This window comes from Equus quagga, unplaced genomic scaffold (genome assembly GCF_021613505.1).
Source record: "Equus quagga isolate Etosha38 unplaced genomic scaffold, UCLA_HA_Equagga_1.0 182122_RagTag, whole genome shotgun sequence".
Taxonomy (NCBI): domain Eukaryota; kingdom Metazoa; phylum Chordata; class Mammalia; order Perissodactyla; family Equidae; genus Equus; species Equus quagga.
This window is the reverse complement of record NW_025797615.1, coordinates 1-54,621: the sequence shown is the minus strand read 5'-3', so window position 1 is coordinate 54,621 and position 54,621 is coordinate 1. Positions and strand designations below refer to the sequence as shown.

Below are 54,621 nucleotides of genomic sequence, written 5' to 3'. Positions count from 1 at the left end.
CCTGAAACAAAAAAAAGCAAAAATACACAAATCTGAGAAAGGTGATAAATAGACAGAACCAGTAAATTGCACATCTACTTCAGAATAGGGTGTTAAACACTTAATTATAGCATACAGGTTAGAGGGTAGAAAAGAATTTAAAATAAGTATACTTCAATTTAGTAATAAACTCACAACATAACAAGGAATAATTTGTGACGACAGAAACATAAAAGGGGAGGAGGAAAAGGTTGGAATCTATATGGGAAAAAGAAGATAAGAAGCTATCAGGAAAAGGATGGAACCTGTATAGGCAATGAGGATAAGAAGCTATCAGCAGAAAAAGGACTATTTTATCTATAAGATTTTTCATACAAATCTCGTGGTAACTACAAAACAAAAATCTAGACTAGAGACACAAAACATAAAAAAGAAGAAACTGACTAAATCATCATAGAAAACCATAAACTAAAACAGCAGACAGAAATACAAGTGAAAAGAAACAATGGAGATATAGAGCAATTGGAAAACAAAAGATAAAATTGCACTGGTAAGTCCTGATAGATCAATAATCACCCTAAATGTAAATAGAATGAAATCACCAGTCAAAACGCACAGAGTGGCTAGATGAAATAAAAAACAAGATCCAACTATATACTGCCTTCAGGAGACTCATCTCAGCTCAAAAGATAAACATAGACTCAAAGTGAAGGAGTGGAAGATGCTGCTGCAGGGAAAGGGGATTGGGGTGGGCATAAGAGGTAAATGGGAACACATATATATAGTGACTGACTAATAGTAAGGTACAACTCAAATTTCACAATGCTATAACCTATTATGACTACAATAAAATAAAAGTAAAATAAATGGGCAAAAGACCTCACCAGACATTTCTCCAAAGAAGATATATACAGATTGCCAACAGACACATGAAAAGATGTTCAACATTGCTAGTGGTTAGGGAAATGCAAATCAAAACTACCATGAGATATTGCCTCACACCCGTCAGAATGGCTATAATTAACAAGACAGGAAATGACAACTGTTACAGAGGGTGTAGAGCACCCTCTCATAAAGGGAACTCTCATAAACTGCTCGGGGGAGTGCAGACTAGCACAGCCACTATGGAAGACAGTATGGAGATTCCTCAAAAAACTAAGAATAGAAGAACCGTATTATCCAGCTATTCCACTGCTGGGTATCTATCCAATGAACATGAAACATGAATGCATAAAGATATGTGCACCCCTATGTTCATCGCAGTATTAGAATAGCCAAGACTTGGAAGCAAGCTGAGTGCCCATTGAAGGATGAATGGATAAAGAAGACACGATATATATACACAATGGAATACTACTCAGCCATAAAAAGATGAAGTCTTGCCATTTGCAACAACATGGATGGACCTTCAGGGTATTATGCAAAGTGAAATAATTCAGAAAGAGAAAGTCAAACACCATATAACCTCACTCATAAATAGAAGATGAAAACAACAACAAACAAACACATAAGAGGCAGAGATTAGATTGGTGGCTACGAGAGGGGGCAGGAGAAGGGAGGAGGGAAAAACAAGTGAATAGGCACACGTGTGGTGATGGATCGTAATTAGTCTTTGGGTGGTGAACACAATGTAATCTACACAGAAATTGAAAATATAATGAGTATATCTGAAATTTATACAATGTTATAAACCAATGTCACCTCAACAACACAAAAAATTTTAAAGGAAAAAAAAAAGAAAGGAGGAACCAATCCAAACAACAAAGATGTTTCTTCTCACTCCAAGTATTTATCATTGCTTCCTCTATAACTTCATGTCAGAAAACACAGTGATCAAAATAAATAAGATGGAAGAAGCAAATACTGTTATTGGAGATGAGAGCATTGTTTATTTGACAAGCTAAAGACAAAATAACTGGAAAATTACTACGACTGATGGAGTCAATTTTCTCAATATTGTATAAATACATACATTGTACACAACAGCACATATTATTGAATTAAAATCACATGTCCTGCAAGATATATATGAAATTTGGAGGTTTAGGGCTAACGCCATGTGTGAGGTCTATGTGCAGACGAGTCTGACTGTTTTCTGATGAGGTGGCAAGGCATCACCGCCATGGAAATATAATCAACTTTGGTGCATGGAAGACTCCTGAAGTCAAAGATGCAGCTCTCCCTATGCACTGCCGCATCTTTAAAGATGTTTCCACTCAAATTTGCATCAGGATCTTTGTTTCTGTCTCGTTATACAGTCATTTTAAAGTATATCTCTGAAAATAGGTGCAAAGGGTATTCAGGAAATGATTGCAAATAAAGGATGAAGAAGAACAAGTTTCACCAGATGCACCAATTACAAAAAGTAATGAGGAATGCTAATTTAATGGTCTGTTGCCATGATAAGAGGCAGTTGTTTGTCATATGGTGATTTCGCCTCTTAGAGAACATGTGTTGATATCTGGAGGCATTTCTGTCTGTCATGACTGTGGGAGGTGGGGAGCACTGCTATAGACATCTAGGGATCCTGTAATGCACAGAATAGTCCCCCTGACAAAGACTATTTTCTTGTCAAAAATGTCAGTAGCGTCAATGTCGAGAAACTGTGGACTAGTCAGGTGAACCCTTCATTGTCTATAAACAGACAGAAGGATGTAAAAAAATAGATGATGAATTGTAGCTATCTATAACTCTTCTCTCTACTACATCCAAATAAATTCTCTATGGAGTAAAGAGTTAAACATTAAGAAAGATAAAAATGAAAATACAAAAAGTACACATCAGAAAGTATTTCACCAAAATGACTCAAGAATAAACAGAAAATCTGAACAGAATTATAAATATTTAGGTGGTTGCATTAGTAAAAAAAAAAAAAAAAACTACCCATAAAGCAAAGCTCAGGCCCAGAGGGTTTCACAGCAGAATTCTCCAAAACATCCAGTTAAGGTCTCACAGTGACTCTTCACAAAGTCTCCTCCGAAACACAATCAACACAACGCTTCAAACTCGTTTGTGAAGCCAGCGTTAATCCGACACCGAAATCAGACAAAAGTATCACCAAAAAACCCTTGCAGACCTAGTTCCTTTCTGAATATTGACTCCAAACAACCCCAACCAAAACTAGTACCTAATTCAGCAACATCTTAAAAGAATTACCCACCATGACGAGGTGGAATTTCTTCCAGGGATGGAGGGTTGGGGTAACCTCCCAAAATCCATTAATGTGATGCATCATATTAATAAATTAAAAAGCAAAAATGACCTGATTAACTCAATAGATGCAGAGGAAACACTTGACAGAATCCAACAACCTTTCATGACAGAAACACTCTGCAAACCAGGATTTGAAGGAAATTTCCTGAACCTGATAATGAGCAAGTGTGGGACACCCACAGCTAATATTATATTTAATGGTGAAAGACTGGGTATTTTCTCCCAAAAATGAGGAACAAAACAAAAATGTCTGCTCTTGTCACTTCTATGTGACAATGTTCTGCAGATTTAACCAGAATAGTTTTGCAAGAAAAGGAAATAAAATGTACCCAGACTGGGCAGGAAGATGCAAAACTGTCTTCACTTGCCTGTGACTTATCTTGTAAATAGAAGACTCTAACCAGTCCACTAAAAAATCTATTAGAACTGATCATCGAGTACAGCAAACTTGTCTGATACAAGGTAAGTATACGAAAGTAAATCATATTTTATACACTGCAATAAACAATCTGACAATGAAATTAATAAAAGAAATCTATAATAGCATCAAAAGGAATAAAATAAGAATAAATTTAATAAAAGAAGTAAAACTACTCCAAAAACTGAAAACATCATTTAAAAATTAATAAAGATCTACAAGTGTGAAATAGCAAATGTTGCCAAGGATGTGAAGAAAAGGGAACCCTTGTGCACTGTCGGCAGGAATGTAAATTGGTGCAGCCTCCATGGAAAACCATATGGAGATTCATAAAAAATTAACATAGACCTACCATATGATTCAGCAATTCCACTTCTGGGTATTTATCCAAAGAAAGCAAAAATGCTAACTCAAAAAGATACATGCACCCGAAGTTCACCGCACCATTATTTACAACAGTCAAGTTATGGAATCAACCTAAGTATCCATCAATAAATAAATGGATTTGAAATTGAGGTACACATGTGCAATGGAAATTATTCACCCATAAAAAAATAATGAAATCTTGCCATTTGTGACAACACAAATGCACCTTGATGGCATTACACTAAGGGAAATATGTCAGAGAAAGACAAATATTGTATGATCTCTTTTACATGTGGAATCTAAAAACAAAAAACAAAACAACAAACACCAGAAGCTCATAGATACAGAGAACAGACTGGTGGTTGCCAGAGGTGAGGGGTGGGGGCTGGCAGAAATGGGTGAAGGGGGTCAAATGGTAAAATTAAAGAAAAGGAAGTTCTACCAAAAAATGCATGTTTATGATAATCACATAGTGACAGAATAGTGATTATATACTTCTATATATTTTGAATTTACAAGCTAATGCCATTGCTATTGGAAGGTCATTGCTGAATGTACACACAGGCAAGGGGACATCAGTTACAGAGCTGCAAGCATTTTGAAGGCATGTGGAGAAAAACTCTCTTCTAGCCACATTTTTCTTGAAACTAATTTCTAATAAGGATAACAATTAAACATTTTGATTGCCAAAAGTTTGATTGGCATTTTTGGAAATGAAAGGAATGAGGTGAGGTTGGGAAGAGATTTGGATATTTGACCATTGCAAATCTTTAATAAAGATGAGCAAAGGCCTTGGAGTGATGCCATCCTTTTCCTTGCTCTTTATTTCTCCCTAACCAATAGTGGCAAGAAAAAAAATGAACCTGTAAGTAAGTAAATAAGTAAATAAATAAATAGGGGCCGGCACTGTGGCTGAGTGGTTAAGTTCCTGCGCTCTGCTTCGGCGGCCCAGGGTTTCACGGGTTCGGATCCTGGGCAAGGACGTGGTACCGCTCGTCAGGCCATGTTGAGGTGGCGTCGTCCCACATGCTGCAACTGGAAGGACCTGCAACTAAAAATATACAACTATGTACTGAGGAGATTTGGGGAGAAAAAGCAGAAAGAGAAAAAAGATTGGCAACAGTTGTTAGCTCAGGTGCCAATCTTTAAAAAGAAATAAAATAAATAAATAAATAAATAAATAAATAAAAGGGAAATAGCCCATGTCCATGGATCCTTAGATTTAACACTGTTGAGATGTCAATACTTCCCAGAATGTTCTAGATTTTCAACAAAATCCCTGTCAAAATCCCAGCTGACTGCCTCTAAGGCAACTATAAGGCCTGTAAGGATAACTGTGGATATTAATAAAAGAAACCTTAACTAAATTGGAGTCAGGAATGCCTCTAGGGGGCGTGCTCACACCCTGTCACACATCCTTAATTACACCAAATAGGAAGAGATGATGATCAGGGTTTCATTTTCAACAGGGTGTAAAACTACTTTCCTACTGAAGGAAAATTCTCTCCTCACCTGGCAAGGGCCCAGCCAATGAGAAACGCTGCAGCTCAGCCAATGAGAGGCCATTGCTGCCCTGAGCTGTTACTTTCCAACAATGGATTTTCATTTAGAACAGCCCCTCCCTGCTCTCCCTTTTCTCTATAAAAGCAGCTCCTTTTCTTTGTTTGCTGGATTTGCCTCTGGTTTGCCACAGTGTGCACACCCCAAATTGCAATTCTTTTGGCTATTCTTGAATAAATTCATTTTGAGGTAAAATACCAGGCAAATTTGCTTTTTAGGTTGACAATAGTAATTGTTTCATAAATTATATGGAATTGCTGGGGAATCATAATAGCCAAACCGATCTCCAAAAGTAAAACAAAGTAGTAGGATTAACATTTTCTGATTTCAAATTTGACCGCTCAGCACAGTAATCAAGGAATGTGGTGATGACACAAGGATAGACACACAGATCAATGGGTTCGGTTGAGATTCCAGATGCAAACCCATTCATCCATAGTCAATTGCTTTTCAAAAAGTGTGCCAAGAAGGAGAAAAGAATATTCTTTTCAAAAATTGGTGCTGGGACAACTGGATAGCAACATGAAGAAGAAGGAAGTTGGACGTTTACATTACACCACACACAATAATTTACCAAAATGGATTGAAGACCTCAACCTGAGGTAAAACTATAATACTCTTAGAAAAAACAGGGAAAAATATGACCCTGGATTTGGCAAAGAATTATTACATATGATACCAAAAGCAAAAACAGTAAAAAAAAAAAAAAAAAGGATCATTTCAACTTCATTGAAATTAATCAGTTTTGTGCTTGTGACAAATAGAAATGGCAAGCAATAGGATATATTGGAGTATATGAGGAAGTCATTTGGTGTAAACCTAATTCGGCCTGACCTTGTCTTTCCAAAAGGGCCTGATTGTGGCCGTTGAGCACGCATTGTATATCTGCTTTAGACATTCCCTATTCCCCAAGAACAAAGGCCCTTGAGATAAAGGTGCAACTTCCCTCCCCCTCCCACCTTTGGCATTTCCTTAAGGATTAAGCATCTTTCCTTAGGCTAGGAACTGATTGCTGCGCTCACCTGTGACCACCCAGCTTGAGACAACACACCTGCCACCTTGCTTTGTCCACCGAGACAGCAGACCTACCTGCTGTTTCCATCAATTGCTGTGCCAACAGAGTAGTCTCATGACTACTGTAAAAGGGACATTTCAATCATATGTGAAAGATCCTGTTTGGGGGTATATAACCACTCTGTGCACCCCACTTCTTCGGTGCCCTTTCTTCCTTCAGGAAGAAAGGCCCCGGGCCATGGTCCTCACATTTTAGCTCAGAATAAACTCTCTCAAATTTTCATTTATAGATTGGTTATGGATTATTTTCATTGACACTTGCAAGCACAACATCAGGCAAGTGAAAACACCCATGGGAACCCCTTTGCTCTTCTGGTAAAATCATGCTGCCATTGTGGAAAACAGTATGACAGTTTTTAAAAATTACAAAGTGTTACAATATGATCCAGCTTTTCCATTTCTAAGTATATACCCAAAAGAATTCAAAACATGGACTCAAACAGATACTTGTATATCTGTGTTCTTGAAGCATTATTCACAGTAGCCAAAAGGTGAAAGGAACCCAAGTGCTCATCAATGGATGAATGGATGAACAAAATGTGGTATACACACACATCTGAATATTATTCAGCTTTAAAAAGAAATGAAATTCTGACACATGCTACAACTTGGGTGAACCTCGAGGACATTATGGTAAGTGAAACAAGCCAGTTGAGAAAAGGACAAAAACTGTATGATTCCACTGGTATGAGGTACCAAGAATGGTCAGATTCATAGAGACATCAGGACAGTGGTTGTGGGGGCAAGGGCAGTGGACTGTTGGTGTTTAATAGGGTAGAGTTGCAGTTTTGCAGGATGAAGAGTTGTGGAGATTGGTTTCACAATGTCAGTGTGCTTCACACTATGAACTATACACTTAAATATGGATAAGATGTAACTTGTATGGAGTAAATATAGAAGGTGGTCAAAAGCTACACACTTCCTGTTATAAAATAAATCAGTCACAGGGATGTAATGTACAGCATGGTGACTATAGTTAACACTACTGAATTGTATACTTAAAATTTCCTAAGGGAGTAGATCTTGAAAGTTCTAAACACAAGAAAAAAATTATAACTACATGTGGTGGTGCATCTTAACTAGATTTATTGTGGTACACCTGAAACGAATATAATAATACATGTCAATTATATCTCAAGTAAAAAAAAAAAAGAATGAAGTATTGATACATGCTACAACATGGAATTCCCTGAAAAAATTATACCAAGTGAATGAAATCAAACACAAAGACCACATATATTTCCATTCATCTGAAAGTCAACAAATACGGCAATGTATAGACACAGAAAATAGATTAGCGGTTGTCTGGGGCTGGCGCTTGGAGGAGCTAGGTGTGTTGCCGAACCTGATGTGAGTTCGCTCACCCATTGTGCAGCAAGCCAATCTCTGACACTGTGTGTGGTGGAAGAAAGTAGGAATTTTATTTTTGCACAGCGCTGAGCAAGCAGAGAGGGCAGCTAAGGCTCAAATCCCAAACTCCCCAAAAAGCTAAAAGGAAGAGTTTTTATTTGGGGTTTTAGGTAGGGGAGGGGGAGCATATGGCCTTGCTGGTCGGTGCTTTCCCACCAGCCTGTCTTTGGCCTTGAGACACTTGCAGAGAGGAGGGAGGCTGTGACCTTGCTGGTCAGCAGCTTTCCCACCAGCCTGTATCTCTTTGCGGGAGGAGATAGTCCAGGTGCTTGTCCTTGAGGGTGTCTATCTCCCTGGAGGATAGTGGATTCTGGAGCCAGGAAGCCAGAGAGTAAGCAGGGAATGAGTGTTTTAGTTTTAACCCCATGTATGCCGGGTTTAATGTGGGGAAACTGACATGAGGGTCGATATCAGGTGGGCAGATAGGGCAGTGGTAAATTAAGGGTAAAGGCATTTTTTTTAGATGATGGAAGTGTCCTGAAATTGACTGTGGTGATAATTGCACATATCTGTGAATATACTGAAGACCATGAGTTGTAGACAATAAGGGGTGCGTTGTATAGGATGTGTATTGTTTCTCAAATAAGTGGATAAATGCGTTAGGAGTTTCGCAACGCAAATGAGTTTTGCAATCCAATCTCTTACGCATATGAGTGCTTTTCAGATACATCCCACATTGACATAACCTTTTCTTGATTTTTGTTGTATCAGTCCAAATAGGAATTGAATTCCCTTAGGGATACTATAGCCTTCACACTTCAAAGTTCTCTCAGGATACATTCAAACAATGATCTAAAGTAAATTTCCCTCCAGGGTAAAACGTACACCTGAGAATTGCATGAACACACCTCACATCTTGTGGTTAGACTGAGAAGAGACCTTGCGCCCAGCTGCGGCTGCGGTTCCAACTTCCCATCAGAGCTAAGGGGTTGGGAGGCCAGAGGATTCCTTAAAGTCTGACACGAGTGGGGTTGGGGAAGCGCTGGGTGGAAGACTCAAGGCTGTCAACAGAGATCAAAGTGGAGCCAGACTAATTATTACGCACCGTGAGTTGACTATGAGGTGTCTGTGTTTGCAAAAGGTCACAGTTCCTCGAGCGGCCGGCCTCCTGGCATCGCCATTTCAATGGAAAAGTCCCCGGAGAGGACAAAGTCCAGCTCCAGGTCAGCTCAGACACCTGACCCCCGACCCGCTGTCACTCAGGAGCGAGAGGGAGGGGCCTTCAGGACTGTCCAATCAGAGCCGGCTCTGGGGCAGATGGGCGGGGCGACGCTCCGCAGCCACCTCCGGCTTCCTCTCGCTCCACAATCCTGCCGAAGGCGGATCGCCTGCCCTTAAAGTGTCCACGGTGCTCTGCCGCGGACTCCGTGGCGCTGTGACCTGTACCGAGTCGTAGGGAGGACGCCGGGGGACCCACGAGCCTCAGCAATGGTGAGAGTTCAGCCCCGGAGGAGGAGGGGCTGGTGGGAAGCGGCGGGGCGGGCCCGGCCTCCCGCGGTCCCCTCCGGGGTCTGCGGCCCCGAGTCCGCGGTGGCGCCGCTCGGCCCTCAGGCCCCTCCGGCCGCAGCGTGGGGGCGGGGCCGGCAGCCGGGCCCCGGGCGTCCTGTGGTCCCTGCGCGCGGCGACTTGGGCCGGAGCGTCTCTGGGCGGCTGTGCGCCCGCAGCCCCGCGTGTCGCAGACGGTGCGGGGCCCGCGGGAGGGCCCGCAGGACAGTCGGGCCTCGGTCTCCGGGGTCCGTGCGCGGAGGGGCTGCGGTCTGTGGGGCCCCAGGGCCTCCTTTCTCCTCGGAGGGGACCCGTTTCCTCCCGAGTTTTCTAAGTGTTTGGGGAGCAGGGTCTCAAATCCACGACCCTGTCCCCCCAGCTCTTCCAGGACCGACAATAAATCCCTAAATTTCCAGATCTCTCCTCAGGTTCCCAAACGCCAACTTCCGGTTCCCGATTCACAGCATCATTATCAACCACAAACAGACCCGATCACTTTTCCGTAGTCAGTGGGCGGCTCTTTTAAGAGGGTTTGTTCCTCGTTCGTGGACGTTTTTCTTGAGAGAAAGTAGCGCATCCCCCTGGAGGCGCGTGGTGCGAGCTCCTCCCGCCTCTCCTGCAGGCTGCGTCCTGGGCGCGGACGCGCAGCTGGCAGTCCTTTGCTGCAGGTTCCTCTTGAGAAACTTCTCCGGGCAATCTGTCCTGTCAGCACCGCCCCTCCCTGGTGTTGTCATCCTGAAAAGATGGGTTCACTTTTAGTCTCAGTTTTTCAATGAATTGCAAAGTTGATTACAGTTGAAACTGTAAGTTGATTGAGAGAGAGGATGTGAGGACAGGAAGAAAATTCTGGAAATAAATAGAATTTTTATTCGTTTTGGGCAAGAGAACCTCAAGATGTGAGATAAATGTATTGAAGTTCTCAGGTAAATATTTCATTTTCAGATCAGATTTTGAATGTGCATGTTGCCAGAGAACATAGAAATTTAAAGGCTAAAGCAATGGAATTCCTATTTTAATTGATGTGAGGGGAACTCCGGAAGCTTACGTAAATCTTTGAAAATCCACCTATATTTAAACAGCTAAACTCAAACCCCCAATACTTTATAATATGCTGCTCATTCCTGAAAACACCCCAGTGTGAGAGAGAGGGGAAGGACAAACTAGGATGCTGCTTGTCCTTTTAGTTAGAAAGAGATTTCAAAATTTTCATTTTGAATGGTTTACACTTTTGTAACCTATAGTGTTTAGAGTAATTAAATCTCAGAAACATTTCTTATTTTTAACTTTTCTTAGAAGAGTTAAAATTCAATAAAAGACTGTTAAACAGGAAAATATAGTTTACATAAATTTGTTTATTTGAAATAAATGTGTAAGACAGCAAAGTCCAACTCAAGATTCACTGCCAACATATGCTGGTCGCCTCCAGCGCTGTTACTCCAGCCACCCCCAAATACAGTTTTGATCATTTCTTGAGATTCCTGTTAGTGTTTCTTTATGTAAATCAGTCAATCGAGAATGCATATTTTTCTTACCCACTTTGTCCTTGTAATGAGCAGTGAGACTCCACATTTTTGGGTGACTGCTCACAGCTTAAGCCTCACCCACCCTCTTCCCTTGTGCCCGCACCTGGACAAGCTGAGGAGGAAGCCTGAGTGCTCTCTCCTCTAGAGCAGGCAGGAGATTGCCACCACCCCAGCCCCTGCCTGTGTGCAGAGCTCTTGCCCCGGCCCCACCCCCAGGCCCAGTGAAGCCCCAGGCCAGGCTCCATTCCTTGCTTTCTGAGCCCTGTCAGAGCTGCCTGAGAGGCCGGCCCTGCCCTCCCCCTCCCCTCAGACCTGTGTTATGTGAGTCCTGAGCCTTTTCCTGCCCTCTGTGTGTGTATGTGTGTCTGTGCCACATGGGTCTGAGTCTCAACAAGGGAACCACCCCTCTGCAGGTGACCATAACAGTTGGTGCCCTGAGCTGCATGTCCAGACATGACCCCCACCTGTGGGTCTGTCTTCTCTTGCTCTGACTTGCTCCCCTGCTCTGCTGCCTGGTGGCGGCATGCACTGTGGGCTGCTGCTTGCTGGGAGCTCGTGCTGTGAACTGTGCTGCCCCCTGTTGCATTGTTGACCCACCAAGCTCAGTTCTAGGTTCATCTGACCAGAGTGGGCAGTTTCAAGAATGTAAAGGCGTTTGGGAGCAGAACTGTGGGATTGGGGCCTCCTTAAATGAGTCCTGGGTCATATCTTTGCCAAGATTTATCTGTGTAGTTAGAGTGAAGCTGTGACAGCAGCTAGGTTGGCCTGAGATACTCCAGGGAAGGGGGTAGAAGACAGGGACTATACCCTGTGCGAGAGGTGGGTCCATCAGATGGTCACTCCTGAGAGAGCTGTCATTTAAAAGAAGAGAAGAGAGGGGGAAAGGCAGGCAGTAGGTGGCAGGCTGAGTCCACACCCTAACACCAGAGGACTCACCAGGCTCCTTCAATACCTCTGCTGCTGCCCCTGCCTCTACTGCCACAAAGATCCTGACCTTCAGGGTTAGAGGGGACAACATCCATGGCACCCCTGTGGCTTCAGCCCAGGATTTAAAGCCTATAAAGTAACCAGTTGTCATGGGGGAGGCTCCTAACCCTGATGGCACTGTTTTTTTTTGTTTTGTTTTTTTTATTAAGATTGTGATAGATTACAATCTTGTGAGATTTCAGTTGTACATTATTGTTAGTAATGTTGTGGGTACACCACTTCACCCTTTGTGCCCTCCCCCCACCTCCCCTTTTCCCTGGTAACTACCAATCCGTTCTCCCTGTCTATATGTTAACTTTCACCTATAAGTGGGGTCATATAGAGTTCATCTTTCTCTGTCTGGTTTATTTCACTTAACATAATACCCTCAAGGTCTGATGGCACTGTTTTGAGGCTCTTGGGTGGAAACAAATTTATAAATAGCAGGGTAGGGAGGCACTTCCTCCCCTGAAGTGTATCCCGTCATGAAGAAAATAAAACAGGAAAGATCAGCAGGAAGGAAACAATAGATAAAACACTGAAACAAAGGTCCAAATCTGACTCAGTTGGAAATCCAAAATATACTGAAAGAATTTACATAGCAAAACAGATAGAGGTACAACACAGGGTCTGAATTAATTTTGCTGTCTGATGTAATACACTAATTCAGAAAGCTTCAAGCAGTTCATCAATACTTGGTCTCAAATTACATTTATTTTTTTTTATTTTTTTTTATTTTTTTAAAGATTTTATTTTTTTCCTTTTTCTCCCCAAAGCCCCCCGGTACATAGTTGTATATTCTTAGTTGTGGGTCCGTCTAGTTGTGGTATGTGGGATGCCGCCTCAGCGTGGCTCAATGAATGGTGCCATGTCCGCGCCCAGGATTCGAACTGACGAAACACTGGGCCGCCTGCAGCGCAGCGCACGAACTTAACCACTCTGCCACGGGGCCGGCCCCTCAAATTACATTTATATCTGGGATCCCACTAATTTAAGCAAGTGTCCCCTGATGATTTTAGGGGTGTTAATGAATATAATATAGAGGACAAATAGGACAAATGTTTCATCTTTAGCCATCTGAACTAGGGCCTTCCCTAAATTCTCCATGGTCATAACACCCGTTGTCCTAAAGTATCCCATAGTGAGCTGGGAAGCTCTGATCCAATGAGCAAGAATTAAAATTAAATGAAGTCTCTGCCACTTACAAATTGGCTTGACAAATTGGGACCCAGGGACCTTACTCCACAAATAAAGTAGTTAGTATGGCCCAGTGTAAATTACCCAGGACCTTGAAGGATTGAAAACTGTACAGGAAACCTAATTAATGAAGGGTTGATTATTCCCAGTGCTTCTTTTAACAGCCTGATTTGTCCTGTTATTAAATCTGGAAAGAACGACTGACCCCTCAGAGTGGTTCACCTCAACTCGAGGCTGTGGATGCACCACACAGACCTCTGTCCCCAGTCCCCACAGTCTGGAAATTACTGACCACAGCTAATCAGCAGTTGATAAATATCCTGCTCTCACAGATTTGGCTGAGTCTGTTCTGTCCAGTCCTGTGTCCACAGCCTCTCAGCTGCACTTGGCCTTCCCTCTGAAGGGACGTGATGCCCCTTTACTGGGTTGTCCTCATGGATCTTCCACAGCTGTGCCCTCCCACAGTCATTGCAGGCAGGGTCTGAATTGCATCCTGGTGTGTCCAAGAACACGGGTACTCTGATGACATTCGGGACATGCAAATATTAAAAAAAGGAGCTCACAAAAAGTGGATGGGATATTGCCACACATAAAATGTGAGGCCCTTTTAACTTTAAGTTTCTGGAAATCGATAATCTGAGAACTGCTCCTTCTTTGACACTATGAAGAAAGAGCTATTGTTCCTCCTTGGGACCCACAACATCTGCTAGATTCTCTTGATATTTGGGAGGGAACATGTTCCTTGTTAACAAGTTTTACTGGAGCCCATTTGTGGTGTTAGTTGCAAATGTGCCACCTTGAATGGCACCCCTACCACAAAAGTCTGGAGACTCTCTTCAAATTGTCATACAACCCACACTCCTGTTAGTGCCCTCAGAGACTCCTTCACTATAGAGGCCTCAGTGACCTTCTATCATTATGGGTACCCCCATGGCGGGTATGTCATGGGGGTACCCATGATGGCCTTAAGTTGTCCATAGTCTTCTGATGCAAGAACCTGACCTAGGCCCCACACTATATGCCGTTAGAGCTGCAATGACCTCTACAATGCTATCCTTAGAGTAGATGGCCCTGAGCATGGGATCACCTATCCAGCAGTCCGTTTTTTAATTTTTTTTAAAGATTGGCACCTGAGCTAACATCTATTGCCAATCTCCTCCTCTTCCTCCCCCCTCCCTCCCCCTCCTCCTCCTCTTCTCCCCCACAAAGCCACCCAGTACATAGTTGTATATTCTAATTGTGAGTGCCTCTGGTTGTGCTATGTGGGATGCCACCTCAACATGACTTGATGAGCAGTGATGTGTCCGCGACCAGGATCCAAACCAGCAGAACCCTGGGCCACCAAAGCGGAGCACATGAACTTAACCACTCAGCCACGAGGCCAGCCCCCAGCAGACCGTTTTGACTTGGGACCTAGAAACAGCACTCCAGCTCAGCATGGGTACTGAGTCCCCCTGGAGACATGATGGAGCCAAACCTGGGCCCTCTGGGATATCCTACCTGCAGGAGCGGGTGGTCTTCCCTGTCCTCAGTCTCCTGCCAGGTGCCATGGTGTTGAAGGAGGTCACCCCTTTCCCAGACCCCCAGAGTCCCTGGGGACATCTTTAGGACTCCCTGAGTGAAAAGCAATGGGAGTTCATAGACTTTAGGGATGACATCACCACATTTGTACATGACGGAGCTCAGGCAGAGTTGCTGCTTTTCATGTCTTAATTGGGGCATCTCTGATGAAGGACTGGACCCAAGGGTCATCACATTGGCCATACATCAAGCAGTCATCTTAGCACTGACCAACAATGGGCTCCAGCTGCAGACATTACGGACTATGCGTGATTCCCTGGGAGTTGCCCCTTTGTGGTAAAAGGACTCGGAATCTCTTGCCTCACAGTTACCTACAATATAAATCAAAGTAACACTGGTCTCTACACATATGAAGGTCACTCCCAAAGCCCTGCTAGGACACTGTTTATCCACGTGGGAGCTCCAGACACTACTGATAAACGAAGGCACTCATTTCACTTCTCAGAAAATACAGCGCTGGGCTCTTAATAAGACCTTCAGTGGAAGTTTCCTCTCTTCCAGGTCTTGGGGTGCAGGCCTCATAGAGCACCATTATGGCTTATTGAAATAAGGTCATATTAGTGGAATGGAAGATGGTCTGTTTCTGTCATCAGTCAGTCATCAGGGTGAATATTAATGTGTCTGTCTTTATCTTTTTTTCCTAGTAGACTTGACTTTTTTTTAAGAGCAGTTTTAGGTTTACAGAAAAGTTGATCAGGAACTACAGTGATTTCCCATATAACCTCCACACAGTTTGCCCTATATTTCAGATCTTGTGTTATTAAAGTTTAAATTAGTGTTCACTCTGTGTTGTACAATCTCTGGGCCTTGGCTAATAAAATGACATGTCTCCGTCATTTCTGTATCATATGGAACACTTGCACTGTCCTAAAGATCTCCTGTGTTCCCCGTATTCATTTGTCCCTTCCTCCCCCAACACTCTGGCAAGAAATTATCTTTCAGTGTCTTACATTTGATCTTTTCCAGAATGTTACATGCTGGGAAACAAACAGTGTCTAGCCTCGTTAATATCGGCTTCTTTCACTTAGCAATATGGTTTTAAAATTTCTCCATGTCTTTTTGGGTTGACAACCTCAATTCTGTTCATCACTGAAGAATATTTTATCCTATGAATGTACCAGTGATTGTTCATCCATTCACCTATTGAAATTGTTTTGGTTACATCTTGGTCTTGCCAATTATACATAAAGCTCCTATAAACGTTCACGTGCAGGGCTTTTGTGATCATCGGTTTTCATCGGTCTTTTGGGTGAGTTCCAACCACGTGCTTGCTGCATCGTGTGGTAAGAGCAGGCCTAGTTTTAAGAAACTGCTTTTCTTCCAGAGTAGGCGTACCAGTCTCCATTCCCAGCAGCAGTGAATTCTTGGTGGTCTCCATCTCCACCATTGTTCCATGTTCTCAGTGTTTTTAATCTCAGCCATTGTTATTGTGTCTGGTGATATCTCTTTCTTCTTTAATTTGCAATTACCTAGTGACATACGATTTTGAGCATGTTTTCATGTGTTTACCATCTGTATATCATTATTGAAGTTTGTGTTCAGATCATTTGCCCATATCTAACTGAGTCGTTTCTCTTCTTTTTGAGGAGTTTTAAGAATTCTTTGGATGTTTGGGTACCAGTCCTTTATAAGATAAGTGATTTTCAAAGATTTTCTGCCATTTGTGGTTTGTATTTTTGTTCTCTGAACACTGGAGCTTTTGATTTTAATGAAAAGAAACCGCTTTTTTTCTATCTTGGATCTTACTTTTGGCATTGTATAAAAATTCATCACCAAACCCAAGGTACCTGAATTTTCTCCTATTTTATCTTTTAGGACTATTATAGTTTTTCATTTTATACTAAGATCCATGATTCATTTTGAATTAATTTTTGTGAAAAATGTAAAGTCTGTGTCTAGGTTCTTTTTTTGCAGGTGGATGGCTAGTTTTTCTGGCATTATTTGTTGAAAAGACTGTTTTCCCATGGAATTGCCTTTTGCCCTTTGTCAAAGATGAGTTTGCTATATTTGTGTGTATCTCTAGGAAAGCAGTTAACTTTTGAATATTAACAGTCTTTCAGCCTTTTATCTTTTCAACCTTCCTCTACACTATTCTTCGTTCAAGGAGTTTTCTTTGTTATTGGAGATTAAGATTTTTTTCCATAGACAATCTTGTGCCACAAGGACAGTTTTATTTCTTCCCAATCTGTGTACCTTTTATTTCCTTTTTGTGTCTAATTGTATTAGCTAATTATTCCAGTACAGGTTGACTAGGAGTGGTGAGAGGGCACATCCTTCCCTTCCTCCTGATGTTGCTGGAAAGCATCTAGTTCCTTCAGTGTAGTCCACTAATATTGAACAAGAGCCCAGCTGATGTGGAGGGAGGTGTGGGCAGAGGGGAAGCATTCTCCAGTCTAGTGGTTGGGTCTCAAGCTTTTAGTGAGCCTGTGTCCCTGGGGTTGACCTTCTGTAATATAAGAAGAAGGATATTTACTCTGTATCTTCAGTTCCTAGCAAAAACCTCTGAAGCCCTCGGAATTCCTTGAATCATGAGGGTGATAGAGTGTCTTTTGTTTTAATGAGGTAACTCTGGGCCAGCTCCTAGATGGCTTCAGGATAGGGGTTGGACACCAGAAACACCAAGCCTTGATTAGAGGCTGGGAATTTCAGCCCCAGCTCCCAGCCCCTGTGGAGAGGAGAGGGGCTGGAGACTGGGTTTATCACCAATGGCCAGTGATTTAATAAATTGTACCCATGTGATGAAACCTCCATCAGAACCCTTAAAGACGGAATTCAGAGCGTTTCTGGGCTGGTGACCACATCCAGGTGCTGGGAGGGTGGAGTGTCCAGAGAGGATGTGGAATCTCTGCAGCCCCCTCCACCTCCGCTTCCCTCACCCATACCACCGCCCTAGTTTGCCCTATGCCTCTCTCTCTTTTGTCTGTTCCTGAGCTTTGTCCTTTCCACTAAACCAGTAGTAGTAAGGAAAGCAGTTGGTTGAGGTCTCAGAATCATTTCAGTAAATTACCAAATGTACTGAGGTGTTGAGAGGATCTGTGAACCTGTAGATGGCTGAGTAGAAATGTTGGTAGCCTGGGCGCCCCATCTGTGGTTTGCACCTAAAGAAGGGGCAGTCTGTGGGACTAAGCTCTTATCCTGTGGAGTCTGACGTGAACTCTGGGTGGTTAGTGTTAGGACTGAACTGAACTGTTGGACACCTCTTTGGTGATGTAACATTGGAGAAGTGGCATTGGGAACAGACCCCAAATGTTTGATGTCAGGAGGGGAAAAAAACTTTTCATCCTCACAATTACCACCTTTGAGAGAAAAGAAGGCTCGAAGAGTCTCAGGTTGGCTATTTCAGTACCCCCTCATCACTTAGGCTCTGGGAAGACCCCAGTCAGTTATGCTCTTGTGAAGTAGGCTGTTTTTAGGACATGCCTTGATAAGAACAGAATATTTTCATATTTTTTAAGTTGCTCCTTTTTTGACTTTCTTTCTCATTTTGGAGACAGTGGTTTAGCCTGTGACCTTGGTTCTCTGATGGAAGAGTTGTTGATTTCAAGTTTCTTGGCTTTTTTGTTTTGAGAACTGGAATCTGGCTTCTGAACTCCTTGCCTGACAGACCTGAGACCAGAAGCATCTGACTTTTTTTTTCCAGTTTTATTGAGAAGAAATTGACATACATGAGTATATAAAGTTAAGGTGTGCAACTTGATGGTTTGATTTACACATGTTATGAAATGATTACCACAGTAGATCAGTTAACATCCATCTTCTCATATAGGAAAAAATAGAAAAGAGAAGCAAAGAATAAAGAAAATAAATTTTCTCTTTTCGAGGAGAACTCTTAGGATTTACTCTAACAGCTGTCCTATATATCATGGAGCAGCGTTAGCTATAGCTGTCGTGTCGTACATTACATCCCTCGTACTTATTTATCGTATAACCGGAAGTTAGAACTTTTTGACCACCTTCCTCCAGTAGCCCCTCCCTTCACCCTCCACCTCTCATACCCACAATTCTGATCTCATTTTCTGTGGGTTATTCCGCATACAAGTGAGATCATAAAGTATTTGTCTTTGTCTGACATTTCACTTAGCATAATGGCTTCAAGTTTCATGCATGTTTTCACAAATGGTAAGATTTCCTTGTTTTTTATGGCTAATCTCCATTGGATACATATATATATATATATACACTATATGTATATATACACTGTATATATATATGTGTGTGTATATACCACAACTTCTGTATCCATTCATCCATTGATGGATTTGTATCTTCTCTATGGCAGGCAGAGGCCTCAGTGAGTGAGGATGCCCTCATCAATCATTGTCTTCCCACCATCCAATACATGTTAAACACTGTTGGAGCAACGGCTCGTGTGTTAATGCAAACAATGGACAGCAATACCAAAAGTCCTGCATTCTTGGGATTACCAGCAGTGGTTCTCCATAGAGATAAAGGCATAGACAGTTCATCTTCATTTTAGCTGTGGTTAAATGTTTTACTGCATGTGCTATTTGATCACGATCCAGGTACATGGGTATCTGGAGCTCAAGACTACCATTGCGTTGGGCCATGTGTATTTGTGATATTTACATTTCTGTTTAACTCATTTGAAAGGATTTGAATTTGCCTTCTGATTCAGCGTATCATTTTGCTGCTATTCAGACTGAGTGACACAATTTGTACCCCATGAAACCTTGAGATTTCTTCCAGTGTAAGGAACGGTTCTGGTCATCTGCACAGTTGTAGCCCATCACGTGTTTTCCTAGGAGTAGAATGATATCTGTGCAAGTTCAATGTGATTTCCTGGTTAACACACTAAGAAGAGCTATGAATGTTTAGAGGGTATTGATCTAAGCGATAACTGAGGTGAGCTGTAGACACACACAGTATCATTTTGAGTAATATCCTGTGTGGTGGCAAAGGAGGTAAATTTGACACCCTCAAACTGGGAAATTTTCTGTGCTTTTTTGTAAGAGGAGTAGCTGGGAGGTTTTTGTTTCAATGATGCACAAAGCCCCCAAAGCCCATTTTTGCTGTTTTGATGGATCATTTCCATACGTTTACATTTCCAGGAGATGTTATGGAAGACTGAGTATGTGTATGTCCTTAAAATCTGGAATGCTGTTTCATTTGGTGCCTAACTGCCCTGGTAGCACCTCCCTCACCATGTTGGATTGAATTGATGTGAGCAGACAAATCCTTGACTTCTTTCTGATTGTATTAATCATGTATCTTATTTTCTGTCTCTTAAGATGTTTGGAGATCTTTAGGGGGCCTCTCAGACATAGGGAGACCCTGCCCCTCCCAGGGGCACCTCATTCCACGTTGGCAGTGGACAGCTTGTCTGGAGCAGGCCTCTCGTGCATACTGCCCAATCCAGTGCCCTGTCCCTACAGACCTCCTTATCTGCCTCTCACACGCCAGACAGTGTTCCCTGCCCTAAACCCACCCAGGGCCAGGAACCAGATGACAGGACCGTCCCTAGGTCCCAAAGGCTGCTGGGTTTGTTCAAAGCAGCCAGTCCTGAGCTCACATTTCCTGTGGCCCCAAATGAAGGCTGTGGCCTAGGTTTGTGTCCCCCTCCTGATTCTGTCTCCTGGGCAAACCCGATGCAGCCCCTGTGACTCAACTTGGCATAGCAGGCCCTCTTTGGAAATGTAAGTAATAAAAATCTTTCAATGACATTGGCCTGTCCATGTTGTTACTTAATCACCTCCATAAATTAAAATCTCAAGGGTACAAATTGGACACTGATCCTGAGGAGAAAGTGTTCAGTGAAGATGGTGGAGCCACCGTGGGAGGACGGAGTGAGGTCTGTGGGAATGTGAGTCCACAGCAGAGCTGATGTTTCCCAAGGAGCCTGCAGCAGGGGACATGGGGGCTGAGCGAGGAGAGGCTCACCTTTGGTCCCCTCACTGAGCTCACAATAGAAAAGCAAAGTGACAAAGGGACAGTTCATGATGAGGGAGTTTCTGGACGCTTTTATAGCAGTGAACGGGGCTGGAACATCATGACTGAAGCCATTTTGGGCCCTGACTGGCCTCCAGTCTCCCATGTTGTGTTTTTTGTAGAGATGTCCTGTTTGTACTCAGGAAGGGTGAAATCCCTTCCCCATCTGGAGGAGCTGAGACCCTCTGTTTGGGGATTGGTTTGGGAGCCAGGAAACACCCCTCTACCAGGTAGGATGGGGGTGAGAACAATGCTCTTTGTGAAGACCTGGGCCTGTGATGAGGATTTTGTAAAGCTGCCATGTGAGTGTGTGTGTGTGTCTGTCTCTCTGTGAGCCCCAGTTTGTAAGAAGTATTGGTGTGACAGCCTTGTGGTAGGTGCTTTGGTGAACAAAGCAGAGAAAATATCCCCTCTGCTTTAAACCTGACATTTTAGGAGAGAAGAAAGAAGATATATAAGTCAAATTATACCATGTGTCTGATGATTGGCCCTCAAGAGTAGAGAAAAGTGGGGAGGAGTGCGGAGGGCCTGGGCTCTGTGTGTCTGTGGGAACGTTTGTGTGTCTGAGCCATTAACTCTGAGGGTTTGTGTCTGTGTGTGTCCTCCTACCTGTGCCATGACAAAGTCTGTGTGATGTTGTAAGTCTGTCTGTGGAGCTATGTGTGTGTGTCCTTTGAAATCTGGAGTGGTTGGTTTTCCCATGTTCTTTTTCTTTTTAAGATTTTATTTTTCCTTTTTCTTCCCAAAGCCCCCCGGTACATAGTTGTGTATTTTCAGTTGTGAGTCCTTCTAGCTGTGGTATGTGGGATGCTGCCTCAGCGTCGCCTGATGTGTAGTGCCATGTCTGCGGCCAGGATTCGAACCGGGGAAACCCTGGGCTGCTGAAGCAGAGCGCGCGAACTTAACCACTTGGCCACCGGGCCGGCCCCGGTTTTCCCATGGTCTTGCCTAACTGCCCTGGTAGCGCTTTTCTTACCACGGTGGGTGGAGCTGGTGAGAGCAGACATCTGTGTCTTCTCTCTGATCTGAGAGAGAAAGCCCACAGTCCTTCACCATCAAGAGTGACGTCAGCTGTGGGTTCTTCACTGATGCTTTATTTCAGGGTGAGGGAGTTGACTGAGGGAGTTTCTCCTAGTTTCCTGAGTGTTTTCCTTGTGAAGGGCTGTTGAACTTGGTCTAATGCTTGTTTGTCTCTATTGAGATGATCTATAGTTTTTGACATTGATACCATTAATGGTTTCTTATGTTAATTCATTTTCACATATAAAACCAACATTTCTTTCCTGGGTTAAAGCCCACACGGTCGTGGTATTTAGGTCCTTTTATATATTGCTGGATTCAGTGCACTAGTGTTTTGTTGAGGATTTTTTTCACCTATATTAAAAAGAGGTATTTGTACTGTATTACAATGTATATAGTATAAAATTGTCTTCTGCCTCGTATACTATGTGTCTTTTTGTGTATATCTATATATATTGAGAGAGTATGTAGAATACAGTACATATATATTTATATATATGGCACATGTAGTATATAACCTGTATATAGTATGTGTCTTGTATAGAATAGTATTATACGTAATTAGTATATGTTATATATAAGTAGAATATATTATATGCAATTAACATGTATAATTAGTTTTATAGTGTATAGTGTAGTGTTATACTTTTACAGATGGTATTACAGTCTTATCAGTCTGTAGCATTGTGGGTATCATTACCGTGTCTGTTCAGAGTGACTCCAATAAGCCATCCTCATCCTCCCATAGGAACATAGGGGCACCTACCTCACTGTCTTGATACTCCAAAGCCTGTCCTTCTCCACTCTGTTTCTTTTCTCTCTTTCTGAGTGCAGCTGAGGTATCAGTATGTGTCTCAGAAATTGTAACTAATTTATCACCCTGAGCGTTGAAGTGAGGCTCTGTGGTTTGATGTTTAGTACGTGCCGAGACATGTGTGACCTTCTTATGCATTTGAGTGCTTATGAGCAAGATTATCCCAGAGCACTTTCTCTCAAAGGGTGACCTTGGATAAGGAGCTCATGTTGTTCTTGTTGCCAGGCAGCTAGACCATTGGCAATGACCTACATATCTGTAAAAATGTGAAGATGAGGTTGACTGTTGGCCAGGGCATCTCCCAGCATAACTGCCTGGAGTTTGACTAATCCTCCTGATTATTAGGTCCTGTCTTTGGTCCGGGACGGCCTGGTTAGGGACAGTAGCAGCAAGTCTCCAGCGTTCTTCGTCGCACATGCTGGTGGGACAGCACCGTTGATGTGAAAATAGGTGCAGGATTTATTTTTACATGAACAGGAAAGCAAACCATGTTTTGTAATGTCAACCACTTAACGTTTGCATATCAAAGGGAAGAAAAAAATATATGCTTTAAATTGCTTCTTCTATATAAATGCTGAAGACTTACAAGACATGAATTACACTGTTAGCTACATGAGCATGGGGAATCTAGATGCCAATGCTAGAATTCATGTCAGGAGCAGCCTTCAGGCCTGCTTTTAAATCTCAGGCTCAGTTTTTGAAACTTGATGTTCACAATAAACGATTCATGATAATCAAAAAAATAAATGTGTATGAACCATATCTTATATTTAATAGTGTTGAATAACAAAAATTCAACCGAGAAGGTTTTAAAGATCTAATTGCTTTATTGAGCCATCACTTGGGCAGCATCCCTTCTATGAAGTAGAGAGGAGCTCCATATGACTCCAGAAAGGAAAAGCTTTTAAAGGCAGGACGAGGAAGTCATAGGTAGGAGAAAGGATTATTTTATGCATGGTTACCTCAGTTTGGGGACACAAGGGTCTTGTTAGGTGGATGACCTCATCTTCCTTTGGCGGATGGAGAGGCCCATGTAGCAGATTGCCTCATTGGTGCTGACCAGAAAATCCTAGACTGACCATTTAGACTACATTCCTAGGGAAGGTTGAAGCTTCTGGTTTGGTGATCTAAGCCTAGCAAAAGTGACTCTCTTTGGGGCCTTTGGTTTTCTTTTTCACAATTTCCCTCTTTTTGATCAGACTCTCAGTTTAACTGAGAGACATGATCAAAGTTTAAGGCATTAGCACCACTCTCAGCAGCCACTGCGGTGAAGTTCACTGTTTCTGTTGTTCCTTTAGGTGCTGTCCAGAGGTCATGATGTTTTTCCTTAACCCCTGTGACATTCATAGATCAAGGCTTCAGGTTTACGCTCTTTAAGTTGGTCATCTCTTGACTCCTTTTCTGAGGTTCCAGTCTTAGGGAGATCACTTGCTTGGTGGTTAGTGGCTACAAACATGCATTTAAAGCTTTTGAGAGAATACAGTGTACCAGAAAGTTTATTATGACTATAATAAGAGGATAGTTCTCAATATCTGGAGTGCACTTAGGAGCCATGGTCCCCAAGACCCAAACCAATCACAATCAAGTGAGTCAAAGAAAGACCCCATTGGAGGACTCACCTTTTTAAAAAGCTAAGTTGCTTGCTTAGTGATCCTCTATAATTGAGTTTCAACTTCCCCAGAAGTGTTAATTCAGGTGCAGCAGGTGGTGTTGGCACAGCACAGACACCTCCTTGCTCAGTTAAAAGACAATCAAGGGCTGTCTTGCTACCAAGAACAACTTTGACCAGAGAGTCTAAGAATCTTTGTTGGGCAGCTCTTGTTTTACCAATGGATTTCGCAATATCTGCAAGAGCTAAGGAGAGGTTTTCTGATTATGTTCTCATTTTCCTTTTTTTACTCCTAACCAGGGAAGTATGGCCCCATCAAAGGATGTGAATGCCGGGTCCTGAATGCCTCCTGGTAGGTCCTTTCTAACTCAACAATGTAAATTCAGGGGAGTCAACCATATGATGTCTTAGTTCACTTATGAAAAGTTAGGGGCTCAGTTAGATAAGCTAAGAGGCATTGCCTAGTTATGCACCAGCCATCCAGGCATTCATAGACCCAAGGAGAATCATAACTACTAAAGACAGTGATAGATCCTGTAAGGGCACAAACCACTCCTCACTAAGGTGACATTCGCAGGGATTGTTGCATTTGCCCATTCAAGCCTGGAGTCAGATAGATTGTCTCCTAGGCTGAAATAAAAAGTTGGTCTAAATTCCAGAGGTTACCCTTCTTAGCACTGTCCTGGGACATATGATTGATGGTGTTATCTTTCCAGGCCCTTTCCAGACTAATGGGAAGAAAGAAAAGAAGGAAGGACTTTATGTTTAGCTAAAGTATGAAGTCTTGATCTGGCATGTGAGGAGGAAGCAGTCTACCTCCATGTCACCTACTTCTCTCCCTTGTCAATCTGATGTGGAGGTCTCCAGCATCTGGACAGGACCAGATGTCAGGTGGAACCTTCTTCAGCTGGGAGGTGTATACCTAAGGTTCAAACTCCTGAAGCTGGGCTGTCATCTAGGTAGAGAGGAGGACCTGGTATAGTTTCTCCATGGAGATTTAAGGGCAGTCTTTATTCTTACCAATTCATTGTTATGATCTTAGTTATCAGAAATTTGTGCTTATCAAAAAGTCCTGGGGGCCAGTCCCATGTCCTAGTCATTAAGTTTGGTATGCTCCACTTTGGTGGCCCAGGTTTGGTTCCTGGGTGCAGATTTATACCACTCATCAGAGGCCATGCTGTGGCAGTGACCCACATGCAAAATAGAAGATTGGCACAGATCTTAGCTCAGGGCAAATCTTCCTCAGCAAAAAAACAGGGCATTTCCTTTAATCTCCTTGAAGATGAAGCAGAAACACTTTTGTAAAAGCATCAGATTGTAAGAATACCTCTGTATAAATGACAAAAGACTTTAAAATGCCCATAGTTAAAAATCTAACAAGAGTTCATTTTAATGGAATTAACTAGGAAAATTGGTTATTTTTTGTAACATACAACATTTTAAGATAGCTGGAATTTTGACTGATAGCATAATATCAGGGCATATCAGATTTCCAAGAATTTCACACGATTTCTGGAACACTTAGAACACTTACCTATACAGACACAACATAAAGAAGACCTGGTATTACTTCTTATATGACAGTGCTTCCCATGTAATTTAACATATCAAGTATACCTAGTTAGTTTAACATCTCCCTTTTTATAAGGAGAGAGAACAAAACTTTTGAGATGTTCCAGGGTCCCTCTGGAAAAACCCAAAGTTAGTTCAAAGTCAAAGAGTCTTCATTTAGAATTGGATTTTGGAGAAATTTGTCAGAAATACCAAAAGGTTTTAGATGCTTGCCTAAATGGGATCACTGATCATTATGAAACAATACTTCATTATCTATTTGACCAAAGTGACGGCAAAAGATTTGAAAGGGAAATATAGAAGTTTACATAGTTGTGAGCAAAATTTAGCTCTTTTAATAGCGAGTACTGGGTTTAATCAACGACCTGGTGAAGACAACATGGAACGTAGGTGATTATTTTGACAAGACACAAGATCTTTTTTCTATAGGCAGATTACTTAAAAAGGTAAAGAAATAAACCTCTTATAGTCTCAGATTATCAAGAGCAGACCAATAGTTCAAGAAAACTTTGTGCTTTAAACAGAGAGAAAACAAAATACTAATTTTGTAGCAGGTTACTTTTATATTAAAACTCATTTACTTAATTAAATTTATTCCAATCTTAGCCAGCCATGACTACACGTAAAATTCCTTTTCCTTATTATTCTTAGTAGTTTTGGTTACATATATTAGAATTTTTAACCCTTTAAAGTTTTTGATTTCTATTGAAAACCAGGAAGCAAGCAATTATGAACTGTGTTACATTAGCATTCTGTGGATTGGCAGACTTATTATAAAAACTTTTTGTAATTTCCAAAAAATGTGCTTCCTCACAGTAAACTTTTCAACATGGCACAAGACATCTTGGATCTACTCATAGATCCAAATATCTTTAATTCATCTGTAGAAGGAAGCAAAAAGTAGATAAACCGATGTTCAGTAATTAATGTTTGACTATTTCCTCTTTTTTGGAAATGATCGGGAGATTCAGTGGATTTCACTTAACTCCTCATTTAATGACGCTGCAAAATGTTAGGGTTACAGGTTACCAGAAAGTTTGGGGAGACTATTTAAAATGTTCACCTCTGAACTTACCTTACTTGCATCTATTTAATTTGCTTGTTCTTAACAATGTTTAGATTACCCATTAAAACTTCATTAGACGTTAGATAAAGTTAGCTGTTATCCCAAATGAATTTTTCTTGCTCACAAAGTTTGGAAGAGAGAACATGAGTTCATTTAGTTAATAAACCCAGGTGGAATAGAGTTATCTCTGCATTATATTCAGTGTTGATAACACTGAAGACAGGTCTGTTCTAATTAAATCAACAAACTTAAACTGGCTTTGATACCAAATAGTTTCCCATATCATGTGAACTTGAAAAGCATTTGGGATAGTTTCTATTATATTTTTGAGAATTTGATGAATACTAGGGACTTGTTTGTTTAAGCCAATTAAATAGAACTCTTTTACAAATTTATTTTAGTAATACCATCTGCAGGTGGAAGAGTACCACCTATCTACAACACACGCAGACAAATGCAAACAGAAACAGAGTTTTTATTGTGAAATTTTAGCCATGAGACAGGTACGATAATATAAAACTCACGAGTTACTAAGAATTTGGATCTAAGTTGTTTTTCTGGTAGATGGAATAAGTTAGGGTGCCTGCTCAGATGGCTAAAACCTTTTACCAATATCTGTGGAGAAGCGCTTAAAAGGTTTTTATTTACGTAAGTTTCAAACGACCTTTCCCCCTTTCATTTTTCTTCTGATAAGAATGACCTCCCTGAAGTTCATACTTTAACATTTACATCTCAGAGGCACAGGGAAGGGATGTAAGTTCGTCCAAGGCCTTTGATTTCCTAAGGCAAATCATTTAGAACCACTTCGAGATGAATAGGGCAGGTGTGGGGATTGGTAGAAGGAATTTTGACTGCCTCTAGAGCTGCATTTGCAGTTTTGCAAGAATTTGTGATATAAGGACAGTTGCTCTCAATTCCTCAAAGAATTGAGTTGTGGCCTGGATGATAAAGGACTGACACACCCATCCACCAATGGTGGAATACTTTCCTTTCCATCTGGGTACATTTAGCTTAGAGGAGAAGGGGAAAAAATGTTTTTCCTATCAAGCACTGAATATCAGCTTCCAACGTGGCCAAATTTCTGGTTAGAAAATTATTAAAGTCTTTCAAATATCTTGTCAGATTTCAGCCAGGACAGGCCAGGACAAGCAGTGGATACTTCTGGCAATATCGAACAACCTCTTGGATTCAGGAGGTGGCCCCAAGGAGGATACAAAACATATTATCTTCACAAGATCTAGAGTCCCTCTCTTAGATAGCCAGAATAAAGAACAGGCAATTTATCTGTCCCAGGCAGGCAGAAAGCAAGCCAGGTTTTTAGGACATAAAAGAAGACAGGCAAGAAGCTATCTTTGGAAGAGAAAGGATGAGTAGCCAATTGGTCTGGATGTGGAAAGGAAAGAACAGCATGACATTTTCTTTCCCTCTCTCAGCTGGGCCCTGCAGACAGTGATCTGGCAGAGCCAGCTCTGTAAGAATTCTCACCCACAGGTGGTTTTTGCCAGATTTTCCTGGGCCTCATCTGCGGGCTCCAGGTGGGGTTTTAGTAGACACTGTAAACTCTGGTATATACCAGAATTTGGCAATGTTTTTCATTAATTTTAATTGTAGTTTCTGCTGGCTCTTTAAGGAAATAGCATAGTAGTTTACCAAAAAAAAATCCCTTGGAGTCCTGTCAAGTTTGAGCGGGGCCTCTATGGGGCCCCTCCTTTGAGGGTACGTATGGGGGTGTCTCTAAGGCCATTAACTTGGTGAGTTTTTGTTTACGGTTGTGTAGTCTTGTTCCAGGTACGTCATATCTTTAATTTTTCATTAACTTTTTACAATGAAACTTTCAATGAAGCTGTTTTTGGAATTTTTTGTTTTTAAGTGCATTTCTTAAATGATCTTATCTGGTTTGAACGTTCCTCAAAATAGCCATTGTTATTTCCCTGAGAGCTGACAGCAGTTTGGCAGGACCCTTAGCTGCAATGGAGCTTCACCCACATTTTTGTTCAAGCTGATCTAGCTGCACATGGGGTGCAGCTCACACTTCTACTCAGCCTTATTTTGGGGCCCCCAATGTGATGGTTACCGAGCCAAGCTCTCAGGACACAAAAAATCTTAGTAAGATTTTGCTTTTTTTTTGTAGAGATTTATGCCTTCTGAGACCATAGTTCTTAGAAAAAAAGACGTTGTGCCCAAAGGTGGCGTACTTAACTGTTTAGATTTTAAGGATTCTATTTCTTTCAGCTAAGCCTTTGGACCTCTTGGAGACAAACTTATACTCAATGGGATGGTCCACTGGGTTGGAGATTGTGTGATTTCACAGTGGCCCTCATTGCATGGAAATTTTCCTGAGGTTGGCAGGTGACCTAGTGTCAATCTAACCCAATCCTTGACCAAGTTATCCTAACCTGGGAGCCTTTGATTTAGGTGGTGAGCACTCCAGTAGCCTTTAAATGCCCCACCCACGCCTACCACTTTTGCAGCTTTTTGGTCTCTGAGATTCTCTTTAGCAATAGCCTTTATTTATGTAAAACAAGAAAAACAAACATGTGCACCTTAACACACCAGCAGTAACCAAAAGATGTTACAGTGACTGCCCAGGAAAAGGCCCTGTACCCATCGTCAATTCCCAACATGGAACCTCGGAGTGGGGAATGGATTGAACCAATGAACCTCAACCAATAGGGACTGCAGACTGATGCCACACAGATGGGAAACTGCAGCTCCCACCAGCAGTTCCCAACTTGGAATCTGAGGACAGAATCAAGAACTGGGGCCTCCAACCAAGTACAGTTGTGGTCTGAACCACCAGCAGTTCCTGACACAAACGTAGTGATTCTAGACAACTGCAGGAAATGACTGGGAAGCCAGTTAGATTGGGAGGTTATGGCAAGACAGTGGAGCTCAGAAGCAAGAAGGAACTTATCCACAATCCTCAGAAATGGCGAGAAAGATAACTCAAAGAGGGTTCGTAGTTACCTCATCTGTGTTTCTCATTATCCCTAAATGCTGTCAGAAGTTCACTTTGGATCCCGTTGCTGCACCAAATCTGTGAAATAAAAAATATTCAACTGAGTAAATTTTAATAATCCAGTTGGATCTCTTGGACAATTAGGCAACATCCCATCCAGCAAGTCAAGAGGAGCTCCAAAGGGCTATAGCAAAGGAAAGTTTTAAAATAGGATAGGGAAGTCATAAACAGAAAAAAGGATCACTTTAGGTGAGGTTACCTCCCTTTGGGGACAATAGGGATTAATAGGTGGATTATCTCATCTTCCTTTGGGGGATGGAGGAGCCCATGTGGCAGATTGCCTCATTGGTGCTGACCAGAAACTCCCAGGATGACCAGTTGAGATTGCAGTCCTGGGGAAGGTGGAAACTGCAGGTAGGTGAGATCTTAAGCCCTGGTTTTGGGACGTGGTACTAGGAAAAGTGGCTCCATTTGGGGCCTGTGGGTTGTTTTTTAACAATAGTTCATAACCAAGTGGCTGATTTATTGTTAATGTGAAGCCACAGCTCTATGTATTAATCACCTAAACGATAATTTTTTGACGTGTGTAATACATTTTTTAAAACCATAAAAAATTAACTTTCTCAATTCTGTTTCTCTGTACAATGACAAGTGATATTACAGCTTGTGGTACCATTGTATATCAATCTGGAGAGGGTTTGCTGATATGGGCAGACTCATAAATGCACTAGGGGGTATAATAATATGAGGAGCTCCACTGACCCACTCCCCAGTGAAACTGGTGGAAATTATTTTAAACAACCGTGTGAAGCCTCTGGAAATTGTTCTAAAAGTAAACAGCAAGCGAGGAACATCTATTCAAGAAAATCAATGGAAATTCTGTGAGAAAGGGGAGAGTGTGTGGGGTTTGAACCATGTCCACTCCCTCCCTCCTCTCAGCTCAGCAAGTGAGCCCTCCTCTCCATAGCGCTGCCCCCCGAACCAGAAGACAAGGTTCTCCCTCCCTAAGCTTCCAGAAGGGGGGCTTTTTCCCAGGAGGAGCAGGACTTCAACATTACCCATCCTGCCCACAGCTACCTGTTGCTGAATTTAAGTCCTTTGTTGGTTCCTGTGAAATGTGGGGACCCCTTCTTGCCCCAGCCCCTCCTCATGGTACAAAGGCTCTGCTGTGCTCATGCTGTGCTGAGAATGCTGGGCACTGACCACTCTTTCCCCAGCTCATGAGGTGGCTGTAACGGGGGACAATCAAGACAACTCTGGCTGTTGTCTCTCCACTGCACTGATCACTCAGCCCCTAGAATGGCATTGTCACCCAGAGAGGCTTCCTGATGTCTCCACTACAGCTCCAGAGTCCTGGCACAGAGATTTTACCTGAACATGGGGAAAAGCCAGCCATAAAACACAAAGCTCTTAATTCCTTCCCAAGTGAATTAACTTGGCCAGCAAAACATTGTGAAAATTCAAGTCAGAGGACACTCTCAAGAAAGTGGAGAATGAGGTGAAATTAGTGGGTTTCTGTATTTTAATGAAGACACAGCTTAGACTGTAGGCTGACTAGTTTTCTGGAAAGAACCAGGGAATTAGACTGCTGGGAGGAGGCTTCCAAGGGTCAGAACAAATGTCAGTGACATCAGAAAGTATTTCTGCAAAGAAGCCAGAATTTCACTGGACAATTTGGTAGAGCAAGTTATGCCCCCAGGACATTGGTGAAAACACTAGAGCAAGCAGCCAGCAGTTGATCTAGTTTAACCACTGGGTGTGTCCATGAAAGAGGAAGACAGCCCTCCAATGCCACCGTCTCATGACAGACACACCCAAAGCCATGCCGATTCTAGGAGCTACATCAGAGTTTTCACTCTGTGTGGAGGACACAGACTTAAATAATCCGCCTAGTCAACTGAACAAATAAAGCCAATAATAAAAAGTCCCAGTAGGAAGGGGACCTGTACCCAGAGTTGCTACAATTTATGACCAAAAATGTCTGGATTGCATCAAAAATACGAGACATGCAAATATATGGGAAATTAGGGACTATACATTGGGGAAAAAACAGCAATTGAAAAAATTACCCAACTCTTACAGGAAAACCCAGTAAAATTAACAAGTGACATCTCAGCAGGTAAAAGGGAGGCGAGAAGGCAGAGGGATAACATATGCAAAATGCACAAAGAAAAAACCTGTCAACCAAGAATCCTATATTCACCAAAACTACCTTGTAATATATAAAGATGAATTAAAAACCTTTCCAGAGTAAGAAAACCTGAAAAAATTGTCCATAGACAACTGCCTTATGATATTAATGAAAGAGTTCTTTAGGTTGAAAGCAAGTGACTCAGGATGCTAACTGATATCGATGTAAAGAAACGAAAACAGGGGCCTGCCGGGTGGCGCAGCAGTTAAGTGTGCACATTCCACTTTGGCGACCCGGGGTTCACGGGTTTGGATCCCGGATGCGGACATGGCACCGCTTGGCAAGCCATGCTGTGGTAGGCGTCCCACATATAAAGTAGAGGAAGATGGGAACGGATGTTAGCCCAGGGCCAGTCCTCCTCAGCAAAAAGAGGAGGATTGACAGCAGTTAGCTCAGGGCTAATCTTCCTCAAAAAAAAAAAAAAGTGTAGCAATATATTATTGGTTATATCATTAATAGGTATAAACTATATAACAACAATAATACCACAAAAATGGCAAAAGAGAATAGAGCTATATATGAGTAAAGATTGTATCACTGGAATTGAAATAGTAGAAATCTGAAGCTCCTTGTAAATTAAGAAGTATTTGTCAAGTAGTAGAGCAACCCCTAAAAAAAAGACCTTCAAAATTATAGTGAAGTCATTTAAAAATTAAAATGCTACATTAGAAAACATTCAGTGAGTGCAATAGAAAACCATAAAGGAGGAGAAGAGAGACCAAAACCTACATGAAAATTGTAGAAAAAGAAAGTAAAATGACAGGTGTAATTGCAACTATGTCAGTAATAATAAAGGTGAATGGATTACATTTTCCAAACAGAAGAGAGAGATTCTCACCTCAGATTAAACAAACCGTGATTTAAATATGCTAAGTATAGGAAGCACACTGTAGATTCAAAGATTCAGATTGAAAGTAAAAAGCTAGCAAAAATATACATGTGGAAATAGCCCTCCCAAGACAGCTGGAGAGATGATACAAATATCTAGCAAAATAGACTATAAAACAAAATATATTATTAGAGATAATGAGGAACATTATATCATACCTAAAGGGTCAGAGTTTGTGGCCTGCATCTAACAAGGTACAAAGAAATAAATGTATAGCCATTAATGCCTATACTAACAAAGAAGAGAGATCTTGAATCAATAACGTAACCTTTCACCTTAACAAACTTGAAAAGTTGAGGAACCAAACCCAAAGCAAGTAGAAAAAGAAATAAAAATTAGAGCAGAAATTAAGGAAATGAGGAATACAAAAAGCCACAGAGGAAATCAGTGAGACCCATAGTGGGATCTACAGAAAGATGAACAAATTTATCAACTAGATTGAATTAGAGAAAGAGAGGAAGATTCAAATTCATACAATCAGAAAGAAAGAGGGATATTACTACTGACATTACAGAAACAAGATTATAAAAGAAATCCATCAACAATTGTATGGCAACAAATTAGATAACTGAGATGAAATGGACAAATCCCTTGAAAGACAAAAACTACTGAATCTAAATCAAGACTAAGTGGAAAATCTGAATAGAACTGTAAAAAGCGAAGGGGTTGAATTAGTAAACAACCAGCCACCCACATAGTAAGCCTAGGCCCAGATGGCTTCAACACAGAATTCTCTGAACATTCCAAGATTATTTAGTACCAACTCTTCACACACTCCTTAAAATTAGAATGGAGAGAATAGTTTGCACTCATTTTGTGAGGCCAGTACAACAAATACCAGCAAACTCAATCCAGCAGCATATAAAAGAATTATATACCATGACCAAGTGGGATTTATTCCAGGGATGGAAGTTGGGTTAACATCTCAAAATCCATTTATATAATAAAGAATATCAATAGAATAAAAAGGAAAAGTGGCAGATCATTTCAAAAGACTCAGGGAAAATAGTGGACAAAATCCAGTACCCTTCCATGATTAAAGCACTCAGATTACCAGGACTAGAAGGAAATATGTTAACATCATAATGAGCATCTATGGAAAAGCCACAGCTAATATAGTATTTAATTGTGAAAAACTGGATGCTTTCCCCTTGACAATAAGGCACCAAAGGAGGATGTCTGCTCTTGCCACTTCTATTCTAGAATATACTGGAGATTTTAGCCAGAATCATTATGCAAGACAAGGAAATGAAATACATAGAGATTGCTTACCAAGATGTAAAACTATCCCTATTTTAGCTGAGACATCTTGTTTTTACAAAACTGAAAGGAATCCAGTAAGAAAATTATTAGAACTGATAATTAAGGTCAGCAACATGATAAGATTCAAGATCAAAATATAAAAATCAATAGCATTTCTGTACACTTGCATTGAACAACCTGATAATGAAATTAAGAAATGTATTGACAAAATCAAAATGAATAAAATACTTAGGAATAAATTTAGCAAAAGAAGTACAAAATGAATACTCAGAAAACTGCCAGATGTCAAGAGAAATTAAAAATGTATAAATAAATGGGAAAACATCTCAATTTCATGAATCAGGCAATTTAACATAGGTGAAATGCCACTGTTCTCCACATGATCTGAAATTCAGCACGTGCCTGTCATGATCCCAGCTTATTCCTTTATACAAATTTGTCAGCTCTCATAAAGTTACATGGAATGCCAAGGGAATCAGATTAGACAAAGCAATCTTGAAAAAGAAAAAAAGTGGTAGGAGTAACATGTCCTGGTTTCACACCATGTTATATGCAAGAGTAAGAGTGTGGTACTAACATGAGGATAGACATACAGATCTATGGGATAGATTGAGTTCTGAGAAATAAACCCATGTGTCTGTGGTCAACTGATATTTGAAAAAGATGCCAAGAATTAGGCAAGAATATTCTTGCATAAATTTGTGCTGGGCCAAGTGGATAGCCATATGCAAAAGAAAGAGTTTTCATCTTTATATGACACCACATACAATAATTTGCCAGAAAGGATAAAGACCTACAGATAAGAGTAAATGATAACACACTTAGATAAAATGTAGGAGTAAATTCCTGACCTTAGATTTGGCAAAGAGTTAGTAGATAGTACAGCAAGAACAAAAACAAAAACAAAAATAGGTAATTTGGACATCATCATTAATGAGTTTTGTGCCTCAAAGGACACTGTCAAGAGAGTGAAAACACCCTTTGGAACTCTTGTGCACTGTCACTGGGAACATAAAATTATGTTGATGGTAAGAAATACAGCTTGGCAGTTCTTCCAAAAATTGCAAACTGAGTTACCATCTGAACTAGCAGTTCTACTTCTAGGACTTGAAGGAAAATTGAAAGCAGGGTCTTAAACAGATATACGTCCACTCATGTTTATATTCGCATTATTCACATTAGCCAAAAGGTAGAAGTCACTCAAGTGCCAATCAGCAGATGAATGGATCGAAAAAGTTGGCACATATGTACAATGGCATTTTATTCACCTTGAAAAAGAAAGCAGATTCTGACATGTGCTACAGCTGAACTATACACTTAAAAAATGGTGAAAATGTAAATTTTATGGTATGTGTATATTACCACAATTAAAAGTAAAATATTTAAGGCAAGAGTGAAAACAACCCTCAGGATGAAAGAAAATTTCACAAATCATATATCTGATAAGAAACTGGTATTGAAAATATCTAAAGATCTCTTAAAACTTAATTATAAAAAGTCAAATAACTCAATTTGAATATGGCAAAGGATCTGAATACACTGTTTTCTAAAGAAGATAGACAAATGGTCAAGAGCATATGAAAAGATGCTGGACATCCTTAGTCATCAAGGAAATGCAAAGCAAAACCCCAGTGAGATAGCACTTCACAACCACTGGGATGGCTAGAGTCAAGAAGTGAGTTAAGAACAAGTTTTGTTGAGGGTATATTTAGAAATTTGAACTCTCACACGTGGGTGGTGTGAATATAAAATGGTGTAGTCACTGTGGGAAAAGGTCTGGGATTTCTTCAGATATAAAACTTAACATTACCATATGACCCATCACTCTTAGGTTCTTAGTTACTTTGTGTGGTGAGAATGCTTCATTCTGTCTTAGCAAATTTCAAGCATGAATATTATATACATATATCAAATCATCACGTTGTAATCTTTAAATACAGACAATTATACCTCAATAAAGCTGGGGGACGAGGCGGGGAAGAATTTCCAGGTGCATCCCATGCTTACGTAAGGACTTATTGTTTTTCTTATAGCAGTGAAAATAAAGATCAGTTTCCTCAGATCCAGATATTATAGTGGTTAACAAATTTTAAAGCTCTCTAGTGACATGGGCAAAAAGTGATCTGAAATAAATTTCCTTCCGAAATAATATGTACACCTTAGACTTTAATGAGCACATGTGACACCCTGTGATCAGACTGAGAAGAGTCCTTGCTCCCAGGCTATGGCTGTGGGACTCAAACTTCCCGTCAGAGCCAAGAGCTCTGGGATTCTTTATGTTGAGTACCACATGAGTGGGGTGGGGAGGGATGGGCGGAAGGCTCATCGCTAGCAAGGATCACAGTTTAAAATGGAGCCTGACTCTTTATTATAGATAGTGAGGTCACAGTTAAGTGTCTGCATTTCTAAATAAGGGTCACAGTTCCATGATTGGCCTCACAGCCTATGGCAAGCCCTTGATCCCTAAAGGACGCCATTCCCTCTTGCTCCAGTGTGGCCTGGCCTGGACCATCCTCTTGTCTGTACTTGCTCCATTTGGAAACAGGAGTTCCCAGTGCACACCAGTGCCCACTGTTCACAAAGAGCTGGGTGAAAACAACAGAGGCAGCCCCAGGCCAGAAAATGGCCTGTTTAAGTGCAAATGTGCCAGGTGAGTCAGGTTCCAGCCACCTGCCTAGGCTGGTTCTCTGAGCCACACAGCCCTCCACCAGCTTTTACTGGGGGTGAGGGCCAGGGCCTTCTGGACTGTCGAGTCAGGGGAGCTGCTGGGGCAGGTAGGTGGGGTGATGCAGGGCCCCGAAGGGGACGTCCCTTCATGCACCTGCCAAGCTTTGGATTGGTTGTCACCTGCTGTTAACAACCTCTGGTGGCTCTGCCGCAGCCTGTCATCCTGTGGCTGTGGGGGTTACAGGAAGGAATCAGGGTGACCTGGGAGACCTAGAAATGATGAGTGTGCTGGAGCCAGGGAGGAGGGGCTGGTCAGAACTGGCCCTGGTGGGACAGGCCTCCCTGCGGTCGCCTCCAGCGTCTGCGGATCTGGGTCTGCAGGTGGCGCTACTCAGACCTCAGTCCCCTCCGGCTGTAGCATCGGATCTGCGCCTACAGCCAGCGTTCCCAGGCATCCTCTCGTCACTGCACATGGTGACTCGGCCCCGGGGCCTCTCTGGGCAGCTCTGCACCCGCAGCCGCACATCTTCTCAGATAGTGGGGTGACCACGGGGAGGCTCATCAGGACACTCGGGACTTGGTCTCGAGTTCCTGCGTGGGAGGAGCTGCACTCTGTGCGATCCTCAGTGCCTCCTTTTTCCCCAGGAGGCGCCCAGTTTTTCCTGAGTTTTCCAAATATTTGGGGAGCAGGGTCTCAAATCCACAGCCCTGTCCCTCCAGACTAGCTCTTCCAGGGCTGCCAGTCAGTCTCAATTTTCACATCGCTACTTGTGGTCCCAAAGCCACCTGCCCCTCGGATTCGCAGCATCCTTGTCAACTATTCGCCCTCCGTGGTGCATCAAACAGACTCGTGTTTTAGCTGTTTATCGTTATTCCCCAGAGCCATGGATGCCCCTTTCTTAAAGATCGTATTTGTCTATGGATATTTTACATGAGAGGAAAGCAGAGAATAACCACCTGGAACTACAATGCATGAAATCCTTGTCTCTCCCTCAGGGTCTTTCTGGGCACAGACATGCAGTTGTCACTCCTTTGGGTGGAGCTTCCTCTTGAGAAACTTTCCTGGGTGATCTGTCCTGTCAGCACCGCCCCTCTTTAGGTTTGTGACCTAGAAAAGATTTACTAACTCGTCTGTCTCCATTTTTCAATAACCGTAGATATATTTAATCAATAAACCTTGGAAGACAATATAAAATAGTTAAAAACAGACAAAAAAGAGCTGAATTTCAGAAAAAATAAAACATTTTCGTATTACATTCCATTTGTTGAGAATTCTCATTTCACTCTTTCTTCCCCTGAACGTGTGTAGTAAGTTTCTGAGGTCTGTTCTTTACTTTTGGATATTATTAAATGAAATTCTGGGACATAGACATGCAGACCCCAAGTGTTCAAGTGTGATTTCTTGCCATGGGATAATAATTAACTTTTTTTCCTGAAAGGAGTAGATTTTTACAGTTTTTTAGTTGAACTAGTAAAACTGCCTCATAATCTCTTCCTTGTTTTCCACATAAAGACTGAGTTTAAGTGATTTTGCTGGATTATTCAAAAACTGGGTTTGTGTCATTTGAAATAACAGTGATTTTTGCAACATCCGAAGCATCTCCAGGTGGAGCAGAGGCCCACATTCTAAGACCCAAGCTAAGGCCCCCTTGAGCCTGCAGAGGGAAAGCCTTGCAGGTCCAGCTGTCCTTCCTGGGGAGCCTCCCCTGCAGGTGTCCTACTGCTCACACCCCCATGGAAGGAGCCTTGATCCTGAGAGGAGCTGCAGAGCCCTGGAAAGCTGGGGGTGCATGTGCTCCTGGGGTGGGGAGTGACGCCCTTTCTGAGGTTGTGGTTGTGGTTCTTAGGCCTGGACATTTTAATGTTATGTTTGAGTTTTGCACTCACACTTTAGGTGCACTGAGAGTATAATTTGTGCACAGTGAGAAAGTCTGTGAAGATCATGTGTTCTGTGGATAAAGGTTTATGAATTTGGAGTTCATGTGGGTCAGAAGCTTAAACTGAATCCGGCTGAGAGTTTCCTCACTTGTGAGAGTGAGAACCTGGGGGAGGCAGTGCTTCCATGCTCACAGGAGAGGGAGGGTGTGTGGGGCTCCCAGAGTTCACTCCTGTGGCTGCTCAGGGGTCCCTACCCTCCTTCACTAGGCCAAAGCACTGTAGGGGTGACATCTCAGCTGGGACCCCACATCTGGGAACATGGTCACTTTCTGAACGTGGGTTTTCCTTCTGAACTATAGAGAAGCAGGCTGCTTCTATGAGCTGATTCGAATATTCATGTTTCTGTCCTTAGATTCCTTTATCCATTGAAGGTTGCAGCCCTTTGATTCTAGTCTCCATTAGCGGTGGGGAATTAAAATGTAAGTTGATTGTGAGATAGGATATGAGTAAGGCAGGAACATTGTGGAGCCAAATAGAGTTTTTGTTTCATTTAGACAAGAGAACCTCGTGATATGAGATGGGTGTACTTAAGTTCTCAGGTGCATTTTCCATTTTTATGTCAGTTTTTGTGTGTCCATGTTCTGAGGGAACTTTGACATTTAAAAGGGTATACTATTCCTAAGGCAAATGAATTCCTATTTTAATGGATGTGAGGAAAACACTTGAATTTCTATTTGCATTGATATGAGGAAAGACATAAAGCTTAACACATAAAGTAAAACACATAAAGTAAATCTTTGAAATTCCAAGTTTATTGCAGGGCTTAATTGCAAACCCCTAGTGTACTCCTTCCTGAAAATATCTCCAGTATGAAATAGAGTGGAGGGACAAACGATAATGCCCTTTCTCCTTTTTGTTAGACAGGAATTTGTAAGTTGTTTATGGTTTGCTGTTTTATGTTTATTAGTGTTTAAAGGATTAAATCTTGTCATGGTTTCCTATGAAGAAATGTTAAAGTTAAATTAATTTTAAAATCCAAAAAGTTAATTAAAAATAATCATCAAGCATAGGAAAATATGGTGTTGTCGATGAAAATAATCCATAACCAATCTATAAATGAAAATTTGGGAGAGTTTATTCTGAGCTAAAATCTGAGGACCATGGCCCGGGGCCTTTCTTCCCAAAGGAAGAAAGGGCACCAAAGAAGTGAGGTGTACAGAGTGGTTATATACCCCCATACAGGACGTTTCACATATGATTGAAACGTCCCTCCCACAATAGTCAGGAGACTGCTCTGTCAGCACAGCGCTTGATGGACACAGCCCATAGTGGGTCTGTGCAGCAGGAAGCAAGTCTGTTGTCTCGAGCTGGGTGGTCACAGGTGAGTGCAGCAATCAGTTCCTAGCCTAAGGAAAGATGCTTAATCCTTAAGGGAATGCCAACGTTGGGAGGGGGAGGGAAGTTGCACCTTTATCTCAAAGGCCTTTGTTCTTGCCATAGGGAATGTCTAAAGCAGATATACAATGCATGCTCTATGGCCTCGGTCAGGCCCTTTTGGAAAGACAAGGTCAGGCCGAATTAGGTTTACACAAAATGGTTTCCTTATATACTCCAGTACATCCTATTACTTGCCATTTTTATTTGTCAGTGTATATAAATTCCTCTCTTTATTTTAAATAAATAATGCATGGGAAGGTTAAAAATTTTCCTAAGAAAGGAAACTCCCTTAAGGAGACTCCCCGCCTGCTCGTCCTGCCCCGCTCCTCTGCTCTGACTCCAGCCTACCTCACATGGCCAGTTTTGATCACTGCTTCACCATCCTGTTAGTGTTTCTTTATAAAAATGCAAGCCAGGGGGAATGCCTGTTTTTCTCACCCATGTTTGTTCTTTAATGAGTGGCCAGGGTCCACATATTTGATATTTGACTTCTGACAATTTAAGCCTCGCCCTCCCTTTTCCCCTGGGCCTTCTTCCCTGGACAGGCTGATGAGAAAGCCTGGAGGCTCCTGCACTGTGAGCTGCTGCTTGCTGGGCAGCTCCTCCTGGGCGCTGTGCTGCCCTGTGTTTCATTGTGGACCCCACCAAGCCTGGGTTCTACATACAGAGGACTCCAAGGTGGCAGTTTTGGTAATTCCTCGTCCCTCAAGAGCAGGAGTCTGGAAATGAGGCCCTCCTCAATGTGGCCCTCAGTCAGTGTCTTGGAATCTATCTGTGTTTAGAGTGAATGTGAGACTAAGCTTGGGGTTGCCTTGATATTTGGGGCACTAGGATTATGAGGAGGATTATACCCTGTCAATGAGCTGAGCCCATCAAAGGTCACTCCTTACAAACCAATTATTTCAAAGAAAAAGAGAAGAGAGGAAAATGCAGCCAGTAGGTGATGAGATCACAGCGGGCTCACCAGGACCGCTAGGTAACTCTGCGGCTGCTGCCCCTGTGTCTTTTGCAACAAAGATCCTGACACTCTGGGTTATAGTGAGCAACACCACAGTCTGAGTTTGTCACAGCAAAGGGATTAGTTTGAACCCAACTTAGGCCTGGGTCCTTACACTCTATAAACCAACCAGTTGTCATGGAGGAGGCCTCTGACCCTGATGGCAGTGATGTGAGGCTCTCAGAGGAGGGGCTAAAGTTGTCCGTAGGCCTCTTATGGAAAAAAGTGCTCTAGACCCCACGCTATATGCCATTAGAGCTGCTTTGTCATCTCATACTGAGATCTCTTGAAAACAGAGGCTCTCACAGCACTGAGCATGTGATGCTCTACCAGGGTACTTATGCCTTTGGCCTTGGAAACAGCACCCTGTCCGCTCAGCCCAGCTACTGACCCTACTTGTGATATGATGGAGCCTAACCTTGACCCTGCAGTGTATGCCACCTGCAGGAGGGGATGGTGTTTCTTCAGTTCCTTGCAAGATGCCAGGGTGCTGAAGGAGGTCACCCCTCTCCCAGACACCTTGGTTCCCTGGGTAGTTCCTTGGGATTAACTGAACATACAGCACTGGGGAGTGCATGGACTTCGAGGACAATACGTATTTGTGCATAATGGAGCTCAGTAGAGTGCTGCTGCTCTTCATCCCTTAACTGGGACATCCGTGATGAAACACCAAACCAAAGGAACATTAGAGCTAACAAACATCAGGCAGTCATCTTACCACTGGCCAGAAATTGGGCTCATCTACATATGCTCACAAACTCTTGGATGATTGTCTAAGAGGCGCCCCTTTGTGGTAAAAGAACTCTAGGAATCTCTTGACTCAGAGATACTCAAAATAGAAATCAAGGTAATACTTGTCTGTACATTACTAGGTCTACAGTACAAGGACCCACTAGGACACTTGTTATCCACCTTGGAGTTCTGACACGACTGATAGTGACCATGGTGCTTCTCAGAGGATACAGAGCTGTGCTCTCCAACAAGGCATTTGATGGAAGTTTCACCTCCCTTAAGGGTCTCAGTCTCACAGAGCAGCATAACTGGCTTATTGAGATCAGTTGAAATTAGTTGAATCAAAGATGTCCTGTTTCAGTCATCAGGGGTGAATTGTAATGAGTCTGTCTGCATCTTTTTTTTTGAAAGACTTCAGTATTTTTTAGAACACTTTCAGGTTTACAGAAAAATTGATCAGAATTTACATACTTTCCACTTGACCCTTTTCTCTGCATCCACACAGTTTGCACTACTTTTCATGTTTTGTATTACTGTAGTACATTTGTTACAATTTCTGACCCATATTGGTGCATTAGAGTGCACAGTGTATATTAGCAATGACTCTGTGTGTTACACACTGCATGAGTTTTGGCAAATGTGTAATGACATGGATCCATCATTTCTGTATCATGGAGTGTAGTTTCACTTCCCTAAAACTCCCCTGTGCTCCACCTATTGACTCATGCCTCCCTCCAACCCCCAAATCCTTCACAACCAAAGATCTTTCTACTGGCTCATGGTTTGTCTTTTCCAGAATGTGATGTACTTGGAATCATATACTACATAGTCTTGTCACATTGGCTTCTTTACTTAGGAATATACTTTTTAGGTTCTCCATGTGTTTTCATGGCTTGATACCTCATTTCTTTTATCACTAAACAGTATTTCACTGTATGGATACACCACTGATTATCTATTCAACACTTGAAGGACACCTTCTTTAAAACTCTAACTCTTGCCAATTATGAATAAAGCACCTATAAGCATTCAAATGTAGCTTTTGTGTGAACATAAGGTTTCAGCTCATTTGGAAAAATACCAAGGTGCCTTATTGGTGGATGTTATTCCATGTAGCAACAGTGTAGTTTGTTTTCAAAGAAAGTTCCTGTCTTCCATTGTAGGCACACCAAATTCCATTCCCGCCAACAGTGAATGAGGATTACCTGTAGCTTTGCATCTTCAACGATATTTAGTGTTCTGACTGTTTTGAGTTTTCCACATTTAATAAGTGTTTGATGTTACCTCATTGTTTTATTTGCAATTTCCTAATGACTTTTCATGTGAAGCATGTTTGTATATTGCTTATTTCCTATCTATATATCTTATTCAATGATCTGTCTTTTCACATCTTTTGCCCATTTTTTAGTTGGGTTGTTTGTCTTCTGACTGTTGAGTTTTAAGAGTTCTTTGGATATTTCTGATACCACTCATTTATCAGATAAGTGTTTTACAAAGATTTTCTCTTACTCTGTAAATTGTGTTTTTATTCTCTTACTGTCTTTCTCAGAGTAGGAGATTTTCATTTTAAGGAAGTACAATTTTGTTTTTTTTCTTTTCTGGACCTTGCTTTTTGGCTTGTGTCTAAAAATTCATCCAGTCCCAAGATTAGCTAGTTTTTCTCCTATGTGATATTCTAGGAGTTTATTCCTTTGGAATTTTACATTTAGATCTGTGATGTGTTTTGACTTAATTTTTGTAAAAGGTGTAAGTTCTCTGTATACATTCATTTTATGTGTGTGTTTGCATGTGGGTATCCATTATTTCCACCACTGTTTGTCTAAAAGACTTACTTTTTCATCTGAATTGCTTTTCTTTCTTTGTCAAAGATCAGTTGACTATATTTGTGTGGGTCTATAAGGAAAGCTGTTGACTCATGTATCTTTCAACCTTGTTATACTCTCTTATTAATTCCAGGAGTTATTTCTCTTGTTATGAATTCTTTCTGAGGTTTCACAGACACAATTGTGCCATATAGAACAAATGTTATCCATTTAGCTGCAGAATTCATAAAGGTGTTCCTTCTCAAGTAGTGAGAGTCCTATTACTAGTTTGGCATCATAAATGGATGTTGGATTTTATCAAATCCTTTTTTATTTTATTTCCCCCTCCTTTCCTTTTTTATATTAGTAATATGTCTTCCCTGTTTTCTTGGTTATCTTGACTAAATATTTAAAAATTTTATTAATCTTGTCAAAGAACCAGCTTTTTTTGTTCAATTTTCTCTGTTGGTTTCCGACAATTACATTGATTTCTTTTCTAATTTTTATTATTAGTTTTTATTGTGCTTATTTTGGGTTTTCTTTGCTCTTCCTTTTATTGTTTCCTAAGGTAGATGCTTACATTTTTGATTATAGATCTTTGGTTTTCCCAGTGTAATTGTTCAATGGCATAAATTTCCCTCTAGGCACTGCTTTTGCTGCATCTAAGAACTTTTGGTATGTTCTGTTTTCATTTCATTTAATTGAAAATAATTTTTCACTTCTCTTGAGACTTTTTCTTTGATCCTTTGTATTATTTAGAAATGTATTGTTGAATCTCCACATATTTGGGAGTTTTCCAACTATCTTCTTGTTATTGACCTCTAGATGAATGCCTGTGTGGTGTGAGAGCATATTTTATGTGATTTCTGTTCTTTCAGATTTGTCAAGGTGTGCTTTATGTCCCAGAATGTGGTTTCTCTTAGTGAATGTTCCACGTGACCTTGAGAAGAATGTATATTTTGCTGTTGTAGCATAAAGTGTTCCATGAAGAAATCCACTTCTTTCACAGTGCTGTTCCATTCACTTCTGTCCTTTCTCATTGCCTACTGGAGTTTATAATTCATAATAAGAGGGTGTTGAATTCTCCAACTATTGAAATCAATTCATCTATTTCTGCTTGTATTCTATCAGCTCTTGCCTTATGTATTTTGCCTCTCTCTTACGCACATACACATGAAGTATTGCTGTGCCTTCTTGGAGAACAGACCCCTTTATCATTATGTAATGCCCCTCTCAATCTGTGAATTTTCCTTGGTTTGAAATCTGCATTATCTATTCATATACATATGTCAACTTTCTTTTGACATGTGTTGGCATGGGATATTTTTCTCCATCCTTTTACCCCTCATCTATGTGTGTCTTCATATTGAAAGTGGATTTCTTATAGACAGTATATGACTCAGTTTGTTTTTTATAAATCTGATATTACTGTATCTCTCAATTATATTAAGATCATTGATGATTAAGGTGGTTATTAATACAGCTGGATTAATATCTCTTTTACTGTTTCTTATATCTTGCTCTTGTTGTTTGTTTCTTTTTGTCTTCCACCTTCTTTGGCTGAAATTCAGCGTTTTATATGATTCTTCTTTTTCTTTTCTGTTAGAATATCAATTGCACATTTTTAAAAAAAATGCTTGCCCTTGAGTTTTCAATACTCATTTATAACTAACCAACCTTTTCTGCCAAATAACACTACACCACTACACTACATGCAAGTACTTCATAACACAGTATTCCCTATTTCCCCATCATGTCCCTTGTCACATTGCTGTGATTTATTTCACTTGTCCATAAGCTGCTCATTACCAAATACATTTTTGCTAATATTATATGAAACAAAATGTAATTTGTTATATTAATTGTAAGTATATAAAAGATATTTTACCTTCATATTTTTCCTTTTGTAATCCTTTACCTTTATCGTTTACATTCTTTCCAATAAATTTTTGAACATTTCATTCAAAGCAGGTGTACTCGTGACAAATTTCTTCAATTTTATCCCAGAAAGCCACTATATTTCCTTTGTTTTTGAAGGATAATTTTCCTTGACTGGAATTCTGAGAGAGTGGTTTTCTATTTTCAACACTCTACTCTGTTCTTGTTGCATGGTTTTTTGAAAAGAAGTCCAGTTTAATTTGAATTTTTGTTTCTTTATACCCAAGGTGTATGTCTTCTCTGGCACTTTTCAATATATTCCCTGTCTTCAATTTTTCTCTAGTTTCAATAGGATAATCTTGGGTGTGCACTTTTGTAGCTTATCATGTTTAGTGTTCTCTAAGCTTCCTAGATGTACAGTTTGCCAGCTCTCATTAATTTTAGGATATTTTGGTGATTATTATTTCAGTTGTTTCTTCTATTTCTGCCTTTTTTATTTTCATTCATGTATTCCCGTTATGGGTAATTTAAGCCTCTGTTAAAGAGGGTTGTCCTAGGCTTCATGGATATTGTGTTCTGTCTTTTTCTTCTTTTTGTCTCATAATGATAATATTTGTTTCATTAGGTAGCATTTATGTAATTTCCCAACATGCTCTTGACTCTGCCATTACAGAGAAATATGAATTAATATGGTCACAGTAAAAATGAATAAATAATTTCCATGTGTTCTTGATGATGTTCAATTGATGAGGAAATGTGTACAGAAAACCAGTGAGTTTTCAATGATCACATCATAGAATAAATGTTTGGAGATGACAGAATCATACGTAACCTTCCTACTCATAGAGTGTAGATGCCTAGTGCTGTTAATCTCATGCATCCTCCTCTACAAATATTTGTAATGTTTTAGGACTCGGTGGCCATTGAGGATGTGACTGTGAGCTTCACTCTGGAGGAGTGGGCTTTACTGGATCCTTCACAGAAGAAACTCTACAGAGATGTGATGTGGGAAACCTTCAGGAACCTGGCCTCAGTAGGTAAGAACAAGGACATTCCTTCACTACATAAATGAGAGGACAAGTGTTTCTGGCCTGTCAATGTTGTTCCAAGATGTAGAATGTGGAAAGGTGAGATATTGGTAAATAAAATAGAAATGGTCATAGCTTATCATGGTCTTAGAATCTAGAATTTTTTCTATAATTTCTAATACTTTGTAATCAACTTTCGGAGTCTGCATTTCAGGGAAAACATGGGAAGATCATGATATTGAAGAAAAGTATCAAAAGCAGGAGAGAAAACTAAGGTGAGTCACACTCACAATAGAAAGCAGTGTCTCAGGTGAGAATCCTGGTATGTTATGAAATATTAAAAAGATGCAAACAAAACAAATAACTGTTGCTCCAAATTTAGCTATTCTTAGAAAATTTTCACTGAATATGCTTTCTGAAATGTGATGTAGAGGTTCAGCTTTTGCAAAGTAGCTGTCTTGGAAACAGTATTAATAAACCCTATATGTGACTATCACTGTTTGGATAATAGCAGGGGTGAGGTACTCTTGCAGAGTATTCAGTTTATTCAAGTTCCGAGCATTCAGACAAGGCAGAAAACCTAAGCTTTTCCTATAGATCACAATAAATATGACAAATACAAAATTGTTATAAAGAAATCATTAATAATGTGCTCATTTTTTACAGAAGTCATATGGTAGAGAGACTCTGTGAAAGTGAAGAGGGTGGTCAATGTGGAGAAAACTTCAGCCTTCTTCCCAATCTCAAACTGAAAAAGAAACCTACTGCAGCAAAACCGTATAAATGCAGTGCATGTGGAAAAGTCTTCATGCATCATTCATCCCTTAATAGGCATGTTAGATGTCACAATGAACACAGACCACATGCCTATCAAAAATGTCCAGAGAAGCCATATAAATGTAAGGAATGTGGGAAAGCCTTCCCTTTTCCCAGTTCTCTTCAAATACATGAAAGAACTCATACTGGAGAGAAACCCTATGAATGTAAAAATTGTGGTAAAGCATTCATTTCTTCCAAGTCTCTTCGAATACATGAAAGAATTCATACTGGAGAGAAACCCTATGAATGTAAGGAATGTGGGAAAGCCTTTACAGCTCCCTCAAGCCTTCGGTCACACATGATCTCTCACACTGGAGATGGACCTTATAAATGCAAGGAATGTAGGAAAGTATTCATTTCTCCCAGTGCTTTTCGAATACATGAAAGGAGTCACACTGGAGAGAAACCCTATGAATGTAAAAATTGTGGTAAAGCATTCACTTCTTCCAAGTCTCTTCGAATACATGAAAGAATTCATACGGGAGAGAAACCCTATGAATGTAAGGAATGTGGGAAAGCCTTTACAGCTCCCTCAAGTCTTCGCTTACACATGATCTCTCACACTGGAGATGGACCTTATAAATGTAAGGAATGTAAGAAAGTATTCATTTCTCCCAGTGCTTTTCAGATACATGAAAGGAGTCACACTGGAGAGAAACCCTATGAATGTAAATATTGTGGTAAAGCATTCATTTCTTCCAGGTCTCTTCGAATTCATGAAAGGAGACATACTGGAGAGAAACCCTATGAATGTAAAAATTGTGGTAAAGCCTTCAGTGATCCCAGTAGTTTTCGAATGCATGGAAGACTTCACGCTGGAAAGAGACCCTATAAATGTAAGGAATGTGGAAAAGCCTTTATCGCTCTCACAAACCTTCGAGTACACATGATCACTCACACTGGAGTCGGACCTTATAAATGTAAGGAATGTGGAAAAGTTTTCATTCATCCCAGTTCATTTCAAATACATGAAAGGAGTCACACTGGAGAGAAACCCTATGAATGTAAAGAATGTGGGAAAGCCTTCAGTTTGTACGCTAACTTAAAAAAACACCAAAAAACTCACACAGGACGGACACCCTTTGTATGTAAGGAATGTAGTAAGGCTTTTATTTCACTTCAAGCTTTCCAAATACATGAAAGAAATCACACTAGTGAGAAATTCTATGAATGTAAAAAATGCAATAAAGCACTCACTTCTTACAGTTCTTTTCGAAGACATGAAAGAAATCACACTAGAGAGAAACCCTATGAATGTAAGAAATGCAGTAAGACATTCGCTTATCCCAGTTCTCTTCGAGTACATGAAATAACTCACACTGGAGAGAAACCCTATGAATGTAAGGAATGTGGGAAAGCCTTTAGAGATCCCTCAAGCCTTCGATCACACATGATCTCTCATACTGGAGATAGACCTTATAAATGTAAGGAATGTGAGAAAGCATTTATTTCTCCCAGTGCCTTTCGAGTACATAAAAGGAGTCACACTGGAGAGAAACCCTATGAATGTAAAGAATGTGGTAAAGCATTCAGTTGTAGCAGTTCTCTTCGAGTACATGAAAGAATTCATATTGGAGAGAAACCCTATGAATGTAAAGAATGCTGTAAATCATTCAGTCGCACCAGTTCTCTTCGAGTACATGAAAGAGTTCATACAGGAGAGAAACCCTATGAATGTAAGGAATGCAGTAAAGCCTTCACTTCTTCCAGTTCTCTTCGAGGACATGAAAGAGTTCATACAGGAGAGAAACCCTATGAATGTGAAAAATGCAATAAAGCCTTCATTTCTTCCAGTTCTCTTCGAGGACATGAAAGAGTTCATACGGGAGAGAAACCCTATGAATGTAAGGAATGTAGGAAAGCCTTCAGTTCTCATCAAAATTTCCAAATACATAAAAGAAATCATACTGGAGAGAAACTGTATGAATGTGAAAAATGTCATAAAGCATTTAGTTTTCCCAGTTCTCTTCGAAGACATGAAAGAACTCATATTGAAGAGAAACCCTGTGAATGTCAGGAAGGTGGGAAAGCCTTTCTTTCTCATACAGACTTATGAGGATATGTGAGAAGGCACACTAGAGCAAAACATGTAAATATAAAGAATGCAGGAAAGCCTTTTGTCATCTGAGTTCTTTCTGAAGGCATAAAAGGAGTCACTTGATAAAAACCTCTGGAATGTAAACAGCGTGGGAAAGACTTCAGATGGCCTACATCCTTCTATGTGAGTCTCTTACCAAAAAGAAATATAAATGTAAGTCATGAAAAAGCTTGATGGAAGTTTACTTGTGTATGATGTTCTAGAAAACATTCAACATAAGAGAGTTGTGGTAAAAGTTGTAAACATACTGTGTTTACGCAGCCTCTTTCCTAAAGTGCAGCATTGGATTGTGGGTTTCTATTAATTACTTTCAGAAATGAATATTGAAGTGAGATAATTCTGAAAGTCATCCTTCATCAATAGTATATAAGATTACTAGGTAGTAATCTTTTTCCTTAAATCTGTTAATAGTATTTTCTCTTTAATTGTTTTTTATAATGTTTTAAGTGTTCTGTATTAAGGGGCCATTGAAAAATGACATTTTGTGTGTGTTGGGATTTTCTTACTGGCCTTGTATCGCAGTTCCTGGATATGCCTCATCCATTGTGTATATTGTTCTTTTCTCAGAGAAAACTCTTTTTGGAGGGTGCTGAGTATAGAAGCCTGTTTTTATTTTCCATGCTATTAAACATTTGGAACAAAGTTTTATGTGTGGCAAGTTTATCAAAGAGTATAGTTTCATGGGAATTCTTATTTTCGTATTTGGGCCTTTCCTTTTTGTCCTTCCTTCTGTCTGGTATTTGGTGAATAGGCTTTGAATCTTGCAGAGGCCTGTGAGAGGCCAACAAAATCTAGAGCTGGAAATATCACCCTTGTATTATGTTGTGTTGATGAGGGTAATATTAAGAACCAGATCTTTAAGAATCCGTCCCCTTTATGGTTCCATGCTGGAATTCACCAGTAGCTTCACTTGCATGAGATTTGGACGGCAAAAGCAAACAAGGCATTACGCAGATTTTGGAGCCACCACACAGGGGGAGAGACAGCTACATAGGAGCTCTGAGGACACGACTTTCTGTCCCATTTTCTGGGTTCTTTGGCCCTTTAGTCAAGAGTATCTTGAAAACCATACCAACTGTTAGATTTCCATTTTCATAGAGGTGTATTTTCCACTGATGTTTTCAGAAGTTTCACATCAAAAATCCATTAGGGTTAGGATTTTTCTGTAAGGCCTCCTGGAACCTAATTCAGACTTTTCTCGTTGAGATATTCTCTGATTCCTTTCTTCTCTAGATGATATCTGTATGAGATCTAATTTATATAGTAAATACTTTATGCTAGTGAATATGTTTCCCTGATTCACCATGACATCTACAATGGGACATAGAAAGATATAGAAGTTTGTTTCTCTCCTGCATTGTGCAGAGGCTGCATTGACCCAGTTCTTCCATGTGAGAATAATTTCTTTTCTCAGGTCAGGAAGACTGTGTGTTTCCTATTACTTGCAGCCAAAAGTATTCACTCAATGCATTTTCAATAATGTTTGATTGTACGTCATTAAAACTATCCATTTCTTGGTGAAATGAACGCTTCTGTAGTTGTTTCATTGTTATATTTTACCAACTGTTTTCTGAACCATGGTATGTTAATAACTAATATTGTGGCTTTCATTTCCTCAGAGAATATATTAAATCCATATTTATTATGGATTTTCAAAATACTTGGCAAGTTTCTCAATCATTATACATTATAAGTCAATTTTATCATGTGCATACAAATTCAGCTATTTTTTCCTCAGGCAAACTTTATCTTTTATTTTATGGTTATAATCTTTGTCACGAAAGTAAGTTCTCATTCATTCTTAACCCCAAACTTAAAGATATGTTCCACTTCTCCACCAGAATTTTTTTTTTAAAGATTTTATTTTTTTCCTTTTCCCCCCCAAAGCCCCCTGATACATAGTTGTATTATATTCTTTGTTGTGGGTCCTTCTAGTTGTGGCATGTGGGATGCTGCCTCAGCATGGTTTGATGACCAGTGCCATGTCCGCGCCCAGGATTCAAACCAACGAAACACTGGGCCGCCTGCAGCAGAGCACGCGAACTTGACCACTCGGCCATGGGGCCAGCCCCATTAACCCCAAATTTAAAAATCCTGGTTTTTCCAGTGCCCACTTGCCAGTAACTTGCAGGATTGCATCTGTAGTCAAAGAGAGGGGTGTAATGAATTCTAATAAGAATGACCACAGATCATGAAGGACTGAGAGGTTTAAGAGAAACGGTGCTCAAAAGGACATCTTACAAGATTTTGGCTTGTGTTTGTGGATTTGATTGCTATTCAAGAAAGCAAGTCATTTTCTGTATTTAAAGCTGTGAGGGGGTAAACAATTCTATCTTTGGTAAACATAATCATTGTTTTCTAGAAGACAAAAACAATGTAGTGGAACTAAAGTTAATTTGTAAGAAGCTCCAGTTAGTCATTTTAGTAAGAAGGGAATATTACTCATTTTTATAATTTGGAATTTTATCTTTCACCAGTTTTTCTGGTATGGTTACAAAATACCCTTTCTTTTGCCTTGATAACTGTGTAAATTTGATGCAGGAGGTATGTGACATTTTTCTCTTCACCAGGATAAGTTTTGGCCTGGCAGTGGATGCAGCCAGCTCCTGGTCCTCTGGAGCAGCTTTTCCCTGTCCTACTTATAGTCAAACCAGTGATGTATTTCCCATGGTGTCTTAGACACTGTTTACCATAAAGTATCTCAATTAAAATATATAAATTCACTTCTTAGTGTACTACATAATATTTTTAATGTCTTCTTTAATATCTTTTTAATAAAGGCCCTCAACTCAGGCCTTTGAGTTTAGATAAATTGTGAGACAATACACACCTAGCAAGGGAGAGAAACAGGACCACTGTGCCAATCAAGCCTTTCTTTCTCAGACACTGTGCTCTTGATGCTAATGTTTCAACATCCCTCACATGCCATGCACTATGGAGACAATGTACCTAATTTAGGAGAAATAAGGCAGGTAGGATTTATATATAGCTGCATGAAATAAACAAATTCTCACAGTCATGGGGTTTATATGTTTGTGGGAAAAGAGATGGCTAGCAAATGATAAAGCTGTGCTTTGTAAGGTGGAAATAAGGGCCTTGAAAGAAAGGTAAAAACAGTATAAGCTAACAAGGAGGCCAAGGTGGGTAGATATCTTTTCTGTGAGGGTAGGGGTGAGTGAGGATGTCATTCTTGTTATCTGGGAGTTAAAACTTCATATTGATTTAGGCCACAGACATTTGTGATGTCTTTTTTGTGTTTAATATTCTAGGAGAGGATTTTCACTTACGTTTAAATATTTAAAATGTTATAGTATTTGGCATTTTCATTTTGCTGCTGTACAGACTGAATATGCTATACCCCACTAAACCGTGGAGTTCCTCCCATTTACAGAAAGAGTTGCCTTCATCTGCAGTGTCCTAGCTCATCCTGAGTGTATTCTATCATTAGAGTCATAACTATGCAAGTCCACTGTGATCTCGCAGTGGAAACCTCAAAAACAGCTCTGGGTGTTTAGAGGCAATCATCCGAGGAGTAATGAGGTGAGCTGCAGAGAGAGGGTATCATTTGGAGTAGTATCCTAATGAGTATAAAAGGAGAAATGGGAGATTTTCAACATCTTTTCATCTCAGGAGTCACTGAACGTCTTATTTCAGTGGTTCACAAAGCCCCATAGTCCAGATTGCTGTTCACACGTTTCACTGCCGTATGCCTAGACATCCAGCACATGTTGTGGAAATGTGGGAAACATTAACAATTTTGAGGTTTAGAAGAGCAAGGGAAGTTCAATCTTTTCCATTTTTTTAGTGTCAACTTATGTATCGGAGGGTCCTGTTCAAATGGGCACTGCAAGTTCTTTTAGGATGATGATGTATTTTCCATCTTTTGAATGCAGTATTACTATACATGTGTGAAAACTCCTAAATACACTAAAAATATTTTATATATATTTTTATTATACGTATACATGTCTGTATAGTAAAGAAAACACATAACACAATTGCTTTCAGATGCCAGGAGAATGTTAACTTTCCTGAACCATGATTTAATGTGCTCAAGTCTTTCCACCACTGTGGGATCCTTCTTAGGAAGAATTGGAGGAGTGGGGAAGAAGGACTCAGTCCTCTGCAGGCCTTTCTTGCAGCCCTGTCTTAGTAAAAAAAAAAAAAAAAACATTCCCTAGAGCTGCCCCTGCCCTCATCTCATACACATGACCTTAGTGAGAGGCTTCCAGAACCTTTGAGTTTGAATGAGCCTCCTTGGACAAACCTTAGGAATTACAGTGGTTCTATGCCTGTGGACTCCTCGTTCATGTACATCAGCATCATTTTTTTCATTGCCATCCATAGACCGTTTTCAGCTGTTCATTTCCCATCTCAAACCTTGCTCTGTGCCTGCTGACTTGGAAACATCTTTAGAAATCCACACATGTCCCACTCTGCAAAATTCCTCTGAGGCAACGGGAGGGGGCAGTGAGCTGAGAGGGTGACAGAAGCAGTGGTAGAACCCATGTCATGGGCACATTCTGTCAGCCACAGTGATGCAGCCATCTCAGATTTCTCAGATCTGCTTGCTTGCTTACACAACAGTTACAAATTGACTTACATTGGATTGAGAAACAACACTGTAGGATTTCTGACATAGCACTCAGTACCATTAGTGTCCCCCTCCCCCCACTCCTTTATCATAGAGGCTTTAGCAGCCTCCCATCATGCATCCAAGAGTTTAATCCTCCCGTGGTCAACATAAATTGCCCAAGGCATTCTGTACCAGAAACTATTGTCTTCGGCGGGGGCTGCACACAATTAGAGAAGCCACTGCTGGCAACTTACAGAGTCTTTCTCTAAATGGAGCCCCTCCCAAGGCCTGAGTTAATGATTCTCCACAGCCAGCACCCATGGACGCAGGACCCCTCAGGCTTGCTAATCAAAGCCCTCCTCATTGAAGAGATACGCATACTTACAGCATAGGGCCAAAGATGGGACCTCTGCTTTATCCCACGAACAGTAGGAAGGGTGTTTCCCTCTGCTCTGATTGATGTTTCCATTGTGGAGGAGGAAATTTGCTTTTCAGACACATTGGACACTTGGCGAGTCACTTGGGGGCACATGGGTGACCAGGATGTACATATACTTTACAGGCAGTGTGCACCACCACACCTAATGGAGCCCAGTGCAGAGAGCCTG

At 40.9% G+C, this 54,621-nt stretch overlaps 1 protein-coding gene across 4 annotated transcripts; it reads left to right on the top strand.

Annotated features, from left to right (window-relative positions):
- Window positions 1-9,288: 9,288 nt before the first annotated feature.
- On the top strand, window positions 9,289-50,857 carry LOC124233279 (zinc finger protein 709-like). 4 transcript variants are annotated; one of them, XM_046650444.1, is made up of 5 exons: window positions 9,289-9,451; window positions 24,462-24,513; window positions 46,403-46,529; window positions 46,735-46,795; window positions 47,187-50,857. In XM_046650444.1, the coding sequence occupies exons 2-5, from the start codon at window positions 24,490-24,492 to the stop codon at window positions 49,393-49,395; spliced, it is 2,421 nt and encodes an 806-aa protein (XP_046506400.1). In that variant the 5' UTR covers window positions 9,289-9,451; window positions 24,462-24,489; the 3' UTR covers window positions 49,396-50,857. The 4 variants fall into 4 exon arrangements, with proteins under 4 accessions (XP_046506400.1, XP_046506399.1, XP_046506402.1 ...); XM_046650443.1 differs by having other exon boundaries at window positions 46,723-46,795; XM_046650446.1 differs by lacking the exon at window positions 24,462-24,513 and having other exon boundaries at window positions 46,723-46,795.
- The last annotated feature ends 3,764 nt before the right edge of the window (window positions 50,858-54,621 follow it).

Coding starts and splice junctions, on each gene's coding strand:
- LOC124233279 (XM_046650443.1), top strand. CDS start 24,490: ATGCCGGGTCCTGAATGCCTCCTG. Junction 24,514..46,402: donor CGGGTCCTGAATGCCTCCTG/GTAGGTCCTTTC, acceptor GTAATGTTTTAG/GACTCGGTGGCCATTGAGGA. Junction 46,530..46,722: donor CAGGAACCTGGCCTCAGTAG/GTAAGAACAAGG, acceptor CAACTTTCGGAG/TCTGCATTTCAGGGAAAACA.